Below are 72089 nucleotides of genomic sequence, written 5' to 3'. Positions count from 1 at the left end.
GGGAGGAGGAGGGTGGAAAAATGGGGGGCAGTATTTCCCTATGGATTTCAGTTCAGGATCGGACAATAGGGGAGTGGCGGTGGCAGGGTCAATCCCAAGTATCACGGCCTGAGCAGGTCCCAGGTCGCGAATTTTCTGGAAGGTGGTGGAGGAAATGTGGTCGTAAGGTCGCGACTTTGAGTAGGGGCGCCAACCTGAAAAAGAGAGCCGTCAAGTCAGTTGAGAAAACAAAAGATATACATCAAGGGGTGAAGATAAAGAGAGAGACTCACCACTAGGAAGAAAAGTCAAGTGGTTAAGATTCAGTTCGGATGGAAGATCTGCGGAGAGGAAGTTGCCTGAGATATAAATAGGGTAGTGGTGCCACAGTTTGTCGGAGGAAGTGATACGAAGAATAAAGTGGCGCTTTCTAGGATGGACACAGAAGGAGTGATAGCCAACACCGACCTCCTTGGTGCTCTTTTTAATGAAGAAGTGAGCGGTCATGTCGCGAACCGTTATCTTAAGTACTTCAGAACGGTTGTAGTGGTTCGCGGCATACATGACCCTCCAGAAGTTGCCGATGCCTTGGCAAGGGGGGATGTTAAAGTGATTGCACACCTCGACATCGAGACGGGTGAGGGGCAAACGCAGGCCGGCGACAATTTATCCTACCGTGGCCACAAGGCACCCCGGCCTATAGGGAACTAGATGGGGGAAGTGAGTTAGGTCAGGCACATATTCTAGGATGACATCAGCGGGTATCCCATAAGCCGCTTTAACATCCTCAAGATTAGGTCTACGGCTGCGCGGTGGAGGCGGCGGGAGGGTAAAAGCTTGTCCAGAGGTTGAAGGGGCCTCGGTCTGGTCGAGGAGAGGGGGGGAAGCACGGCTACGGGACTGGGAAGAGGAAGAGGTGGCGGATCTCGCTGCCGACATCGTGGTCGGAGTGGAAGACAATTAGTCACAACAAGGCGGAGAAGGAAGGGAAAATGAACAGACTCTAACGCCAAGAACAAAGGAGAAATGCGCAATATAGCAATTAAAGGGAGTTAGAGAGAAGAGAAAACCAACCTGAGGTAAGAGGAAAGCAGCCGGAGTAAGAATTTCCACAGAGGAAACCGGAGAAGACGACCGTGAGAGCAACCGGTGCTGGAAAACAAGAAGAAAGGTAGAAGGAGAGGTTGAGAGGAACTGAAAGGCAAGAGAAAAGCTAAGTGAGAGAGGAAAAATCGAGCGGGCTTTTTATAAGAGGAGGGGGTAAAAAGGTAATTTGAGGGGAGCTAAAATCGAGGGGACACCAAAAGGAACCAGCCCATGAAGGGCCGTGGATGCACAAGAAATGAGGGTCCACCGCGATCACATGGAAACTTCGTGAATCCAAATGATTGAAAGGAAGACGGAAGGCTACGGTTGAAAAGGCGAACGTGGAGAACTCTCGACTCCCCGACTGACATACTATCGCGGACTCGAGAGGGGGCATCTGTAGTGGCAGGATGTATCAACGGAATAGGAATAGTGAGTTGGGCCGAATCAGCGTAACTTCGAAGTCCGCGATCCACCAGATCGAGCTGACAGCATGGGGTCGCGGTATGGAAACCCTACACATGGAGCTAAGAAGACCGCGAGATGGAGAGACAAGTGGAGGGCCATGATGGATGGAAAGAAAGGTATAAAGGGTAATAGTGGGTGAGAGAGAGGAGAGGGCGGATTCATTAACCTAAGGGGAGAGAGACCGAAGAGAGAGGGGGGAGTGAGAAAGCTGAAGGAGGGAATAGTGTGTGTAAGGGTCAAGAAATAGGCTCATAAGAGAAAAGGTTGTAACAAGAATGATCTTTATGGTAGGGAGATCATCTTCACAAAAAACTAGGCCTTAATTCATTTGTATGTTGAAAATGTGGCTATAATGTGAGCATATTGAATGTGCCTCTATCCCTCCCCATATATATATATATATATAGGCCGGATCTTAGAAGTACATACTTATTTTAAGTTAAAATAAGTACGTAAGTAAAACTTTACCTAGAAAATTAATTCAAACCTAATTTTTTTTGGATATCATCTACTCACCATAAACATCATCTCTACAAAATTTTAACTCTTTTGGAAATCTCTAACTTAGGCAAAAGATGATTGTAAAAATACTATTTTCTGGACCGTTAGATTTCTTTTTTAAGATGACAACAATTTTTAGTTAGGTTAGAGATTTCCAAATGAGCTCAAATTTTGTGGAGTTGATCTTTATGGTATGTAGGTAATACCCACAAAAAGTTAGAGTTGAATTTATTTTCTAGGTGATGTTTTACTTACGTACTTATTTTAACTTTAAAATAAGTATGTACTTCTAAGATCGGGCCTATATATATAGTGACACTCTTAGGGTAACACTCTAATCTCACACCTATCTTGAACTGTCCGATCTAATCTAAGTCTCAAAAGATCTAACACTCCAAATTTCAAACAACAAAGTGGGGGTAAAAACATCTTTTACGTCTCATCTTCTCAAATAGAAAAGAAAAAAACCATATCTGAATCAATTCTGTGAAAGATGACCCCATTAGTGAGAGGATCAACAACTCGAGAATAAGATCAGTAATCAAGTTGCATCTAGTCCAAGTTACGGTTTCGAATCTTAGTAATCGAGTTGTATCTGGTGTAACTGGGTTTTTATTGATGAGCCTGAGATTGTTGGGTTTTGGAATTTTAAGGTTGTTGTTTTTCCATCTAAGAGTTTCAATAACATGTTATGAATCACCATTAGAGAGAAGAGAAGAAGAATAGGATGGGATCAAGTTCTGTTTCTCTGATTTCATGTGGTGTGAAGTTCTGTCTCTGGAATACACGAGTTCTGATGAAGTGAAAAATGTTTCTCTGTGTCTGGATTTGGATACCTCTCTATGGACACACAGTCCTCAATATATAGAGGAAGGTAGTCGGTTTCCAGATAGGAGAAGGACTCATCCTCAAACTCTAAGTCGGTTTCGCAAACAGATAAGTAATAAGAAACCAACTAGAGATAGGACACTGAAACTTGCTGCAAAAGCAAAAACAAGTTTAGGCTTTTGGTTAGCCACTACCCACTAGACAGTAAGCCCAAGCCCGAACCCGACCCGACACAACGCGACTCGACTCGGTTCGGTGCGGTGCGGGCGGGCATGCGCGTGTGTGGCTTTGGGTGAGTCCTCTCTCCTAACACAAAAGCATTTGTACCCTAAGGGCACGCCCTTATGGTAGAGGAATGTCTCTTATACTTTACTTGCTAGCGGTTTCGGTGGGGTTTAGTCGTTGGAGAAGCTCACCAGGCTCAGAGTCCAATCTCAAGATCTAAGCAATAAAAACCTCAAATCTATTTTATAATATTTATTCATCCTTTTTTATTTTTTTTATAATGTTTTCTGGTTTAGGATAACATCTGTAAGTTTGCTAAGAAGAGTTTACCACCATCTCAGATCGGTGTGCTTCTTCATGATTATCACGGTATCGCTCAGGTCAAAAGTGTTACTCTTGCTAAAGATCTTGCATATTCTCAAGGCCCACTTTGTTTTCTATTTATTTATTTACTTGTTTTTTGTATTTTAGTTTTAAAAAATGGTTGCTTTATATTGTGGGGTTATAGGGCTTGCACCTGAAATTCCTGAAGATCTGTACCATTTGATTAAGAAGGCAATTGCTATCTGTAAGCATTTGGAGAGGAACAGGAAGGATAAGGACAGCAAGTTTAGGCTGATTTTGGTTGAGAGCAGGATTCATAGGCTCGCTCGTTACTACAAGAGGACCAAGAAGCTTCCCTCAATCTGGAAATAGTGAGTGGACTCGCACCCATTGTTTAGTTATATACAGTTGTTGTATGCACATATTAGTATTGATGTCAGTATTCATATTTTATATGAACTGAATGTTTTGAGAAATAATTGGTGAAGTTTCTGTTTATGGTTGCAAAATTAGAGATCCGGCGGCTTGGATGCATGTCTCTATTTCATAGTTAAAGAGTAGACAATAAAAATCAATATAAACATATACATTCCGAGTTCAATGCATTTTAGGTTTAAGCTTCCTACTGAAAATCACTTGGTTATATGTCAATGCCTTTGGTTATTAGAATATGGTATGTAGTGTCTTAAGTTCTAACTTCTAAGAAATGATTGTATTTTAATGTGAAACTTGGTGTTCCTCCCCTTTTGCGGCTAACTTATTTGCTTATCGCTCTGTTGCTTATTGTTTTAATTAAGTCTGTGTTATGCTCAAAGGCAATGATATATTTATGTTTAATAATTGTAGATTTAGGTCTTAATCCATAAGTTACCAAAATGGTGCTTGCATGTGTTTTTGTATTTTTCATAATTGTTCAATGTATAATGAATTATAATAAGTTGGTTCTTGAATGTTAGAAGTCTTGCTTCATTTGTTGTTGTTGGTTCTTTATAGACCATGACTTGTAGGTAGGGACATTTTCCTGATTTTATGGGAAGGTGGTTCTCATATTATAAGATCCCGTTCCCGTGTATTTTCTCAGATTATAACACCCCATCAAACCTCTTTTTGGCTTTTCTGATTTTATTGAAATGGTATCTAATGCTATGATACTGGAGCTCTTCTTTTATGATGCTATCTTTCACGTGTTGCGTTTCTTACTTATATGAAATCTGTTTTAGATGCTTGTCTAGCTCGTTCCTGATGCTGTTCTTTTTCTTTCTTTGTGCAGTGAATCCACCACTGCCAGCACTTTGGTGGCTTAGGTTGAATTCCCTTCCTGGGCTGGTGAAGTTCATGTTAAAGGTGTCCGAGAGCTAGTTAGTGTCTTTAGTACCTTAGTTCAATGGGGAATGTTTTTACTTGTTAAACGAAGATTGTTCTATTTAATTTTGTGAGGAAAATGGAAACTAGTTTATGTGAAAGAGTATTGTGCTTCTGGTTGATTTTGATTCTCTCAATGGGCATTCAATTTGGTTGATATTTAATCTTGTGATGTGCATCTTTATTCAGTTTTTCATTTGTTTTCTTTACAGGGGTTATTTGTACTTTTTGTGAGGTGTAGTTGCTTGTAAACTTTTGGTTGTGCGGACCGTATATATGTATGTTTTTTTTTTAAGCAACTAGGGGTTAAGGTAGACCCCAACCTTTATTAATCATCAATGAATTCTCTCATACATTATTCCAGATGCATCCCGCTCTAGAATATTACAAAGTTTTGCATCATATGGACCTATGAAAAAACTCAGATGATCATCGCCTTCCTTACTGCACTTAGAGAGAAAATCAGCTGCTTGATTGGACTCTCTAAACACATGTATCACATTCACTCTCTCAAAAGTTCGGATCTTAGCCATGATTGAAGCATGTAGATCAAAGACAATACCATGGGACTTCTTCTCTTCCTTGTATTGCATTGATCGGTCCTTAGGGAATCGGATCCTATCCTCGGCTTTCTTACACCCAAGAATGTAGCACCAACTAAACCTTTATCTACTGCCATTAACTCTTGATACAGTACCGATTTCTTTGTAGAGGATCCCGTGTATGCTAGGAGAGTGTTCCCTTGTCTGTTTCTTATCACTCCTCCATATCCGTTGTTGTTATCCTCTACTGACCCATCACCATTTAACATGAGTTCATCTTCTTCTGGTCTGCACCATGTACACCATATAGAGTTCTTGGCTTTGAATCTCACATCAATGCCGAGTCTGAGAAACAATTCTCTACATTTCGGTGTGTCGGGTACCTCCTTTATACTCCCTTGCAAGTAGATCTTTAGTTCCCTGATCATCTTGTCATATACTTGTTGCATACTTCTCGATTTAGCCCTGAATTTTCTCCTGTTTCGCTCCATCCATATGGCATAAATCATTGCATTGATAAAGACTTTCAACACTTCAAATTCTATAGAGTTCTTCCTACACCTTCTGAATATTGAATACCATTCTTCATTCGATCCATCGACTTGGCTCTTGAGCCCAAGGAAACTTTTAGTTTTTGACCAAAGCCACCTTGTTTGGGGCATTCAAAGAAAAGGTGTTTCAATTTTCCCTACTAGCATTACGGAAGCTACAACTTGAGTGGGCAATCACTTTCTTGTTCACTAATCTGTCTTGAGTAGGGATGTGTCCACCAAAGAGCATCCATCCCGTGAACAAGTGTCTAGGCAAGACTAATTTCCCCACACAACTTCGATACCATTTAACGCTTTGGTCTTACCTTCTTCAATGCCAATAGGCTGATTTTTATCAGAAATCTTCCCATGCTAGTTGGCGTCCATATCACCATATCATCTTCAAGATTAGAGTGAATCTTTGTTTTGAGAATCGATCCTTTAGGCCACAGTTAGGGGAGCTGATGTATCACTTCATTCCACTCACCATTAGAAATTAAACTCTGCATCTTGTAGCATTAACCGGTATTGTTATAAGGCTAGCATTTTCATGGAACAATAGAGGTTGCTCGATGCACCAAGGGTCGTGCGGATCAAAGTTTGAGTTCCTCTTGCTATCGGTGCTCGGAAAAGATGAATAACTTCTTTTCTATGCTTGAGGATGTTTCTCCATACCCAAGAGGCATCTCCGGGGTATTTCCATAGTCCGTAAGAATTTTTTTACCAATGTGATGCTTCCTGACCCATTTCACCCAAATCGTGATCGGCAAAACATGCTATCTTATAGATAAGGCCACTTTGTAAGGCAGCCTTGTTCCACACACACCGATCAACTATAGCTAGTCCACCTTGTTCTTTTTACTCATCCCGACAAATCCCACTACTGGCATGGTGCATTTTCTTTGACATTTCGGTCCAAACCATAGAAATCTATTACAGATTTTTGCAACCTTTTCCAACACTTTTTTGGGGAGAATAAAATTTCTTGTCCAATATGTATGTAGAGATGACAATACCGAGTGCACTAGTTCCAGTCTACCTGCCTTTGATAGTGATTTGTTCTTCCAGTTGCTTATTCTTTCCGTGATCTTCTCAACTAATGGCATGCATACTTTGATTCCCAATCTTGTGGCCGTAAGGGGTAATCCCAGATATATTATGGGAGGTTCGACTAGTGTGACTCCAAGCAGATCAGCCACTTGGTTGCTTTCAGTGCTAGACATGCTACCAGTAAGGATTGAAGTCTTTGAATAGTTGATGTGAAGCCCTATACACTCTGTAAACTTCATAATAACCCCTTTGATGGCTTCTAGAGATCTCATATCTCCCTTGCTAAACAACAAGATATCATCTGCGAAACAGATGTGAGTGATGCCCAGCTCCTTACATTTTGAATGATACTTGAAGTCCCCTTCTAAGACACTTTGCTCTAGTAATCCATTCAAAATCTCCATGACTAAAACAAAGAGATATGGGGATAAAGGGTCTCCTTGTCTCAAACCTTTCTTTCCTTCAAAATACCCTTGGGGAGAGCCATTGACGAGGATTGAATAGGTTGGTGAGGTGTAACACATTTTGATCCAACCAATGAATTTTTGTGGAAACCTTAGGCGATATGCAAAGACTTTTCAATGGTAGCCCAACTAATTGAGTCATATGCCTTCTTTATATCAATTTTCATTGAGCAGCGTTTGGACCATGGCTTCTAGCATATCCTCCTCGATCAATTCATGTGCTAGCAAAGATTGTCTTGAATTGTTCTACCCGGATAAAAGCCGATGATTCAGGGGATACCAACTCGTGAGGTAATGAGTGAATCCTATTTGTGAGCACTTTGATACACATTTGTAGACCACATTACAACATGCAATTGGTCTAAATTCCTCCACCTTTGTAGGTTTTGAAATTTTTGGTATCATGCACAAGTGAGTTGAGTTCACTCCTTTATGGATGAAATTCTGAGTGAATACCGAGTGGATAGCTGCAAGAAAGATATCTTTCACACATTCCCAATTCCTTTTGAAAAATTCTGCATTGAACCCATCAGGCCCCGGGGACTTATTGTCTGCCATACTAAAAAGAGCTTCCTTGATTTCCACATCCGTAACATCTTTAGAGAGCATCTGAGCATCATCTTGTTGTACAACATTCCTAAAATGTAACAATTCAAGGAAATCCGGAGTGCACAAGGCTTGAGAAGGAGAACCGATTAGGGTTTTGTAATAAGATACAAAAGCATTGCTCACAAGTTCATGTCCTTCTATTCTATTCCCAGTATTATCACTTAGGCACCATATCAGTTTCCGTCCTTTCTTCTCCTTCATTGCATTGTGAAAATACGCATTACACCTCTCCCTATAAGTCAACCAACCAGATCAGATCGTTCGCTGCTGAAAGTCTGCACACTCCATGTCAATAAAATCACATAACACTTGTCTAGTCTGTTCTCTCCTTTGCCATGAGTTGCATATCTAGCGGTTGGCTTTGAATCTCCTTCTCAATGTTTCTCCCACACGAGCTGCTTTGTTTTTCTATATAGATCGTAACAATGATGCCTAGCCCAACCTTTCAGTTTATTCTTAAGCAATCTGAGTTTCGCGTGACAAGATATATAAAGGACTGCCACCTACATCCAATTCCCAAGTCACAGTTAACAGCTCCTTGAAGTCTGAGTGCAACATCCAAAAATTACACATTCTAAAAGGAGTGTTCGGTTTATCGATTCCGTAACTCAAGCATGATTGGCGAATGATCGAGAGATATCAAAGGTGAGGAATTCAGCAAAAGAATAGGTAAATTGATTACTCCATAAACAGTTTACCACACATCTATCTATCTTGGAATACTTCCTTGTACCCATCACCAAAATTGGTCCAAGTGTAGTAGTTTCCTGTTGCATTCAACTCGTATAGACTAGCAAAAGGTTGAGTGTCCCTTGGATGAACCTGCAGCTCCCACTCTTTCGAATGAGTATAGCACACGCTTAAAATCGCCCAACAAACACCGGGCTCCATTTAAACTCCCGTGAATACTATCAATTGAGTTCCAAAGAGAAACTCTTTTCATTCCTCATTATTACTACCATATATGATTGATAAGAATAAGCTCTTATTCATGGGAAGTATCCTAACATGGCGATGGATCATCCGACGGGGGTTTCAAAAGCTTTGTCACTGACACAAAATTTGGGTCCCAAGCTACCCATATCCTTCCACTCGGGTTCGAACCATAATTGTTTTCGAAAGGCCATAAAGGGCAGCAAACACTGCTAATGCTATGGAAACGATCTGCCCTTACTTTTGTTTCTAATAACCCAAACAAAACCATTTTACTCTCTAGTCTAAACTTATTTATCTCCTTTGCTTTATTGATGTCGTTCAGTCCCCTCACATTCCATACACACATCTTCATCTATGATTTGTATTGTTTTTGTTTCCCGACCCTTTCGGCCTGCCTTTGTTCTTTTTATGTGTTCCTTTCTTGGGTTGGGTCTGGCTCAGTTGTTGCTTTTGCTTTTGTTTCCCATTCTTCTGAGCCCTTGTTTCCACCATACTCTGAGAACTAAGTACCCCACTTGGTTGCTCTCTTTCCCTTGTGCTCTGTAAAGATTTCTTCATTATTCTTTGATATGTCATCCTCCATATCACTTTCACTCTCATCTGCAAGTTCAAAAATCCCATGTTCTTGACAGTACTGTTTCTCAATGATCCCCTCGATCCGCTTTTGCGATGGACTTTTTCGATTCCTTTGTCCTCCCAGATCTTTGCGTGGCCTCCCCGTTACCTTTTCTATAGATTTCCCTTTCCTCCACTGAATTATTGGTATGTTGTCTCCCTCTTCTGCATTTTCATCTTGTATGCATTGGAATTCATTGTAAACTTCTATTTCTAAACATTGAGGTGTAGTCGCCACCGGTACAATAGTCTCTACGATATTTTCTGGTACATGCTCTGTGCATTCCATATCATTTGGTGGAAGTTCTGTCCTGGTTTCTTCATATAATTGTGATCCATCATCAGACAGTGTATCCTCTTGAGCAGTTTTGCCATTTGTGTTTACCTCTGGCATCACTGTGTTCTGATTTGCATTTTCTTTCTCTACCATAGTCCCTCTGACTGTGGTGTCTGCCCTGACCATAACCATCTGTGTTCCATTCTCTGCTCTCTGTTGGTTTACATTTCCACTAGTGCTTCCATGCTCCACTGTTGTACGAGCAACCCAAGTCTGTGTAGTCATCTTATTGCATTTAGCAGTGTTATGCCCAAAAATCTTGCATTTCTCACAAGACGATGGTTTCCATGTGTATTCTACTCCAACCACCACTTCTCTTTCCTCAACCTTTAGCTTGACCGTCGGTTCATACTTATGATTTACCGGAATCTCAACACATATTCTTGCAAAGGAAAGTCTTTTCCTTTTCAAACAGTAGCTTCATCTATGAACATAGGTCCCCAAACTAAGCTTGCCACGTAAGAGATCCCATCTAGTGTCCACATCTCTTTTGGTACATCATTAAACTTAACCCAGTTGAACTCAGAGCAATCTTACTCCTATATTTTTCTATCTCAACCGTCCCAAGGTTTAAGAACAAAAACACGACCTGCAATGAACACGGCCCAACCTCAAGAATCGTTTTTCTATCCTCACCACTTGAAAAACTAATATAGAAACGACTCCTTATCGGTTGTGATTTCAAAGAAGCTTTCAATTTCCAGTTTTTGTAAGAAATTCCTTTACCATTGGAAAGGAGAGGCGTTTTCTAGAAAAAAAAATCCAATTAAGTAGTCTTTCCATTGAGTTTTACCTTGATCGATTATATTCTCGAGGCACTTGAGCAACTCCGCCTTGCATAACAGAGTAAAGCTCTTCAAGGCAGATTTGTGAGTCTTGATGGACCTTTAAATAAAGAACTCCATGGAGAGGCAGTCGTTACCGTAGCATTGACAACAAGAGGAGCTTGAGAGTTATCCATTATATGTCGATTGGAAGCTGGTTTCAAGTTGCCTGAAGCTGATCTATCACTTTCTTCCTTGGTTTGTGGATGCTTTTACCCGAAAAAGAAAGTTTTGGAGGGAAGGAAAGGATAAGAAAATCTGCTACCGAAAGTTTTGAACTAAAGAAAGAAAGTTTGGTACACAGGATCAAGAATATGTCATAACACTAAGTTACTCCCATTCTTTCACTAAAGGTCCCCATTTCCTGTGTATGTTAGAACGCCTTTAACCTTCTGAATATGTCAGTTAAGATTTCAGAGCAGTTAGGTCCCTAAATGAAGTAAATTTGAATCTATCCAGTTCCTTTGATTATCTTTTTCATCTCAACGAGTCAGTAAAGTGCTTGTAGGCCACGAAAGAGTATTTTCCAGGTTAAGTGATATTTTCTTAGACCTGGTCTCGGACCTCCCATTTATATAACCATGGGTCCTTTCGTACAAAAAAGTGTCGTCAACTTGTAATCTTACATTCTTACACCAAAATCTGCTTTCTGATATTATGTCTCCCAAAGGCATTGAGACTATTAGGCAGCGCAGACTATTTTTTACATCTCCCATCTTGATCCGACTATCCATAGCGTTGCACCTGATTTGGAGGTCTTGAGTGCAGCTAACGAATACGATTCCACCCAAAGCCATGTCCATCCTCATTGTATTGCCCCTTTAACACCTAGAATGGTACGACTGTCATCAAAATAGCTTGTTTGTGTCAACTCCTACACCTATGTTGTACACCCCATATAACATTCCCGTAGTAAGTGTTGAACATCTTCACCTGCAGTTTTGCACACAAAGTACCTGGTTGTTAGGTGTATGACCTTTTTCGTATGTTAGTTTGAGTAGCTGCACATCTAGGATATAATTTCCATGCTAGAGTCTGTAGAGTGGATGCAGTATCTCCATATCCATTTATTCCAGCCAATGACTTCTCTCTTGGTCTTGACTTAGGTTGAAGAAACAGAAAGACAACATTTTATATCAGACGTCTGTGTGTTTGCCAAAAACTTCTATCCTTGAATGTTCTTAGATTGCACAATATTGATAGATGAATGATAGAGTGAATGGAATTGAATTAAAGATTTTTATTGATTTAGAGATAGAAAGTTTACAATCGCTCTGATCCACTCTTTCCCTTTCATGTTCTAATGAATTTTTTCCAGAATGATTCAATGAATCCTATTTCTTCTTCATCCAGTCTTTATATAGTTTCATTGATTAGCCTTGCCCCAATCCGCCTTTAACACCTGTCCTTTTCCTTCTTCTTTCACTTCCCGCTTTATTCCTGCAAACATTTAAACATAATCTAGAAATATCTCGAGATATTGACTTTTATGTCAATATCTTAAGTTTCGAAATATCAGCTAACATATTTAAGGGCGCGATATTTGCCCACTACATCACCCCTCTCGAAAATCTGAAATCTCGTCTGGAATTTCAATTTTTCGAGAAGCGGTTTTATTTGGGCCCATATAACCACCTGATCCATTTCTTTGAATATTAAAATTAAAAAAAACAACCGTTTCGTTTCCCTAGCTTCTTAGAGACGCTTCTTCCTCACACCAAGTCTTTTCGCCTTGCATTCTTCCCGCATTCCAGCTTGTTCTTCAAAGAAGAAACTCTTTCTTGCACTCAATCCAGGTACACTTCTTTTTCCCTGCACTTGGTTAACTTATCTAGAACCAGCATTGATATATACTTATTTTGCAAGAATACGAAACGACAGTTTGAAGGTTTTAAAGTTGGTTTTTGGAATTCAAATTTTCCAAATCTGTCTTTGTTTTTATGTTTGTGCTTTATATGATGGTATACTACACTATCTTAAACTCTTAACTATGAAAAAAATCGCATCTTCGTTTACATAGGATGATTTAATCATGTATTTTTCTTTGTACTGTTATGACTATCGGATATATCCATATGGACATTGTTATCTCAGATATTTCCGATATGCCAACCCTATGTCTCACATTTTCCAATAATCTAATACTATATTAATGCTATGTTATATATTAAATTTTTTATACTAAAAAATACCTTTGCCATCCCCTCTTTGCTTATAGCCCCTTTAATGGCAAGTGAGGACACCATTTCTGATGTTAGCGTCGATAGTGGTGATACCCTTTCTGGCGATAGACTTGATAGCCATGCTTTTGCCTCCACTTCTGCTAATACCGAACAACCTCATCTTTCTTGGGAGTTATCATATGTTGTAAAAGGAGTCCCTTGTCATCCTTTCGCCATTATTGATTCTGAATCTGAGCGCGATACTATTGATGATAAGAGTCAATAGAGACATGGACTTAGCGCTTTTTTCATCAAAAGACCCAACTTAGTTTTAGTTCAAGCTGCCTATCAAATTCCCTCCACCTTTTACCTCCAACATTATGTTGGTGCCCGAACCTTCACCCAGTGTCAAAGCGGTACCAAGCGAGGGATTATTGTTACTGTCGGGCAAATCGTCGCTAGTTTGAGACTTTCTCTGACGAACCTCGATCGTTAAGTGTTAAACTATCTGAACATTTCCCCTGGTCAGGGTATGGGTAACTTTTGGAGATTACTATTTGTCTGTAATTATTACAATAGCCATCTCTCCCCTAAAAACTATGAAGCTGATAGAATTAGATTGTCTGATATCCTTACGCACTATAGATTTTGTGAAAAGCATATCGGATATTTTTATCCCAAAAAACATACCCGGACAAACATTAGGGGTATCCTTTGTCAGAACCGTAAAAGCGACAAAGAATGGACACTGAGCATGGGCTTGTATTGAGTTGGGCTTTTATTGGGCCACATTTGTGGGGGCCGGAACAGACACAATATCCTATCGTTGTTCTGGGTCCATGGGAAAGTGCCGACACTCCAGCGAATCCTCATTTAAAATATCAAGTCTTCAATACTTCAGGTATACCCTTCTTTTGATTTACTTTCGATATTTATATATTGGAATTCCCCTCTGGCCCCAACCTCTCTACCTCTTTTCAGTTTTCCTTCCTCATTTTGACAAAGTGCGTAGGAACTCAGATAGAGTACTCAGACTTTTGCAAGGGACCGAAGAAGAAATCAATTCGGGTACTAGGGCTAATGCAGAAGGGAACCCCAAAGTCATTGTTCCCCTTCCTGATATCAAAAACTATCGCGAGCCTTTTTTTGTTCTTAAGAGTCAGGCTCTTCAGAAAATGGGTCAGTTTCCAACTTCAACTCAATCCCCCTCGAAAAATCCCATAGATGACCCTTCTTTCCTTATGTCTTCCTTTGCTTTGCATGAACTGCCTCCTCATCTTCCCCCATGCTTCTGGACTTATTTAGATAACAATCTTGCCAAGACTCCAACTCTTTTTCCCCAAATTAAAAAGGAAGTTCCTGACTTTTATGAATATCCCATTTTACAAAATATATTTGATCAACATATTTTGTTGTATACAGATATGGCTCGAAAGTCCGTGAATCCCAATGTTGGTTGCCTTTTACCTGATAAGAACAAACATAAAGCTTCTGAACCTGTATCGGTTCAAGCTCCTAAAGATAAGCAATTTGTCCCTCCCTCTGAGATTCCGACTGCTCCTGCTAAGGTCAACCCAGCTACTGCTCCCCAAGATAAATCTGCCGCTTCCTCCCAAAATAATCATAGTCAGACTAGTTCCAAGAAGCACAAAACTAATTGGGGAGAGAGTGGTCTTGCTCCTGACCAAAATCTTGACTCTGTTCCTTCTGCTGATCCTAGTACCATCTTTAGTCCTGTCTTCTGTTTAATTAATGGACAGGATGTCCCTTTAACTGCATCACTACTTGGTGAAAATCCTCCTAAGGATTTGGGTGTTACACTCTGTACTAACTGCGTTCTTCCTATGGATAAACTCGCGGTGTGTAAAGTGTCTTCTGTCGATCGCTTGACAAATTTATGTGACTTCATTGAAAAGGTACTCATACTTAGTTTTCCTTATGTTGCTTAACCAAACTTTTCATGTCTGCTTATATGTTCCCATGTTTTTCGTAGGCTAAGGTAAATGCCCTGGCTCAATTTGATCTCCACTATTCACAAGATTTGGATATCGGTCGTTTCCAAAAAACCATCAATGCTCAGAAAAAAAAAAAAACTTGATAAGCTAACTCGAGAAGTAACTAGCTTGAGAAGAGAAAATACTCAATTAAAAACCGAGAATAATCAACTGAAGATCAATCGAAAGGTTAATCTGAAACTGCCAAGAAGGCTTTACAGCAAAAAATTGCTGAACATGCAGAAACTCTTAAGCATGTTACTGACAACTTCGTTATAGAAGAGGCAAAGTACAAGGACGCTTCTGATGCTGAATTTAATGAAGTCGTTGATACTTTGAATATTCTAGGTGAACAATTGACAGCCTTCAGACCCTATATCCCTCATGATGTTCTTATAGCCAATGGAGTCACTCCCTTTGATGTTGTTGCCCAGGACCCCGTATCTGTGCCTCCTGTCAATCCTGATGTACCAACCACTGTAGCTTCTCGCGTTTGTGCTAATATCACCCAAAATGATGAATTTGCTGAGATAGATGGTCTCCTTAGTACCCCTCCCTCTTAAAGCTGATATTTTGTCGGCATTACTATGTGGTACTGGAAAATTGTAACTGCACTAATTTTGCTACAATCTTTTTCTGGTTTTGTAATATTGCTACAATCTTTTTCTTTCTTTATCAGTAACTTTTGTCTCTTATGTTTCTGATTTTTTTTGAATGCTTCAATTATGCTTCTTTCCATTTCTCAATTCCTAAGAATATATCAACGACAAAACTTGCGTGAACTTCTCAATGTCCTTCACCGAACTTGCATATCGCTGATACTTAGACTTGTATCAAAAGAAAACCATATTTTCGATACCCTCAACAAAAAGAGAGTATCACTGATACTTATACTAGTATCAGAAGAAAATCATATTTTCAATACCCTCAATTATAAAGAGAGTATTAGTGATACTTAGCTAGACTTGTATCATCAGAAAATATACCTTTCTATATGCTTTGAACCAAGTAGTTATTGCTAGAATAGAAAAACAAAGCATAACGACGTACCTTTAATGTTTGAATGATCTATCATGCATCGTCACTTGCAGATCATATTATAACCTTTTGTTCTTTTGCTTTATCTTGGATTTTGACCACATGCCTCATACCAATGATAAATGTAAAATGAATAGTTTTACTCACAAATAAGCGATGAAACTTAAACGCAAGTAAAACTAAAACTAGACTTGAGTGTATTATTTATCAAAGTTATTCTACTCTTGATTCTATCGAAATAGAGTTGGAGTAAATGATTCGTTCCACTCCTAGTTCTTTAGTATTCAATATTTTCTACGACTATCGGTCTATCTAAAGTCAATGAGAGTTTTACGAAGTTATACTACGATGCAAATTATACTAACAAGATATGAATTTATACGACTACGGAATACTAAATTGATACTAGATAAAGAATTAGGGGGGATTGATTCCACCTCAACTCGACTTAATTTACTAACGAAGAATCGTCGTAATCCGAATTGAAATGTTTTCACATAACAATTGGTTCTTCCTAATCCCTAGTTGTTCATGGTAATCTCTACCAACTAACATCTAGCATGTGAAACAATCAAACCCATTCTCATGGTGAACTAATTGTTTTCTAGAATGGAATGGAAATTACGACTATTCTACGCTTAACAAAAATCAAGCTTTATCAAGGCTTCATCAAACCCTCTAATGGAGGTTTAGCCTAGAATCATTATGCTATCATTTCCCAATAAAATTAAACAAGACATGGTATAAAGATTTTAACTTTGCTTATTTGAATTCAAATGGAAACTACTCATGCAAGATTTGATTGAAACTAATAATGCCAAATGACTAAATCTAGGAATTGAAACTACAATGATTAATGAAATGAAACTATATTATGAAGAACAAACTACTTTATTGATCTAATAAATAAATAACAATTGATTCAAATACTAAATTAAAACAAGATAATAAAAACTAATTAATAAACTAATTAATGGATTCTCAAAACTAGATCTAGATTATTCTCTAATGGCTACTTTCTACCTAAACTAATTCCTTCAGAGTTAAGTCTTGTATGTTGAAAAGGAGGAGACCAGATCCATATTTTTGTGCATGGGCTGAGGAGCCATGTTTTGGGCCAGAAAATCGAGCCCAAAGCCCAATTTCTTCAGTCCACATAGGCCTTTTCAGTTGGATTTGACTTCAACAGACTTTTCATCCACTTATGCTCTTCTGATTGGATCAAGGCTTGGACCATTGGAAATCTCTTTCCGAGTCGGTCGTTTTGACATAAGGTAGGCCCAATTTCGAGGTTTGAGTCCAAAGATACAGTCTTCGGAAGTTATGCTGACTTTTGTGCGCTATCTTTGTCCGCGTTGACTTTGACTTTTCAACTTTGACCGGGCTTTACAAAGGCTTTTTCTCCTTGAATCTTGGCCTTTGATCATAGAACTTCTTAGCAACCAACCCTTGCTCCTTTATCTTGCCAAAGTGACACATTTCTGCACATAATTAACTTTTATGCCTGAAATACATAAAAACACATAATCAACATTAACTCTTATTTATTACTCGCATAATTGGTCTAAAAGTATTATTGTTAAGGGGTTAAAACTACAGTTTTGGGCTCTTATCAACCAACATTTCTATTGGTTTCAAGACTTTTTATGCCTGATATCTGCCACTGTTTTTAATATCAGGACTTTTGACAATATGCCTGATACTAACATTTCTGTTGATAACAGGACTTCTTATGCCTAATATCTGCCTCGGTTTCTGATATCATGACTTTTGATGATATGCCCGATACCAACACGTCTTTTGATAGCAGGACTTCTTATGCCTGATATCAACATTTCTGTCAACACCAAGACTTTTTATGCCTGATATCTGCCTCAGTTTCTGATATCAGGACTTTTGACGATATGCCTGATATCAACATTTCTGTCAATAGCAGAACTTTTTATGCCTGAAATCAACATTTATGTCAATCACCAAGACTTTTTATGTCTGATATCTGCCTCGGTTTCTGATATCAGGACTTTTGACGATATGTTTGATATCAACATTTTTGTTAATCACCAAGACTTTTTATGCTTGATATCTGCCTCGGTTTCTGATATCAGAACTTTTAACGATATGCCTGATATCAACATTTCTGTCGATAGCAGGACTTTTTATCATAAGATAACAACATTTATAAGATAACCACATTTATTTTGAATTTGAACTTTTTATTGAATTGAACCATCTTTGTACATACCTTATTTCCTTGTAAAATTTGAAAAAAAATCATTATTGATAGAATACCTTCAGATTATTGATATTCTGAGGCTTTGCTAGCAATTCACCATCAGATAATATGCTCCATTTATTCCCACCTTATGGACAATGTAAGGACCTTCCCAATTCTCTGACAGCTTTCCAGCTCCCTTTTCTTTTGTTACTTGCGTGACTTCTTTCAATACCAAATCACTTTCTTGGAAACTTCTTTCTTTAACTCTCTTGCTGAATGCTTTCCTGAGTTGTCTATGATAAGAATCAAGCCTCATTCTTGCTTGTTCTCTTTTTTCTTCCAAGTTTAAGACTTCTGCCTGCATTCCTTGGTTATTTAAACCCTTTTCTACCATCATTGTCCTTGATGTCGATACTACCATCTCTGCTGGAGTAACCGCTTCCATACCATAAGCTAGAGTAAATGGTGATTCCCCTGTGGCTACTCTCGGAGTTGTCTTGTATGCCCATAACACATTGTTTAGCTCATCTACCCACAAACTCTTCTTATCCTCCAGCTTCTTTTTAATATTATCCATGATGGTCTTATTTGTCGCTTCAGCTTGCCCATTGCCCTGAGCGTAATAAGGTGCTGATGTAAAATGCTTGATCCTATATGACTCTAGGAACTCTTTTACTTTTCCTCTGATAAATTAAGGGCCATTATATGATATAATAGCATATGGTAATCTATATCTACAAACCACTCGTTCAAACAGGAAACCGATGATATCTTGTTCTTTGACGTGTTGCAAGGCTATAGCTTCTACCCATTTAGTGAAGTAGTATGTTACCGCTAACATGAACCTTTTCTTCCCCTTTCCAGGTATTAGTGGACCCACAATGTCCATTCCCCATAAAGCAAACGGTCATGGGTTCGATACACAATGTAACTCTTCTGCTTGAACATGATTGGCATGCCCATGCTTCTGACACTAAATACATTTTTTCGCATAACGAAGGCAATCTCTTCGCATTTGTGGCCAGAAATATCCCTGTCTCACTATCTTATTTGCTAACGATCTTCCTGCTGAGTGATTCCCACATTCCCCTTCATGCATTTATGCTATAATTTGTATAGCCTCGTCTGGCGATATACATTTTAAATGTGGACCTCCTAGATTTTTCTGATACAACTGATCGTCAATTAGTAGATATCTTTCTGCTCCTACTTTTACCCTTCTAGCCTCATTTTTATCTTCTGGCAATTTACCCTCAGATATAAAAGACATATAACTGCTCAACCATGATGCCCCCAGCGTATCTATTTCCATCACCTCCAACTGCTTTATATCAATACTTGGGGTTTGCTGAACACCTATATGCACCAGACATCCTTCCTCATTCTCAAGCATTGATAAGTGCTCAAAAAGTGCTATTTAACCCTCGATTATGCCTCTTGTTTAGCCATCTTAATGGACTAATGATAAGTTCTCAAAAAGTGCTATTTAACCCTCGATTATGCCTCTTGTTTAGCCATCTTAGTGGACTAATAGTGTTTGTAAGTTATGTTTTATGATTCTACAGGTCAAAGAGAGAGTTATGTGGAATATTAGAGAAAAAGGGGTAAAACGGAGCAATTCGGAGCATTAAGGATCACATGGGAAGCCCGTGGACAATCATGGAGAAGGCCAAGGAATTGGAGCTATTAAAGATGCGACTTGCACCTATTTTAAAGCCTATTTGGAAGCCCAAGGCCAAATGATTCGTTGCTTGGACCAAAACCCGCAAAAGAGGATAAAAGGATAGAGCAGAAGAGACAAAATCGGCTAACGTGTCTGGGACACATTGCTTGCGTCTGAGATGCATGAATAGTGCATCCAAACGCATGAATCGACACTGTAGCCAATTCCTTCTCAGTTTTGGAGACGAAGTTGGACTCTGAAAGAAGTCTATTTGTATTAGGAAACAAATGACGGTTTGGAATGCTTCTAGAGCTCATTGTAACCTCTATAAATAGAGGACCTAAGTGCCTCATGTAATTTGCCAATTCACTTATACTCTTGTCTCCTGAACTTGAGGCAGAGAGAGATTAATAATAAAAGATCGGTTTTAACTAGCTGAGTCTTAATAAATTAGTCTTTCTAGTCTTATGTTCTTCGACTTTTCCTCTTCTCGTTCTTTGTGTTCTTCCTTCTTTATGGAAGGCTAATCTTTTTCTTCAAGGGAGAAGATGAAGCCGGTGCTTAAGGTTTAATGATTCTTCTGGTTCATGGTGTTCTTCAATCAGGTTAGTTCTTTATGTTTTTAGTTATTAGTTCCATTTCCCAGACCAGGGGATGGAAGTATAGATTAAGGTTTTTATTTATTGCAATCGAATATCATGCTAGTTTAGGGTTTTATTTATTGCAATTGAATATTTGCTAGTGACATACTTTTATTTATTGCAATTGAATACAATGCTAGAATAGGGTTTTATTTATTGCAATTGAATACAATGCTAGAATAGGGTTTTCTTCTAGTTGTGTATTGTTTTAGAGTAAGGGAAGTATTCCTTGTGTTTGCTTTAGATGGTGATTCATTGAATAGCTACCCAATCTCACATAAAAGGAAAGAAGATACTAGTAACATGAACATGGGAACAACCTTAAGTAGAGTTATTCGTTAATGATGTTTCGTCCAAGAGGGCATCGGCACTCGCTCGATTGCCTAATTGTAGTTTACTTGTGAGAAGAACCATGAAGCAAAAGGTCATTGAATCAAAAGTATTGGTGGATTCTAATCTCTTGAATTCTCTTTCTTATAAATTCTCAATAGTTTAGTTTAGTTTAGTTTAGTTTAGCATTAGAATCTAAAATATATAATAATAGTTTTTAATCCCTCAAACCCCCTTTCCAATCCTGTCATTCATATAAACATACACTTAAAATTGGAATGATACCCTACTCATCCTTTACTTATTGAGGGATAATTAGGGTTTGATACGCTTCTATTTTGTTCAACGACCATCAACATCATCCATATACCATCTCACACAAAAAGAGGCAAGGTCAAATGGCACCGCTGCCGGGAATATAATTAATTGTAGCGCTGGAAGGCTTGTCAAATGGCGCCGCTGCCGGTTTAAGTTGTTTATGTTTAACGTTTTCTTTCAAGATTAGAATTTTGGATCTTGAGGTAATTTTAGCCGCACCATCCATCCTTTTGAGAAAGAAAGAAGCTTGAAGGACATCTCAAAGACAAGATCTACCATCCAGGTTAGTCGAATCTTCATTCTTTTTATTGCTTTCTTAGTATAGTTGCATCATAGTTTAGTTTTATTGCTTTCTAGTATAATTGCATTTAGGGCCTTTTCAACAATTGAAGTTGTAAGCCAACACAATGAAACATCAAACTTTAGTGTTTCTTGTCTGAATCTTGACAAACGGACTATCGTCTGTGGGCCGTGGTACTTAAGTAATCCAAGTGATTCACCATAACCCTAGAAGAGACAGCTTTAGACAACGGGCGAGATACTAGCTGCAAAGCCCAACCCAGTTGAAGGAAAGTAGTTTTGCATATTAGTATAATTTATAATAGTTGCATATTAGTTTAATTGCATTCAAGCATAGTAGGATAGTTTTTCATTATCTTCGCATAGCAAGAATACTAGACAAGATTGATACAATGGCTGCATGCAATGATGGAGGTGTTATGGACACCAATAATCCTGAAGCTATCCAACCCATGCAAGCACAACAGAGGAAGAAGCTGAGCGATTTCTATTCGCCAATCATTAGAGACCCACCCAGCAGTATTGTTTTTCCAGAGATTGAATCTAACCAGTTTGAACTTGGAGCATCAGTAATCTCTATGCTTCCAAAGTTTAATGGTTCAGACAATATTCAGCCATATGTCCACATGAACAAATTTTTATCAGTCCTCAGAACTTTCAAGAACCAGAATATCAAAGATGAGAGTATCAAGTTGATTCTTTTTCCGCTCTCACTCGAAGGTAAATCCTCTGAATGGTTAATTGCACATCCGATCAATTTAATAGATAACTGGGAAAAGTTGAGAACAAAGTTTATGAACAAGTTCTACCCACCCCAGAAGACAGATGTCATGCAGCAAGCCATCAACAATTTCAAAAGGAAGGTGACTGAAGAATATCATCAGAGTTGGGAGAAATTCAATAATCTGCTAGTCTCATGTCCACATCATGGATACGACAAGAGCACACTAGCTCATTTTTTCTATCGAGGCCTTTCGATGATGAACAAGCAAATGATATAGTCAATGCACAAAGACAAGTTTACATCAATGGATAGAGAGGAAGCTTACAACTTTCTCGAGAATTTAGCTGAAGAAACATAGCAGTGGACTACTAGCAACGAGGATGTCGCTAGAATAGAGGGGGAGCCAAAGCAATTTGGTTACGAAGCACATGAACAATCAGATCAAGAACTGAAGTCTACATTGGACAGCCTGGCCACTAGAATTGAAACTCTGAGTAAGAAATTTAACCAGTTCTCTATGAATCCCTCCAAGATCAACAAGTTTCAAGCTAAATCTCTCCCAATCATGCAAGCTAGCCAATACTGCGAAGTCTGTTCGGACACTTCCCATGCAACTCTAGAACGTCATGGTTACTGTCAACATGCATTAGTTGGAGAGTACAATGTGAACTCATTTCAGAGGCCCAACCAAGGTGGTAATAACTTTCAAGGAAATTATTGGAGACAGAACACTGGACCCCCAGGTTTTCAAGATCAAAGTTATATTCCACAGATAAGTCAAGCTTCACAGTTGATCCCTCAATAACAATTATACTTTCAATAGAATTCCAATACAAGTGGAGAGTTAGTGCCTGATCCTAGGAGAAATTATGCCGCACCTGCCAACCTGGAGAATGCTATTACTTTGCTATCACAAAAAAATCAGAAGTTTGAAAGTGTTCTAGAGCTTCTTGCATAGTCTCAGCTCATTCTCCAGCAATCTCAGGCAAGTCAATGTTCTAGAATGGAGTCTCTAGAGGCTATGGTCGACCAACTCACCACTGCTTTGTCTGTAAAGACACAAGCCACTTAACCTAGCTTATTGGAACCAATATTGAAGAGTGAAGATGTATGCCACATTGGGACAAATTTTAGTACTGATCACCACCATGATCATGTCAGCTCAGTTACTACTCTCAGATCAGGAATGAAGATAAACAACAAGGTTGACTTACCTTCTCATGATGACATTGCTACAGAGCAATCGATCAAGATTTCAAATGAAGTTCAAAAGGAAGTGGGGAAATCCTTTCAACTCTCATTTGTCAAGATAACCAAGACAAGATATGCATGAATGCCAAAAAGAAAGAAGAGCAGACACATGCTGATGTGTTTGTACCAAAGGCACATTTTCCTATGTTGTTTGCTCAAAGCAAAAAGGACAAGCAATTTTTAGAGATGAATGAGGCATTTGAGAAAGATAACATCAATATCCCCTTTCTCAAAGTGATCAAGCAGTTGCCATCATATGCCAAATTCTTGAAGGATGCATGCAACATAAAGAGAAGTACTCATGTTCCAAAGCGAGCGTTTCTAGCCGGACAAACAACATCTATTATCCATCCAAGAAGCTCCAGTTAAGCTCAAAGATCCAGGAAGTCCTACAATATCATGCAAGATAGGAGAAAAATTCACGGGTAATGCTCTTTTAGACCTTGGTGCTAGTGTTAATCTCTTGCCATATCATGTGTACCAAGCATTGGGCCTGGAGAACCTAAAGCCTACACAAGTCAAATTGAAGTTAGCTGACCGCTCTACCAAGATTCCTAGAGGCATAGTTGAGGATGTTCTTGTTCAAGTAGCCGATTTCTACTATCCAGTGGATTTCATTGTGATAGACACCCAGGAGGCCTTTGAAAAAATTCCAATTATTCTAGGCCGACCTTTCCTTGCTACCGCAAAAGCTTTGATAAATTGTCACTATGGTGAAATGAAGATCAACTTTGGTAAGATGTCCATGGACATAAATATCTTTCACTTGTTGCATAAGGATTGTGATGACACCGAAGGTGGAAAGGTGTACTTCCTTGATAGCATGATATACGAATCCTTCCCATGTTCTTGGAATCTCTACAGAAAATTCAAGATTTAAGTGAGCATAATGGAAAATTGGCAGAGAGAGTATCATACCTTGAGAAGATGAACTCTACATTTCAGGATGAACAACAGACTTCTGCCTAGAAAAATCAGTTACTAGAGAATCAGCTTAAAGAAGTTTTGGAAAAACAACAAAATCTAGATACTGAAATGAGTCTTCTGAAGCAGAAAGTGGACCATATTGATAAGAAGAATTGCACTACTGAAGCTTCTTCTACACCATCATTATCTGAACGAGAGAATTATGTGAACCAGTCTACTGCCCACCTTGAGCACAGTCAGCAAGACATCCATTATCATTATTGTGGTGGTAAGGGCACATTAGATACTATTGTCCTGTTAAAAAGAAAGATTTTTGTCAATCTTCTACACAGAGAAACCACAAGCCTATCACACAATCATCAGACCTGAAATAGTTCAAGGTAGAGAAGCAACTTCACCAGCAATCTTTCCAGCATATCAAGGAGTATTTTTGACAACCCACAAGGTGAGACCTCCTCGTCCTCCAAACATTCATCAGATTTGGGTAAGAAAATCTGATCTCCTCACTCCAAATTGATAATGCATGATATATAGTCTTAGGGATTTGACTTAAAAAGACCTAACAAAAAAAAATGAAAAAAAAAAATCTTGGTAAAAGGAAATGTTCTTATTTTTGGGATTAATTTTGATATTCGGCATCAATGGCAACATCTTCCCTTTTTCTCATTCATTTCATTTACTTAGTTTCTATACATTGAGGACAATGCATATGTCAAGTTGGGGGAGGGTGTACTTGAGAAGTACTTGAGAAATGAATTTCAAAAATTAGTTTTCAAAAACAAAAATATTTTTGTTTCTATATCGCATTCCATGAGAAAAAAAATGATTTTAATGATGAGTCTGGGATATAGATTCTATACTGCTTAGTGTTGAGTTTGATAAATAGTTGATATTATTGATTTCATTACCGCTTATACTATTTATTATGCTCGGACATATTATTTGTTGATAGAATTCTTTATCAAGGCACCACCACCATAATACTTGGTCAGTTTTGTGTACTTTTGCTAGAAGAGAGATTTAAACCCCTAGTAAACTGGAAGTAGAATTTTTAGACATAGCTCGTGAGACCTGAGATTTATACCCATTCTTTGGAGAGTTCTTACGAAAATCCGAGTCTTAGTGACTCAACATCTTTCAGTTCTTTATGTCATTGTAATATAGTCTCATTATTCGTTGATTTTCTTAATCACGAAGTGACATCAACTGGGGAGATAGCCATTAGGTTTTGTAGTCTATTCGAAACAGAGTATCATACTAATAAGTCAAGTAGTGAACCCATTTAGCCTTTATCCTACCTAGTAGGACCATCATGTTAAACCCTTTTGAGCCTTACAATAAGCCATTTTCTTTCATAAAACCATTTACCCTTTACCCAACTCCAGACAAGGAGTATAGCCAAAAACCTTTATTAGCCATACCCATATATTTCTGAGAATACGAAGGGAACAAGGAGGAAGAATGAGCACAAAAGGAAGATTACAAGAAAATATCAGAGAGATACAATGAAGACCATCATTCTATTCTAAGTGAAAGAAACTAGTGGAAAACAAGCATATCCAGTACTAATCAAGGATAAACCACTAAGTTTAAAAAAAAAAAAAAAAAAAAAAAAAGAAGTTGAAATAAATGGATGGAAAAGCTAAGACAAAGGAAGAATTTTTTTCTCTGTCTGACGAATTTGAAGAAATCTTCCAAATAATGAAGCAAAACCCTTAGTGTTTTTCAGAAACAACCTTTGAATCCTTTTTACCTTTCCTTCATAAACCAATACCCAAGCCAAGTTACAACCCATGACTTATCATTACAGTATGGTACGAAATCTAGAATAGGTGAGAGGATGCTAAAGTGAAGGACCCGACACTTTATATGTGATTGACATTCTTTCCATGAGACTAATTTCATCCAGAAGTCTATTTTTCAAGGTAGTATGTGGGATGTTCGTATGCATTATTCTTTTCCCCACATACATGAGGTAAAATAGTAGACCATCTTCTGAGAGATTCTTTTTTGAGAGTATGACCGGTGAGGATTGAAAGTAGAGACTATCTACCTATGGTAAACTAGGGATTCCGTTTCTTGGATAGGAGAGTATAGGAGATTGACTAAGTACACACATAAGCCTTGATTAAGAATTTTGTCAATTTTTACTATCTCCCATCATAATCTATGAGTCTTTGCAGCAATGTAGTTAGCAATGGAGACTGTCTGTTAAAGTAAGCACTAAGTGGTTAAGGAATTTCTCTCTCTGAAAAATACTATCATTCTTGAACATGCTATTGATTGATTTTATGGGTATATCACCTGAAAACCCTCACGAGACTATAACTCGTCCTTTTTGGGGAACTTAAAGGTTTAAAGCCTTGTTGCATATGGTAAATGCAATCGCGATGCCTGCAAAAATGAGTTAGGATTTTATTTTTGTTATTAGGATGTGATTTTGATCACTTATTTTTTTTTTATCTTATTTGCTAAGAGACTAGCAAAATGCTAGTTGGGAGTTGTGATAAGTGCTCAAAAAGTGTTATTTAACCCTCGATTATGCCTCTTGTTTAGCCATCTTAGTGGATTAATAATGTTTGTAAGTTATGTTTTATGATTCTACAGGTGAAAGAGAGAGTTTTGTGGAATATTAGAGAAAAAGGGGTAAAACGGAGCAATTCGGAGCATTAAGGATCACATGGGAAGCCCATGGACAATCATGGAGAAGGCCAAGGAATTGGAGCTATTAAAGATGCGACTTGGACCTATTTTAAAGCCTATTTGGAAGCCCAAGGCCAAAGGATTTGTTGCTTGGACCAAAGCCCGCAAAAGAGGATAGAAGGATAGAGCAGAAGAGACAAAATCGGCTAACGCGTCTGGGACGCATGGATCGAGTGTCCAGATGCATTTCTTGCATCTGAGATGCATGAATAGTGCATCCAGACGCATGAATCGACACTATAGCCAATTCCTTCTCAGTTTTGGAGACGAAGTTGGACTCTGAAAGAAGTCTATTTGTATTAGGAAACAAATGACGGTTTGGAATGCTTCTAGAGCTCATTGTAACCTCTATAAATAGAGGACCTAAGTGCCTCATGTAATTTGCCAATTCACTTATACTCTTGTCTCCAGAACTTGAGGCAGAGAGAGATTAATAATAAAAGATCATTTTTAACTAGCTGAGTCTTAATAAATTAGTCTTTCTAGTTTTATGTTCTTCGACTCTTCTTCTTCTCGTTCTTCGTGTTCTTCCTTCTTTATGGAAGGCTAATATTCTCCTTCAAGGGAGAAGATGAAGCCGGTGCTTAAGGTTTAATGATTCTTCTGGTTCATGGTGTTCTTCAATCAGGTTAGTTCTTTATGTTTTTAGTTATTAGTTCCATTGCCCAGACCAGGGGATGGAAGTATAGATTAAGGTTTTTATTTATTGCAATCGAATATCATGCTAGTTTAAGGTTTTATTTATTTCAATTGAATATTTGCTAGTGACATGCTTTTATTTATTATAATTGAATATAATGCTAGAATAGGGTTTTTATTTATTGTAATTGAATATTATACTATTATTCTCTACTTTTCTTCTAGTTGTGTATTGTTTTAGAGTAAGGGAAGTATTCCTTGTGTTTGCCTTAGATGGTGATTCATTGAATAGCTACCCAAGCTCACATAAAAGGAAAAAAGATACTAGTAACATGAACATAGGAACAATCTTAAGTAGAGTTATTCGTTAACGATGTTTCGTCCAAGAGGGCATCGACACTCGCTCGATTGCCTAATTGTAGTCTACTTGTGAGAACAGCCATGAAGCAAAAGGTCATTAAATCAAAAGTATTGGTGGATTCTAATCTCTTGAATTCACTCTCTTATAAATTCTCAATAGTTTAGTTTAGTTTAGTTTAGCATTAGAATCTACAATATCTATAATAATAGTTTTCAATCCCTTAAACCCCCTTTCTAGTCCCGTCCTTCACATAACATACACTTAAAAGTGGAACGATACCCTACTCATTCTTTACTTATTGAGGGATAATTAGGTTTTGATACGCTTCTGTTTTGTTCAATGACCATACACCATCTACATACACAAAAAAGAAGGCTTGTCAAGCATAGCCGCTAAATATGCCAAAGCATCAGCATGTCGGTTTTCACCCCTATCAAGGTGCTGAAACTTAATCTTCTTGAAATCCTTGAGTTTCAATCTAACAAAGTTCAAATAATCGATCATGTTATCGCATTTTGCTGCATAACCTCCATTGATCTGACTTATCACTAACTGAGAATCACTAAAAACCGATAAGTCTTTGATATTTAGCGATTTAGCCATCTCCAAACCTGTTATTAGAGTCTCATATTCAGCTTCATTGTTGGAAGTGTGAAAACCCAAAGTAACTGCTAACTCCAATCTTTGGTTTTCTGGGGTTATCAGCACAGTGCCGATACTACACCCTTTTTGCCCTGATGATCCATCTACAAACAGCCTCCACCCATTTGAACCCATCCATGGATCATCCTCATCCATTACATTATCAGGCTCCTGTAAGAATGTAATATTATCTTCTTTAGCCTTCCAATCTTCATCTTCAACAGGAAAATATGCTAAAAAGTCTGCCAAAACTTGGCTTTTTTCTGACACTCTGTTTCTATATTCAATTCCATACTCATCAATAAGAACTAACCATTTTGCCATTCTGCCTGATTTAGCTATCTTAGCTAAAGTCTGCTTCAGAGGAAGATTTGTCATCACCACTACTGAGTGTGATTGGAAATAAGGCTTCAATCTTTGAGTAGAATAAAGAAGAGCTAATGCATATTTTTCCAACATTGAATATCGAGTTTCAGCCTCGAGCATTGTTTTAGATTGAAAATAAACTGGTCGCTCAACTCCTTCTTCTATCTTGACGAGTTCTGAACTAATGGCGAAATCCGATACAACAAGATATAAGAATAAAGTGTCTCCTTATTCTGGCTTAATTAAAGTTGGTACTTCTTGAAGATACTTTTTTAATTCGGAGAAAGCCATTTCACACTCTTCACCCCATATGAACTTTGTATCCTTCTTCAACAATTTGAACAAAGGTTTACATCTATCGGAAGTCCGAGATATAAACCTATTCAAGGCTGCAATTCTGCCTGTAAGCTTTTGGATTTGCTTCCTAGTACTTGGCGAAGGCATCTACTGTATCGCCCGAATCTAGTCTGGATTAACATCGATACCTCACTTTGTGACGATATATCCGAGGAATTTCCCTGAACTTACCCTAAAAGTACATTTTTCAGGATTAAGCTTCATGTTGAATTGTTAAAATATTCGAAACACCGTATCTAAGTCTTTAACATGATCACTCGCCTTTTTTTACTTAATAACCATATCATCAATATATACTTCCACAATATGCTTAATCAAATGTTTGAACATTTTCTCCACCAAACGTTGATACATTGCTCCTGCATTTTTTAAACCGAATGGCATTCTGATGAAACAATAAAGACCTCCTTCAACAACAAAAGTTGTCTTTAGTTGATATAATACTGACATAATAACCTGAAAATACCCTGAATGACCATCACAGAAACTCAACAATTCAAAACCAGATGTTCTATCCACCAACTCATCAATTCTTGGCATCGGATAGTAATCCTTCGGACACTCTTTATTAACATCTGTGAAATCCGCACAAATTCTGACTTTGCCATTCTTCTTTGGGACCACAACAATATTTGCGACCTATTCTAAATTATCATTCTCTTTGATGAATCTACATTCCAGCGTCTTCTGTATCTCATTTTGTACCGCATTTGCATATATCGGCTTGACTCTCCTATGCCTTTGATGCACTGGAACTGCTCCTTCTCGCATATTCAATTTATGAGAACATATATGAGGATCAATACCTGGTAGATCGGCCATCGACCAAGCGATTACATCTTTATTCCTTTGCAATAAATCCACCAAATCTTTTCGGACAGATGCACTCATTTCTGTACCGATAAAAGTGAAACAACCTTCACTATTCTGGCTGATATCAACCCTCTGCACTTCCTCCATTATTTTGCTTGGAACTACCTCCATCTCTGTTTTCATTTCTGATGTAAATCTAAAATCTGGCTGATATTCTTTAGTATCGGATTTCAGAGATATATCTTCTATTAATTGCTATTTGGGGTCTTCCAAGACGCCCCCAGTATCTACTTTCTTCTCCTTCATCATACCTTTCACAATAACAAAATTACACTTCTCAGATTCTGACTGATCGCCTCTTATCTCATGTGGACCATAAGCTGTTGGAAATCTAATAACTTGATAAAAAGTACTTGGAACTGCTCTTATAGCATGTATCCATTTCCTTCCTAAAATAGCATTATGATCTGAGTGATGCTTTATGACTATAAACTTAGTCATAATTGTCTGTGGACCTGCCCTTACTGGTAACTTTATTTCCCCCGCGGGTCTTGTCGAGGTTCCATTGAACCCAAACAAATTAAACTGCGGTTCTTTCAATGAGATTCATCAAATCCGATACCCGTAAACACCTTCCAAAACAAAATATTGACAGAGCTTCCACAATCCACCAATATCTTTTGCACATCATACCCCGATAGCCTTAAAGTAATCAACAAGGCATTATTATGAGGTAACATTACCTTTGATAGATCGTCGGGTACAAACATAATAGCTCCAGGTATGCTTGCCAATACAAGAGCAGGATCTACTGGTATCGGCTCAACATTCACTTCAAGCACCTCCTTGACGGTCGATATCTTTCGTATTTTATCCCTCATAATCTTCTTCTGCGGAATCGCTCCTTTATATATCATGTTAATCACTCCTAAAAGCTTATCATTTATCATTGCCGCTACTTCCGGTCTAGCATCAGCCCTGAATTCCCTGAGCTTTCCATCTCACATTAATCAATCAACCTCTCTGAGCAACTGCAGACACTTATTTGTTTCGTGATTTTTTATCTTATGAAAATTACAGAAAGGCTTATCGGATATTTCCCGAAGCTTGTGAGTCAGATGTTGGAAATAAGGCCCTTTTCCAACTCTCCTCAAGATATCTTCCAAGGTGGTATTAATAGCAATGTAATTAGATGGGTCCAACTCCTCTCTTAATGACCTCTCAAATTTCTTCTTCTGTGAAGGTTGGTTTTCTGACTTTGGATAAGAATCATTAGCTTTTCTCTTATCAGATTTATGATGATTCTCTTCCTTGGATGAATTACTCTCCTCCGACACTTGTAACATGGGTTGCACCAAGGTTGATAAAATCCCTTCTTCCACTTGCACATCTTTCTCGGTTTTATCATATAATTCCTCAAAGTTTTGATATCCTTTCGAAACAGATACTTGTGCATATCGGACGTAGGAATAAGTCCAGTTTGAAAAGCCATTACCGCTGTCATTTCTGATTCATCTAAATGTTCCACTAGCTGCGCTTCTGCCTTGAACCACGACAAGAAACCTTTAAGAGATTCTTTCTTTCCTTGCTTGAGTTGGAACAAAGCCGACACTTGCTTTGGTTTCACTCCCTGATGTCCATAATTGGTTAAAAACTTCTCTTCAATCTCCCTATAACATGATATTGACCCCTCTTGTAAAGAACAGAACCACTTCAATGCTTTCCCTTTCAAACTTGAAGAGAAAGACTTACATTCACTACAACAGAAAGGGTTTTCTGCAGCGCCATATACCGTTGCTAAAAGTCCTAAAAAGCGTTGCAATAGACCAATTGCAACGCCAAACAGGGCGTCGCAAAGGCGCTGCTAAAAAGTGGGTCACAAAAGATAAATTGCGACGCAATGTATGGCGTTGCAAAAGCTCCCAGTCTTTTGCGACACCATTGGTCATTGCTACTATTGTATCCTCGTTGCTACTTCTATTTTTCAAATTTAATTGATATTAAAAATATTTTAACTTTTTAGCAACGCCTGGCATTGCAAAAGATAACTTGTAACAATACCATCAAGCGTGGCAAAATGTGTACCTTTACCTACGCTTTGAGGCGTCGCAAATAGCAACCTTTTAGCTACACTTTGTTCGTTGCAAAAGGTTTAAGTCACCAGCTACATCTAGAGCGTTGCAAAAAGGGTGTTTATAGCTTTTAGCCACACCAAAACTATTACTAATGATATTAAATCCTAATTAAAGCACCTCTTCATTGGCGACACATTTAGCATGGCAAATTGTGTCATTCATGTACCTATACAATCTTAACCAATACAATTTATAGAGAAAACAATAATCCCGTAACAAATTCGATCACTAGAAATCGTAACAAAATGTATTTCATTAACTAAAATCATTCATTACAAAAGATCTTAAAAAATCCACTTAATTATGTTTTGCAAAAACATCATCTCATATAATCTTAACAAGGATCAATTAAATTTAGACAAATTGCTCTATAATATGACGATTTGAGCAGAATCCCCTCGAAGTTTCTTCATCAATCTACTACTTTCGAGTTTCGACCAATCTGGTACAATGAATGAAAAAAAGTCACATAAATATATTTAATTGAAACATCATTAATTAATAAACCTAATACACACTCAAGTTAGCAATGCATGTGAATCCCTTTTTACCAACTCAAGCCTATGCACCTATAATATACAAGTTATATCTAAACTGGACCACCCAATTCTTGCTTATAGATTACAAGTCTTATTTACTATGTCAATTCATCTCGTCATTACGCCTCATCAAATTCAACTATTACAAGCAGGGGAAGTTGATAAAATCACATGGAGAGGTACAAACAATCCACTTGATATTGATTACCAATACAAAAATATTAAATTCATTCAGAAAAACAATCATACTAATCAAATTCATGCAATTAATTAAATACTTGACCCCCCCTTAAAGATAGAGCATTTGTTGTCTACTCCCATATCTCGACGACATAAACAATGATTACATAAAATCGGTGCATAAAAAGAAAACCTTATAGTAACTTGACGAGTTGAAAATTGAGAAAATGGAGAGTGGGGTTTAAGTTTTTACCTTGACGAGGAGCTTTAGGTGAGCATGACTCATCAAATTAAGAAGCAATTCTTTTGGCCTTCTTGTTTTTCCCTTCATAAAATCGATACCTTACACAATACACCGAACGACAACAAAATGATCTATCAAGATAAAAAAGAACTTGCCGAACGTGAAAAGATTAATTAATCGAGCTATATTCTAGAAGACTTCAAAATACTTTAGAAACAAAAACACCACTTTTACAAACCTAGGACTGTCCAAAATTTTCTTGATAACTTCATACAGTCATTCATCTCTCATGGACTTGGTGTTGCAGCAAATAGATGAACTATATCAGATTATAGGATTACAGAAAAGGCACCCATGCGTTTATATGTATAAGAATTCCACTTACCTCTAGTTGAAGTTCTCTTTTCCTCTATGTAAACTTGACGATCCCCAAAAGTGATAGGTAAGGCCTTCATAATCACATGATCAATTAATCAGATGAGTGAGCAAGTAAGAATAGCACGTATGAGCAAGAACAAAACCATACATATCAAGTTTATGAGATTTTTAATAAACAACAAGCATAGTCATTTAGTTGGCTTTTTTAATAGAAGTTGTAAATTCTTATGAACAAAACCAAAACAAATAATTCAGCTTCTTTAAATACGAGTATAAAAAAACTATGGGACCTGAATCAAAAGAAACCAAAAAGGTTGAGGGCCACTAATCCTCATTCCACTAGTTTTATTGCAAAAGGGTTCACATCATCCGACTGAATCTCCATATAGATATAGTAATAAACACATGCTAATCCCTATGAAATGTTTCACAAGTACAATTAACACCAACAGCCTTTTGCATTTTAATAAAGCAATTTATCTGGTAATATATCTAATTGTTCTAGTATAATAATGGTGACTCAAGAGAAAGGTGGTTGTCATATTTAACCTATATAGGACGAGATGCTAGCTGTTTTTCCCTTCTTTGTGTCTCTAGTTTCTCTTCCACCTGCAATAAATAATAATAAGGCAGTTCATAAGCACTAGATCATCTCCAAAGTGAACCTTAAGTATTATGTATCTTCAATTAATGTAGCTAATAGAATTATTGAGTAATATAGGTAGATAAAAGGTATTATAACCTAAGCGTATCAAGATAATATGTTACTTGATTAGAGTAGCAGACTATCCATTATAATTTGACATCCAAGGGCTAAGAGGTGAATTTTGTCCTTCAAAACCTTAACAGTTACCAGTTGCAACCTTAGGGGATAAGACTATCAAGAATCTTAACTTCCTCAGCTAAATATTAAGAAGTTCCTACCATCTTACTATTAAAGTAATGAGGAAAAAACACAGACAAGAAGAGAGAGATACTTGTTTAAGCTTGTCAGAAGCAGAAGTACAAGTACATCCGAATACATGAAAGTGCAAAAGAAAGAAAAATAAAAGAAAACTTACTTCTTCCATTTCCTTTTTCTGTGATGCCTTTGAATCGTGATCTCCATGCAATATAAAGCAGCCTCAACCCAAAGAATGCATAAAGAACTGTAGTGTAAACCAAGGTAAGATAAATAAGTAAATAACAAATAATATATTCAGTGAAGATGGGTACACATGCCAACAGCCATAGGCTACCCATCCTGTCTCAAGAAATACTTACACCAAAGGACTAAGGCAATTATTTGAGCATTATAGTTACATTGATGTACTTGCACTGTTAGAAACATGTAAATCTAAAGTACTCAACTTGGGAAGGTTTCTCGTAAAATAAGAGTAGGGTGTGGATGATCAGGCATACCATTTCCTTAAAAACGATGGGTATTACACACACGCACCGGAAAATTTTTAACTAAACTTGTCCAAAGTCATTACATACTAGAGTGGAGTTTCACTCGTGTTTTATAGAAACACATTGCATACATTTACATCCCATACACAATTATGTAGTAAGAGCACGCATGTATTAGTACAGAGTAAACACATATATCTTGGTTGATTTACACCCGGATTAATCGACTAACATAAGTTTACAAGATGCTAATCTCAATTAGTTTACAGAATATACAGCAGAAGCATTACCCAATACAAGTACTAAAACACGTCTACTGAATGAGAAATTTGTGAACCAATGAGTAAAAGAAACTCCAACAATAAGAAGCTTAAAATGACATGGAATTTTAATAAGAGTAAGCCTATAGAGAAAAATTATTTTTAGTATAAAGATAAATTGTTAGTTGTAGCAGCACTATTTGTGTGTTTCCTTGATATCAAATTTGGCACAATTCTACCAAGTCTAGTGGATAGTACCTTTTTCACAAGAACAAAAAGTCTAAACGTGAAATTCTCTCAAATCAGTGGAAGGAATCCTAGACCACAAAAATCTTACCATCATCACAACTAATGCGGAAAGGGCACCAGATAGTACGATTGACTTGGGATGGCGCATTGCCATCAGTGCTGCAATTATAAATGTCTCATCTCCTATCTAGCATTAAATAAAATATATATCAGGGCAAGCTATAAAACAGCCTAAATGTGTTGGAGGCTTGTCATCTCCCCTAAATCTTTTCCACAGCTGTGAATTAAAACATAGTGAAAAAGAAAGTAATGAGGGCAGAATTGTGAGTAAAAAGAAATGGGAACCTGAATGAGATTGAGCGAAGTTGACTCTCCGCCGTAATATTCATTTCTATCCATGTACAGGACCTGATTTATTATGAAATACAAGAGAGTAGGCATTACAGAGATGGAAATATATTTTACAACATAAGAAGAAGCAGTATAGGGATCTATAGCTTTCAGTTCCTGCATGATCAGCCTGATGCAGCCCTCCATTTGATCTCTATATGGATCTCGAGCATCCACAACATACGTAACTGGTACTCCATTTACGTGCAATGAAGAATATCATCACCTATAATTTTACTATAAGGATTAGGAGCTCGTCCACTAAAGCAAAACACACTAGAACTAATAAGACAAACCTACCTCATCAGGTTTGGAGAAACTCTGCAGTTCTTCCTCAGTCAAGTCAACAAAAAAAAATAGGTAAAATCAGAAAATGTAACTGGGACTAGGGCTTATACTCAGCTAGCTATAAGTTAACACTAGTTTCTACCATCAGAAAATGAAGATTGGACTACTCACCTATAAGTTTAGTTTTTACCAGAACTATTTACTGACATAAACATGGGGAAAGAAATCAGAAAACCAAAAGTCCACAGCAACACAACATGGGAACCACCAAAACACGAATAGTCTAAATTAAAGTTCTTTAGTGCATGCTGACTCAGATAATCTCCACCATCCATCTCAAATGTTTATTAATCTCAATGTTTGATATCTTTCTTCCTTTTTTTTATAACAAAGGGGAACTAGCTCACTTTCATTGGAACATGATTACATAGGCTCAACAACAACAACATCTTCATGTTCAACTCTTACAAGTGGTGAAGAAGATGAAAAGAAGAAGATCAAGCACTAATGAACTACGACTTGGTTTACACGTTTCGAATCACCACCGCATTTAAAAAACTACTACTACTAATCTTTCACTTTCAGTGAAAGGGGTTGAAGATATGAGTGGTTTATCACTTGGGGTGGCCAAGAATTTTGGAACAAAGAGAGGTTTTTCTGATGCTATTGATGGTAATGGAAAATGGAGTGGTTTAGATGGAGATTTGAGTAAAGGTGGTGTTTTGTTCTCACCTAGAGCTGGAAATAATGCTGGCGGGAAATCTCTTGGGGTGTTGGAAAATAATAATAATATTACCCAAGTGACTAGTTCAGATGTTGTTGTTGTTTCAGCTACTGTTCAAGAAAAGAAATCTCAGCTTGTTTCTGCTCGTGATCGTTCCCCTCCTTCAAAGGCTCAGGTTGTAGGATGGCCACCGATTCGGTCCTTCCGAAAGAACACTATGGCTGCTAATCCAGCTAAGAATAGCGGTGATGCTGAGGGTAAATCGGGTCAGGGTGTTTGTATGTGAAAGTTAGCATGGACGGTGCTCCATACCTGGAAGGTTGATCTGAAAACATATTCCAACTATGTGGAACTTTCAGCTGCACTTGAGAAGATGTTCAGTTGTTTTACCATTGGGCGCACGGTTCTCATGGCGCCACAAAGCGAGAGATGGGCTAACCGAGAGTAGATCGATGGATCTTCTCCATGGTTCCGAAAAGCGTGCTCACTTATGAAGACAAGGACGGTGATTGGATGCTTGTTGGTGACGTTCCATGGGACATGTTCACCGACTCCTGTAGGAGGCTAAGAATCATGAAAGGTTCCGAGGCAATTGGCTTAGCCCCTAGGGCCATGGAGAAATGCAAGAGCCGGAACTAGCAGCACCACCAATGCCACCAACAGATGGATCGGATCAACATTATGTGAAGTGAAAGGCGGTCTAAGGTGACCGTTAACCTAATAGTAATATCGTTTATAGGAGTCTGAAAGTAGAAAGACTATTTCTTATCCCATATATTGTTTAAGATATCAAAAGAAGGTTTGCTGCTGCATGAACTGGATAAGTAGACTTAAGCTATCCTTGGAGACAGTTTCAAGTTAAAAAAAAAAATGAGGCAAGTGCTAAGACTAGCCAAAATTAGATCTAGAGTAGTGTTGGCTTTGGCTGTGTTAGCATTTACAATGAAGCAAACATCATTTGTGTGTTTAAAACATTCCAGGTTACAACTACTGTACGTAGATAGAACTTTAGTATAAAAGCAACCTACCCCATGTCAAGTATAAACTAACCTACGTACAATTTAGAACTTTAACACCAATCCAACCACTACATCCACGTAACAAAATGAACTACCGATAAGGCAATGTAACTATCAACCCAAACATTTACCCAGTAGAATATCTCATAATGTAACTATCAACCCATAACTTATAGTACAGCCACACAAAAATTTAAGGAACAACGAGACTGAATTTTATCTATTCTAAAGATTAAAAAGTACACTCAAAGGTCTAGACACAATCTAGTGATATTTTTCCTATTCTAAAGATTAACAAGTACACACTCAAAGGTTTGGACACAGTCTAGTGATATTTTTCATAGTTCATAGAAGTGAGGGAACACTTGACTACAACTACAACAAGGTGTAACAAATTCCACCAAACAAATGGCAAAAACATTCCATTAATGTATTTATTAACTTAAAGGTTTGTATACAATACATGGTAAAGAAAAAAAATTCAAATCCTACTTCTGTGCAAAAATGGTAAAGAAAAGAGGTTGAAATTTGATAAGTCGGGGCAGATTTAGTAGCAACTATGGAACATAGAACTTTGGAAGTAAGATCTAATTACTTTAATTGACAACACTTAATCAAGGAAAATTTTCCACTAAAATGGCCCATAACAACAAATTTTCCACTAACAAAAGCTATGTTTTACTAAAGGGGGGAAACAAAGGAACATCAAAACAACACCATTTGGGAAAGAATCAAAACCATATACAGTCAAACAATTACAAATGAGAAGAATACGAACCTGAAAAATTAAAGCATCAAACTTTTTTCCTCTAGTAGAAATTTCAGCATCTAACCTGATAAATTAATTAAGAGCCAAAAATGAGAAAAGCTTGTTTTGAGAGGAGAGAAAAAAAAAGACAATGAAGGTGGTCGCCACATATTTGCTTCCATTGTTGGGTGGAAACAACAAACCTTCTGCTGATCACATCAAGACTATTCTTGCCTCCGTTGGGGCTGATGCTGATGATGATAAGATTGAGCTTCTCCTATCGCAAGTCAAGGGCAAGGACATAACAGAGGTGATTGCATCTGGAAGGGAAAAGTTGGCTTCAGTTCCTTCTGGTGGTGGTGGCTTTTGCTTTGTAAATTGCCTCGGTGGTGGTGCCAAAGCACCTCGCCTTCTTTGAATCAAAGAAAGAAGAGAAGGTTGTAGAGGCAGAGGTGTCTGACGATGACATGGGATTTGGTCTCTTTGATTGAGGGGTTTGTGACCACACATCCTTTGTAGAAGTCGGAGATGCTGGTGAAATGTTGGTGTTCACTGTCTGCTGGGTAGATCTGCTTTTCATGTTTTGAGGAAGTTATTGAGTTTTAAACTTTTTTGTAGAAAGGAGTTTGATGGGATGAATTTGAAATATCCTTGGTGTACTCAAAGTATGTTGACTTATTCAAATTAAGAGCCAAAGATAATTAAGGCAACCTGAAATTTTTTGAAGCTCAACCCAAAAGTCGAAGCTTTGAAGGAAACCTAAAACCAAAATTAGGCTTTGCAATACACCCACAATTTGAAGCTTCTCAAGCGAAAAAAGAGATAGAAAAAAAAACTTACTCACTGCAAAAAGAGAGAGAGAAATAAAAAGCGTGGTCAATTTTGTTGCTTTGGTGGTTGGAGCAAAAGTTTGAGAAAAGAAAGTGTTTACGGTTTTTCAATTTTTAGTTTTTTGTTCGAGCGCCAAAAAATGAAAATACCCTGCTCTTAAGAATGCCCAAGAGCAACACCATTCTCGTCATAATAAAGGATATACCAAATACCCCTTTTAGATTGGTACAACCTTGTAACAACGAAGAAGGCGCGGTAAATTATAAGCTGTAACATTAGCAGCGAAAGAGGCGTCCTAATTGATAAAGTCCCAATAAAAAAAATTGCATTTATTTTTTTCTAAAAATTTAATTACACTAGTTGCCATGCACGAGGTGTTGCAATTGATAAATTCAAACTCATAACACGGTGAAATTTTAGTAGCCCCTAGAGGCGTTGCAATTGGTGACTTGTAGCAACAATTTTTTGGCGTTGCAAAAAACCCCTTTTGTTGTAGTGTATTATAATGAATCCAAATACGTTGTTCCCTTGTATATCGAAAACTGATGCCTGTATGCAAAGAGATGGTCCATCAGATCCGATGTCCCATCATACTGAGTGTATTTCGAAAGTTTAAACTTTGGTGGAATAGGCATCATCTCGACACTCTAATGTATCGGATTTCTGTTGACATCATCTGCTAGTTTCCTTATCGAAGCTGAGGTTTTTTCCAGACTCTGATTTCCCAACTGCTTCTGGAGCATCTCTTGTATCATCTCTTTGGTGATGGGTTGTGGTATCGGAATTTCCGATACTGGCGATACTTCTGCAACTTTCTCATTTCTTGCTGCTACTTTTCCAGTATAATGACTACCTGATTTTGAACTACACTCCGCCCCTTCTTCTTCATCAAGATCTTTAACCGCATTACTTGAACCTCCTTTCTTCATCTCTTGATTTTCCTTCCGTAAAATGGCATTTTGCCTTTCTACTTCTTCACTACTTTCTGAAGTGACATCTCAACATCGATATTTGTTTCCTGATGCCTCCTACTTCCTGAAGCTCTTGTGTTCCTTGTGTACGATTGATTATCGTTATCCATTCTTTTGCTATTTACTCTCTTCTTGGGAGCCATTATAACCCAATTCTCACTTCTCTATCACCCTTCTTTCACTCAAACTTGTCGAAAAACTCTGGATTCTGGATTGTAGAAGAAGAAAACCTAAAATTCTCTTGTTCTTGATACACAAACAGCGCCAATGTGTTTGCCAAGAACTTCTATCCTTGAATGTTCTTAGATTGCACAATATTGATAGATGAATGATAGACTGAATGGAATTGAATTAAAGGTTTTTATTGATTTAGAGATAGAAAGTTTACAATCGCTCTGATCCACTCTTTCTCTCTCCTGTTCTAATGAATTTTTTCAAGAATGATTCAATGAATCCTATTTCTTCTTCATCCGGTCTTTGTATAGTTTCTTTGATTAGCCTTGCCCCAATCCGCCTTTGACACTTGTCCTTTTCCTTCTTTCATTTTCCGCTTTATTCCTGCAAACATTTAAACATAACCTCGAAATATCTCGAGATATTGACTTTTATGTCAATATCTTAAATTTCAAAATATCAGCTAACATAGCGCTATATTTGCCCACTACAATCTGGACTTTGAGATCTTCCAATCTGGGCAATAGGCTTTTGGAATGTCTCAATTACAACTTTATTTTCTGTTAGAAGTTGTTTTAACAAAGTTGGCATTCTCCAATCACAATCATGTAGCACTTGAGATAATTTAGCACTAAATTCCTTTAACTGTTCGTTGGAAAGCTACAGTAGTATGGATTGTCTATTGACGGTCAATCCTCGGACCTATTCCTGCTAACCATTCAGATCTTGGTTCTACTTCTTGCAACCCCCCAACTTGATTCCAGACCATATATGAGCTCATCGACTTTCATAACTGAAGTAAACTCGCCATTGTGTTCGCCAAGCAAAGCTGATGAAGGATACATGTTAGTCCCAATTCCATGCCACCTCCCTGTTTCCTTAGCAGTTGCCAGTTTGTCACCAGCATTTCTGTCATTCAGATCAATCAGATGAAGTAAATAGAGGCTTTGAAGTGCAACAGGTCAACGAATTCAATCTCTAGAAAGTTGCATGGCGTGAGTCAGCAGTCAGTCTACTACAACCGGTTTCAGAAAAGTACAACATAAAATGCTTTATGTTGTTGGAAAATGCCATCTTTAGCACGAGTAACACTTTTGACCTGAGCGATACAGTTGATAATCATGAAGAAGCACACCGATCTGAGATGGTGGTAAACTCTTCTTAGCAAACTTACAAATGTTATTCTAAACCAGAAAACATTATAAAAAAATAAAAAAGGATGAATAAATATTATAAAATAGATTTGAGGTTTTTATTGCTTACATCTTGAGATTGGACTTTGAGCCCGTGAGCTTCTCAGATGCCAAACCGTATGCTTCATCGAAGAGATCTAGTTATAAGAAGCTTAGATTGAAAATTTCTTGTGTGTTCATAACTGAGATCTAGTTATAAGAAGCTTAGATCGAAAATTGAGAAACTCTCTGAAACTGAATAATGTTCTCTGAGACTGAATAATGTTCTTGTTGATCAAAAAATTGATTAATTGTTTGGTAAACAGTTTTTTTAGATTCGAAAATTTCTGGAGTGGAGAAGAAGAAGACCATGAGAGATGATCAAATATTTCGCATTTTTTCGTTTTTTGGTTTCTGAAATAGTTTGAAATTTCACATTATCAGAATTAAATCTGATAATCTCATCCTGAGATCCAAAGGATCAGGAGGGGAGTGAGATAAGGGTGGCAACTATAACTGTGTCACTATAGCCTAAATATAAGGGTGGCACTCCCCTCCTGGTCCCTTGGATCTCTTCTCTAGATCATCATATCTAATTCACTCAAAAATCGCGAAATTTCAAGATTTCAAAGTATTTCAAAAACAAAAAAATGTAAAAAAGGGAAAACGTGAAATTGGGTTCTTCTTCTCCCAAAATTCATAACCCAAAATCAACAACAATAGCTATAATTCATAACCCAAAATTTCGAAACCCACGAATTGATTCACGAATTGATTTTGAGTTTGATTCACATTTTGATTTCGAGTTTGATTTAAAAACTAATAAAGTGGCTGCCGCACACCAAGGAGTTCATCAGGAAACAGCTGGAAAAGGAACTGTAAGTACATGATTTCGCGATGGTTTTAAACTGGTTTAGCAAAAATTGGTTTTTCAGTTCTCCACATATTCGTTTGAAGCCATAATTCATAGCTATAATTCATATACAAAAGCAAAAGCCATAAATATTGGCAAAATCAATTTGTTTAAAAACATAAGCTTGTTTTGAGTAATTACCTTGAATATGATATGCTCAAATATTGTTTAAACATTACTTAATATTGTTTGAATATATGACATACACAAATATTGTCTATAATATTATTTTAACTAGCATATTCGGTGAACTCTGTCAGAGTTTTAACTAGCATTTTCGGTGAACTCTGTCAGAGTTTTGAATGATGTAGCTTTGGATGTAGTTTCTTCTTTGAATGATATTGTTATGGAGGTAACCATCAATTAGACTTGGGGCTTTGGAACTGTATCTTCAGGAAATTCAGGTGTATTTGGTTAGTAGTTTGAATTTAGTATGTGTAAATCTTGGAAGAAGTATTATTTTGAGTAAAAGTTAGTATAATCTCTGTTTCTTGAAGTTTTGTATTTCCTCAACCAGTTCCCGTTTCATTTTGCAAAGCAACTTCTCTATATTCTCATAAAAGTTTGTGTCTTGTTGTCATTCTTCGGATGACTATTTCTTTCAAAGTATCTATTGATTCTTTGGTGTTGAACTTGACCTAGTTGAGACTGTAAAGGCCATTGACTCAGCTCCACCAAGGAGTTTTTTTATGCAACACATGGATGTGAAGATTTGAAGACAAAAGCAGAAGGCAGGATATTTCATTTGATAATATCAAGGGCATATTTACTTGAAGAAATGACTTCTTTTTTTCTTTTTTTCTTTTTTTTTTTTCCGAAACTTGGACATATGACTCTAGCTAAAACAAATTCAAATACTATTTTGCTGCTGTATGCATAGGTGGATGCTGTATGGAGATGACTATTATTATATACTGATGGCGGGAGTGCTGGTGGAGGTAGTGGGAATGAATACGGATACAAATCTTTGGTTGGAATAAATGTGTCTTTTGTCTGGCTGAAGAACACCCAGTGCATATTTAAATGACTGCACATTGTTTTTAGAGTGGGCCCTTGTTTAGAACTCCATCAATGATTAATCTGACTCACTAACAAGTTCTCTTTTTTATGTGAAATTGCTTGATACAGGTTCATTCATGGTTCGTATAAAAGCTTGATAGTCTACCAGGGGAAAGCTTTTTATGGAGAAGTTTATGACGTGGAACCAGGGTGTTATCTTCTAGTCATGTTATTTGTATTTTAAAATGCTGCTGCCAACTCTTAATTAGTATGAAGATTTATAAATTTGGCCATTTAAAGAAGCACAAATGGTCATGTTTTTGTCTCACTGCGCCTCAAATCTTTGTATTTTCTTATGCCTTTCTTTCTTATTTTCGTAATCATTAATTGTGTATAAGCTACTACGAAAGTGAAAAGATAGAGGAACACACACATACGCATTCAGATGTATAAAGCAAAATATAATGCAACACTGAAGAAAGAGTATTTTCAGACGAGCTACGAGAAGTTTAAAGTTCGGCACTAAAGTCTTGATAATAATATATAGGTGAATCATTTGGAGATCAGATGAACAGAGTGTGTTGAAGACTTTAAACCAAGATTGTTGCTTAGCAATGACCAACTCGGAACAATTGGAAAATAAAACTGACAGGTAAAACTCTGACAGGCAAAATAAAACTCTGTATTACTGTTTCACAGTTTCAAAACTCTGACAGGCAAAATAAAATACAGTAGCCCTAGCAACTTCCTCACGGCAGAGACATCAACAAAATAAAAAATATATTTGAGTGCACTCAGTTAAACTGAATCAACAATACCGAGTCATTGAATACTAATGAGGAACTTCTATGACTGCATGAAACGGTTCCTGTGCAGATAATGCAACAACATGAGAATTGAAATCAACTAAAGTCAGTGGAGAAAAATTCCCAATATTAGTGCGTATCAAATCCCCTAATGGGTAATCCTTTCTTGGCATAATATGGTCGTCTTCTTCAGCTTCAAACATGAACAGTAGTCTCCCTTTCCATCACGAATGTAGGTAATTCGATTATTTCCTTTTGTGAAGGCAGCAGCTCTTATCCTCTCTATTACCAGACCCTAAAGCAAACCAAAATAACTCAGAAGAGTGATCCGATAGAAATTTATGATACATGAATTCTCTAGAAGAAAATTACACATCGATCATATAACTAAGGGCCTCAGCTGGTGTCCCATGCTCATTTTGTAAGTATACTCTCCAACCCCTACAAATCCAATAAAAGTCTGGAATCAATATACCATGTCTGACATAAGTTAATCAAGACAACACTAAACGAAAGTAATCAAGACAACATAAGTTAAAACTCTGACAGAGTTTACCGAACTCTTACAGAGTAAACCGAAAATGCTAGTTAAAACTCTGACATAGTTCACCGAAAATGCTAGTTAAAACTCTGCCAGAGTTCACCGAAAATGCTAGTTAAACTCTATCATAGTTCAAAACTCTGACAGAGTTCAACGAAAATGCTAGTTAAAACTCTGACAGAGTTCAAAACCAAGTTTTCATGAACGACTAAAACGAATTAAACAATTGTATTTGCATAAATTAAACAATTGTATTTGCATAAATTAAACAATATAGTTTTGAATATAATGAATAAAAAAAAACATTATCAAACGAATTAAACAAATTAAATAATGAAAGTACTTGATAATCGAAAATTGCATACCTTAAATCGAAAATGGGGGTTTGAAATTGGTCCAAAATTTGAATGGGGGTTTGATTTGTATGAATTTTTCGGTTGAATAATTAGGGGTTTGATTTTGATTTTGATTTTGAAGTCGATTTGTTTGAAAAATTAGGGGTTTGATTTTGATTTTGAAACCGATTTGTTTGAATAATTTATGAATTTGTTTGGAGAAGAAGAAGAAGACCGAGATGAGTTTTCTTCTCAAATTTCGCGTTTTTCCTTTTTTTGTTTTTGAAATATTTCCAAAATTTTGAAATTTCACGATTTTTGAGTGAATTAGATATGATGATCTAGAGAAGAGATCCAAGGGACCAGGAGGGGAGTGAGATAAGTGTGGCACTATAACTGTGTCACTATAACCTAACCGATATATATATATACAGCCTCGCTCACAGACGGACATCCGTAAAACGGACTTAACAAAAAAGTTAAATTTCACGAAATATACTCACAAAGGTTTCAACATATTTCTCTCTTTATATCAATTAAAAAAAAAAAAAAACTTTATATCATATCTCCAAACATAACGTTCTCCGCTGGTCTTCTCTTTCTCTCTCATGCGGTTCGTCTTTTCTCCCCTTCCCGAAAGCAAAAGCAATGGACTCTCTCCCCTTCCCGAAAGCAAAAGCAATGGACTCTCTCCCCTTCCTGAAAGCAAAAGCAGCAATAAACATAACGTTAAGTAGATAGTTTTACTGTTTGAGTAGCAGAGAGATAACAGTGATTGTTTAGTGACAGTGGTAGAGACAATCGAGCTTCACACACTAATTCTTGTAGCCTTCAAACAACAAGAGAATGAAAAGAGAGGGTCGTCAACATGGGATGGTTAGAACATGTATGATCTTACTATCACCATTAAATCCTAGACCAAATTCTAGAGTAGTTAATGAGTTTGAAACACTGCCAACCGCTGGACAGTACACAAAGGTATCGTCAAAGCCAACCAATCACTCAAAATTCACCGGCAAATGTGGCAAATCAAAGTGTGAGGGATGTCATACTCACCCTGTGTGCAAGTCCAAATCTAAGGCTAAAGGTGCACAAAAACTTAAATCAAGTGATGTGGAAAAGAATCATCAGCTAATTGCTTGGCGAGTTGTTGACAAGGGAAATAATCTAAACTTTATTGGAAAGTCAGGAAAGGAGTTTCTGCATAATATGTCCAATGACTGTATGGGCAGTGGCGGAGCCAGGAATTTGAGTGAGGGTGAGCCACCCAGATAACCAAACATACAAAAAAATAATAATAACTAATTTCTTTTAATTAATAATTCAAACTTAAACCAACCAGAAAACAAGTATATTTCGAACATCAAATATCTTATAAAATGATACAATAAGAACATTGGATCAAGAGTCTCTAAAATGTAATGTCTAGAGAAGAGGGCAAGAGCCGGTAGAAAACAATAGACAACTAGACAACGAGGAATATTGAAGTGAACGGGTAAATGCCAATACTAAGGTATGCAATTCTCTGTAGAAACTTGAGGTGGGGACTGGCAAGCAGAGTATTGTTGCAAAAGTAAAAGATCTCAATAGAAGCATTTTAACATTTTAAAACCCACCACTAAACAAATATATATATAATGAAAACATTAGTAGAACAAGATCACAGTGCAAATTCCTTTTTGAATACCTACAGAAGCAGCTACCAAACGTCTCATTAACCAAGATCACATACGGAGTTTACCAGCTTCACTAACGAGTAACGAGTCCATTTCCACAACTTTTGACCAAAAGTCATCATATCCACATAAAGACCTATTTACAGTCATTATTTTCCAACACCCTAGCATGGGTTGGAACATCTTCAATCTTCATAAGGAACACCAATATGATGGGATTTTGCATCTGCCATAAAAACTCATATCTAAGTCCCTAACACAACATCTATTGACTAAAAAAAAGTAAACTCCAACATTTAATTAAACACACCTCAAGTCTCAGTCGGCAGTCGCAATAATGATAGTCATAATTAACACTAGAACACATTGACTCCCCTAAAAAACTCCTAAATACAACCAGAAATAGACCTAGAATAGACAACCGACAAATTGCCCTTACAGTTGCAAACCTAAGTATTTAGTGAATTCATGACAATAAATTAAGTTAGAGTTGTTATCAAATAATAGAGTCTAGGAATCAGTACAAAAAGATAAAAAAGAAGATAAGAAATTAAATAATGTGAGTCTTACCTAGTTACTCCACAAGAAATCAAGAAAAGTATAAACATTTTAGTAGAATAATTGAGAAGGGAGTTACAGAGGAGAAATGGAGTGTTCTTTTGTTTGGGTTTCTAGCTAGACTGATACTATATTTTTTTTTTCGAAAAGTTGATGGTGAGCCAGGGCGTACCCTGGCCCCCTAGCTCCGCATTCATTAACTAGAAATGGAGTTGAAGAAGGTATCCGTGTTGGGTTTGTGATGGAACAAGTAGAAGATGAAGGTTGGTGTATAGTGGGAGAGTTCTAAAACCATAATTTAGTCTAATACTTCTTTTGGGTCAAGAAGCGGATTGAAAAATAGACTGATCACGTGATATTCTTTTTTTAATGCCAGTCTGCTCCTTGTATGTCATGCCTATTTATTTACTTATCAAAAGAAAGAAAAAGTGATACGTAACGGGAGGGTTATTTGTACACAAGACACAACGTATCACGTATATAACTTTTTATTTTATTTAAATAATCATTTTCTTCTCTATTCTATCTACTTATTCTTCCTCTTGATTATTCATTCCATTACTAGAGTTAGTGTCTAAGAACTGTCATTTGGATACATAAAAAGGTGTCTATGAACTGTCATTTTTGGATACATAAAAAGGTGATAGCGTGAATGGCATACATCATACTGTTTGGGGAAAACGACATCAATTAATTCCCACTGAGATAATTTGAGTATGAACACTCTAAACTCTAATTGAAAAATCTAAATTTTCACTACAACCAACAATCACAAACCTTAGCTATAAAATAAACTATCACAAACAAACAATAACAATGTAAAACAACGAGACATAAGATATAACGTGGTTCGGCCAATGATGTCTACTTCCACAAAAACCAATCATTTTATAAGTGTGGGAAGAAAAATTACAATCACTCTTCTCAAGTCTCTCCAAACTTACTAGATCTCTCTTCATTAATCTCTCCTTACAAATTTATCTCTTTGCAAAGATTTTCTCTCAATCTCCCAGGGTCAAGCATTCCCGTACACAATACCCTTTCTTTTGTAATATTGTCCTACCTCAAAATATTCCAATACACAGTACATTTGCTTTGTACGTGGTCCAGTTTTGATGTTGAATACTAAGAGATCAGTTTCAGGGTACAACAGTGGCTATGGTGGAATCCTGAGAGACAAATGGAGATGTCAAAATGATGTTTATAGGTAGTTCTAAGAAGAATTTTGTAATGTACCAGGAACCGAACGAAGTTGAACAGGACTTCAAGATGCACTGAAGATGGGTGGCGATAGGGTCATAGTTGCATCTGACTCCCTTCCCGCAGTTAGGGCTATGAGGGTATCACTGGTAGATCGAGATGACACTCCTTGGTAGTGCTCACAACTGTTGGGAGCAATCTTAGCATTGTGCCACAGTTTGTAGTGGTAAAATTGACGCACGCCTATATAGGGAATGTAACCAAGCTGCTGACTACCTTGTCTAACTTTATATTTCCCTTGATGCCCACTAGACTACTTCCTAATTAATATCGTAAAGGATGCTGAAAGTGAAATGTACTTGAAGATCCAAATTTAATACAGGTTGAGCTCTGCCTAACCCCTAGTTCTTCGCACAATACAAAAAGATGAACCCCTCTATGGAGAGAACAAGAGCAAGAACAGAGTAAGCTGGTTACAGACTTACAGTCAAGCACAGCTAACCCAACCTTGCACTCCCAAACCCACTGCCATTCTGCTATTTCTCACTATAAGAAGATAAAAAGCTGCAAAGCCACAAATAAAGATTACTCATTATAGTAGTAGGGCTAGGATATTGGATGGACCATCTGTGTTTAAAGTATAACACTTCTTGAGAGTGCACATATACACAATAAGTTAACTCCGACTTGTGTCTCAATACAAAATAAACAGTGTACAGCAGCATTTACACTTACCTTATCAAGGAGCAATATGAGTGTCAAACTGCAAGCGGCCACAACACCACTAGGGTGCTGAGACGACAAACAGATCATATTCTCATCCAGAAGTACAAGGTACACAAAGTGCATGACCAAAAGTCACATGTTGATCATCTAAGTGGCAGTCGGTACAGGCCACAACTGGCGTAGACAAGAACTGCAAATATTTGAATATGAACATCAACCAGAAAGAGCAGCCTTTTCAAGTCCGAGTTCTCCAGGTATCCAATAATCAACTACAGTACTAACGTTGTGCTTCATTATAAACTTAAGATTCCAAGACAACCACAGCATGATAGGCAATTCTAGAAATATGTTGAGAAGGTTTGCAAGGAACAAATAGAAAGTTCAACATGCAATAATGTTCACCAGAATGTATGGAATGGCCATATGTGCAGTACTGTTCTAGTGCATTTTTCTGCACGAAGTACTTCAGGTAGATATTGTTCGGGACAACAGAAGCTACAGAATTTTCATTTCTAATCAGCAGTGACCCTGAAATAATATATTATGCAAAATGTCATATGAAAAGAGGTACAAACATTAACACATAAGAACAATCTTGCAAAAGCAGTTCCTCATATCATTTACCAAAAAAATAATAATAACTAACACAATTCATATGTCGTTCAATGCTCAAAATATGTCCAAGTACTAACCTCTTAAATTAATACACGTACAAGAAGAAACGGATTTCTAGGAGTTACTGTGACAACTGACAAGTATGAAAAGAAGCTCCTCGCAATATAAAACTTAGAGCATCCAAGACGTTCAAGATTTCTGTCAAGCAATACTAGCAAATGTACCCGGAGTTCATAACAGTGTTGAGAGGTAACAAGATTGAGATGTTATGCATAGTCTCGTTTTTTTGGAATAAACTCAAAGATCTGCCACTATAACTGAATGTGTAATAATTTAGTGGGTTTTTGATTTTTCCACCAGGACAACCCGACCATTCCATTCAGTCTGGTCAAGTGCTCGAATAGCTGCATCAGCATCTTCATCTCTTTCCAGTGTTAAAAAGCCAAAACCGCGAGAATCGCCAGACCTGGCACACACAAAAAAAACACGGTCTTCATATATCAGGTCAGGCAAACATACTGGGCATGTTACATTCAATATCTACATCACTTTCAAAACCACTAAATTTCTAACTAAAAATTATGATTTACGATATTGATAAAGTATATTCTCTTCTGGGTACAAGGATTGAAAGCTTAACTAGCACCCACTTTGCACATTTTCTTCCTGTTAAGATGGCATGAATTGAAAGTTTTAGTTGATTATTGTGCAAAAGACATTTTGCTTAAGTTCTCTATCATTCTCTTGTTTCCTCTAATTGTTTATGTAGGTACCTCAGCCGAACTCTGTTTTAAATTCTAAATTTATAAAATTAACTTTCTTGCCACTAAAAAATATAGTAAAATAAGAAAACATGTTCCTTATGTTAAATGTCTTATGTACCACAAACTTCACCAACTTCCAACCTTAGAACACTTCAAATGTTTGATTTGCGAACAAAAAGATTATGCGACTTGTCTGTTGAAATAAAGGTAAAAGATAAAAGAATATTCTAATTCTAAGGAATCCTGTTGTCAGCTATGATACTTAAAGTTTGGCATTATGATTTCAACAACATACAAATGAAGATGACCACCAAGTTCTAATCCATTTAGAGATATGACCATAAGAATAGATGAACAATTGTGACAGCAGGTGACGACTAACAAAGTCGGTAAAACCTTTGGGTGATGATACCATAGGTCTGGGGCTTGAACCCCGCGAGGTACTGATCTCATTTAAAAAAGGCTTAAATTATTTTTTTTTTTTTTTTTTTAAAAAAATGTAGAAAGTATGAACACATATTGAGGAGTCATTTCAGTAGGAATCAAATTCAGAAATACATACTGAAGGGGTATAACCACGAAAAGCTGTCAGGGAACAGTGAACTCAGGCAACTTCCAGTGTAAGGATATGTGAAGTCACCCAGACAAGTTAAGATAACCTTTTTTTGAAAACACTGTAGTTGATGAGTCTTATGTTATTATGTCAATATTAAGTTGAACATGCACGCTCATTCACTAGACAAGTGAGGCGGGTGGTCTTAGGGCCACTTGTCCCAGTGATAACTGGGCCGCAATAGCCAAGTGGCGATCAAAATGTGCTCCATAGCAAGTAATGCAGACTTTCAGATCTTCTTTTACACACCCAGCATCTAGTGGCCAAATAAACTCCTATTCTCTGCACTTTCTCTTCACTGGTTGCACAATTACTCGTTAACTTCCATGCTATTGCAGAAGCTTTAGGGTGTATGCACTCCTCACAAATGAATTTATGCCAGGTGACTATTCTTCTTGCCTCTAATCTCTTCAAATGTAGATGCTGTTGAGAATTCTCCTCTAGTATCTCTGGGCACCACATCCTGAGATCCTCATCTTCTGTTACTAGTCTATTCATCATTTCAGTGCTGATCCCATTTGTCTTCAAGCAGCTGTCTGAAATTTTCGGGAGGTCTTAGCTGGCCATTCTCAATGAGATAGCTTACTTTCGCATTGCAACTCTATTGAAGCATCAGACAAGTTTAGAGCTTGCTTCAGTGAGAAGGTTCCCAACCAATTGTGGTGTGTTGCTGATGTTGACGGCGTGCGCCCCTTAGTCGAGTCCAAACCCATGGGTTGTGAGCCCACTAGTTTAGTTGTTGCTTTATTATTATTATTATAAATATGAGGCTTGTAATTAGGATTCGGGGTGTTGAAGTTTATGAGTTGTGAGATTTAATAAAAGAGAGATTTTTAGATCTTCTTTAATTTGTGTTTCAATTAAAGTGTAGATTTTAATAAACTGAAGCTTCCGCCAGTCAAAATCTGCTTCATTTGGTATCCGAGCAGATTGATTCACGGGATTACTATTCACGAGCATTGTTCACCGAAACACTGTTCATTAGGTACTGTTCACACTCCCCGTATTACTGTTCACTGCGAATTGTTTCTTGAAAAAAAAATCAATTTTTATTGTTATTATGGTGAATAACAAAGCAACTCGAGGTCATCCTCCCTCTATGGATACTCGCATGTTTCGTTTAAAAGAAAACATGAAAAACGCGACACAAATATTCCAGAACTTCACTGCAACAATGGCCACAGTACAGAGGGAGGTGCAACCACCCCCCCCACCACTTCAAAATACTGGTTCAATGGTTTCAGATACTGATAATGCGTCCTTGCAAAGTAATGGTACAGTCCCTTTCCTAAACCCTTTTGCGCCTATTGCTCTAGAGAATGATGGCGGGGAATGAGTTGTTGGAGAGAATAACGACATTCAGGTTCATCCCCTGGGTGTAGTAAGTGATCGTATAGCACCTATTGTTGGAGATGGTCAAGGTGATGAAGGTGTTGGTGAACCCCCTATGCGTGTTCCACCTATAGTGCCACCACCAGTCCACACGCTACTTGTCGTGCGCCCCCAAGGGCCACAAGATATGATATTTTTGCCAAGGTTAAACCCTAATGGCCAAAATCGAGGCTACCTAGGCAAGAGGCGCCTCGAGGTGTGCGTCTTCCTCAACAAGGGTGTGAAAATCTGCGTGTTAATTAGGTTCGAGGTAGAGGTCGTGGTTACCAACGTCCTGTACAGCGTTGGGTTGATGGTGATAGGAATTTTTGAGAACAAACCATTCCTCGCAATGCAAGACGAGAATAGGGGCCGGTCTCCATCTCTTCCTTCTTCTCCTTCTACTGATCGAAGTGGTCGTAGGGCAGACCGTGAACCTAATCACTAGGCAGGTGATTTTGAAAGGTATGACAATTTTAATTATTTTGATGAAGATCATGGTATTCAGAATATTGATAATGGGGTTGTTGATGTTAATCGTTTCCTCCGCATATTGGAGAGGAGTCAGGCTGGTGATATTAAAATCGATGTGGCTGTTTTTTATGGTAAACTCGATCTTGATGAGTTTATTCATTGGCTTAATCAAATTGAAAAGGCCTTTGATTATATAAACTTGGATGATGGTAAGAAGGTTAAATTAGCTGCTACTAAATTGAAGGGTTATGCTTTGGTGTGGTGGGATGAGTTAAATCTGAGGAGGGTTAATCAAGGTTACAGGCATGTCTGCATTTGGTCTACTATGCGTCGAGAGTTACATGCTCATTTGGTTCCTGAACAGTACCAGCAAGATTTGTTCATTCGTTTACAAAATTTGAAACAACTATTGTCTTCAGTTCAAGAATATACTGAGCACTTTCAGTTGTTGTGTACTCGTGCTGGGTTGGTTGAAACTGATGAACAGAGAGTGGGTTGTTATCTGAATGGCTTGCGCAAGGCAATTCGTGGAGCACTTATCATGTTTGAGATTGATGACATGGCTACTGCATTTAAGTATGCCTTGCGTGCTGAAAAAGTGCTTTCACCTAGTGCGACATCAGCACCTCCTTATACTGGTTTGACAAGTGCAGTTCCTGCTGCTACTCCTGTGCCAGTTGCTGGTACATATAGTGCTGCTAGCCTGCTAGAAAGTGCTCTGAATGTGGCGTTATGGGTCACATTGTTGCCGAGTGTCCTAAAAAGAAGAAGCGCCCTGTTTTATTAGATGAAGATGAGGTCAAAGATGTTGCTGCCAAGCCACCTTATCTTTTCCTAGATTTCCAGCATGAAGCTTTGTCAGTGTTTCCAGCCTTCAGGCGCTCCACTGCTTTAGTTTGTGGACAAGCTTCTTCAACATGGGGAGAGTGATGTAGAACATTAGTATGTTGCTGATGTTGAAGGCGTGCGCCCCTTAGTCGAGTCCAAGCCCATGGGTCGTGAGCTCACTAGTTTAGTTGCTGCTTTATTATTATTATTATAAATAAAAGGCTTGTAATTAGGGTTCGGGGTGTTGAAATTTATGAGTTGTGAGATTTAATAAATGAGAGATTTTTAGGTCTTCTTTAATTTGTGTTTCAATTAAAGTGTAGATTTTAATAAATTGAAGCTTCCGCCAGTCAAAATCTACATCAAATTGTCTCTCCACAAGTCTATACAATCACCTTCACCTACTATCCATGGAGACCTAAGCATAATCTCATTTAGTGCCAAAATTTATGTCTCTCCATATAGAAGTTAGCTTATAATACTCACTCTTTTATTAAAAGACTTACTGTACCCAAACTTGACACTGAAGAGAAGGATTGTGTAGTGTGGACACCAGACAAAAGAGGTAACTTCTCAGTTGTGTCTGCCTTTGAAACTATCAAGAAAAAAAAAATAACAAGGTCTGGTGGTACTCTATGATATGGAATGATTATACCCCTCCAAGAACGGCTGCACTAGCTTGGAAACTTTGTCATCATGTTGCAGAAACTGAAGTTTCAGCTCAAAGAAAAGGTGTGACGATAGCAATCAAGATGTCCTTGCTGCTGTAACCATGCAGAAGACATCAACCATCTTCTATGAGAATGGCCTTTTGCAAGAGATCTATCAAACTGGGTAGCAACAAAATTTAATGTCACTGCCTCAATTCAGAATCTTCAACAAGCAAAATCAAAGCTAAGAGCCAGAAGTCCTATTATCAAGCACCTCTGGCCCTCGGCATTGTGGTTGGAGGTATGGTTGGACTGTGGATGCAAAGGAATATACAGACAACAGGTGATCAAAACCATTCAACAAACACGATAACTCTCAAAGGGTACAGTGAGAGGTACATCTGACTTGAACATTCTCAAGCAACGGTTCATAAAAGCTAAGCATCCTAAGGCACCACAAATAAAAGCTTGCTATTGGGAAACTCCAAGAACCAATGTGATTACGATTGATTGTGATAGAGCATCAAGGGTGAACCTAGGAATAGCAACAATAGGAGCAACTTTTAGAAATTCAACCTTGTGATGTGGAGGAAAATAGGAGTCAACACCAACTACATGGCGGAGTGTGTAATTCTTGAGAGTTTAGAAGTCGCATTGACTAAGGGATGGACAAGAGCATGGATTGAATCTGATTCAAGTTCAGCAGTTCAAGAATTCAAGAAAGGCAACTTAACATGGCAGATGAAACAAAGATGGAGACAATGCAAGAAGAAATTGCAAGAGATGTTTATCACCAGTATATGGAGAGAGTTGAACACATGAGGGTAGACCAAATTGGACTTCCAGTTGGGAGGCCCCAGCAGTGCCTCATTACAGATTTGTGAACTAAAGGAGAGACGTGCAGGGAGATTGGTAGTAATATATAGTGCCTACCAAGTAGGGATGATATATTAACTACAATGATGCAGCCCTCAGCTTTATTGATAAGTTATGAAACTGTACTCACTTGTAAATTTTAAACATATCAATACAATTTTGCTTCGCAAAATAACAAAAACTTGCTCCTCATGAACACTGAAAACTTATCAGACCCAGTAAGAACTTTCCATGCTAGCTTCATTAGCACACTCTGGTTGGCTTCTTCCATTCTTCTCAGACCTAGACCCCTTCCTTGAAAGGCTTGCAGCAACTATCCCAGCTTACAATGACTGTCTTCCTAGTATTAGGATCTCCAGCTAAGCAATTCTGTAGTAAAGTTTCTGCTTCCCTCATAATCCCTACTAGCCACATTTTAACCATGTTATACATTGGGATACTGCACAACATAGATCTAGTAAGGGTTGCTTCCTTGAAATGACAGTAATCAACCAAACCAACTGGTAATCCTTTGTTTTATCTTGTCAAGAACACAGCTCCCAATAGGAACTCTTAGGTACTTTTCAGGAGCTTCCCAATTCAACTCCCACTATATGTTGTATGTTATTACTTCTAATCACTTAGAGACCACCTGTAAATCGTTTGCTCTTGTTTTTGCTCACACACTGACCAGATGAGAACTCATACCTTCTAAACAAATCCACCCTATGCTGCAGTCCTTTCTTTTCCCCTTTAAGAAACACAAAAATATCATCTGCAAAAAGCAGAAGGTTGAACCCAAGAGTCTTCTTAACTTGTACCCTAGACATAGTGTATCCACTGTCACCGGTCTTAGCCCTCTGCCAGCTCCAAAGTACACGCATGGTCCACCATTTATAGGAACTGACATCATAGCAGTACTAACAATTGGCATCACTCTACTAATCCAAGTTTGAGAGAAACCAATTTTTCCATTAGCACCTACAAGAACTCCCACCTTAAGGTAGCATATGCTAGATTGCAAGTTATATATCTATTTATATAGCTACATTTCTTTTCTGCTTTGGTTCATTTTCCATCGCTGAAACAAGCCCAATATTTAAGTGGATGCACCTTCAATGTATAAAGCCAGCTTGCTCTCTACATACCCATTTATCAGTGATTCCATTGAGCCTAAGTTGAATAACCTTGGAAAAAAAATTCATGAGACAATTTCCCATACAATTAGGCCTGAATCTAGAGATTTTTGTAGTCCCCTTATCCGTAGCAATAAGTGTAATGAAATGAGAATTAAACCAGTAGGAAGTTGTCCCTCCAAGAAAAAGACCTCACTGGAGCAGTGGTGGTAGAATATTCCTTGGAATCCATCTGCCCCTGGAGATCTATCTTTACTCAAATCAACAGTTGCATGTTCAATCTCAGAGTAGCTCGGAATGGCAGAAAGAATAGCATTGTCTTCTTCTGTCACCAGGTTAGGAAGTAGGTTTAGAAGCTCTTCATCAATCTGTATTGCTATGTGTTGGAACCTTTCTTCAAAAAAAATCACTATATAGTTCTTTATTTCTTCTTGTTCCACTAAAAGTTGATCATCCTCAGTTTATACTTCAGAAAATAATGCTACACCTTAGCCCCCCAAGCATTGTTGAAGAAGCACCTATCGAGTTTTCCACGTTTCCATATATCCTCTTCTTGCCCAGTTGATTATTGCAACAGGTCTTGTCCAGTCCCACATAGTGGCTTTCAATCATTTATTAGCTCATAGAACTCTCCTGCATTGCACTTCTCAGAGGAGGTCTACCTCCATGGTTTTCTTCATATCTCAGAACTATTTTACAGTTACCTACCAGTATCCATGGTGCCTGTGTATTGACCACTCTTAGTTCTTTCCACAATTCTCTTCTTGCTACAGTTAGCATGCACAAAAGTTATAATTACACCCTCACATTCCACTATAATCTGTTGGTTGGAACTGAACAGGTGTCACACATGAATAAGAAAATTGAATCGCTTCCACATACATGATTACTATCAGGTAATACTAAGCTTAGGGATCACAATAGGTTCTTCTAGGCACAAAATGTCAAGTTTATGTATGCTAATAAGCTTTTTTATTCTGTCTAAAGCTATCAATTTCTTAACCTCTCTTACATTCCAGAAGAATGTCCTCCTTACCCGAACCTTGGATCTTCTAGTCGGCAGGAGACCCAATGAGTCAATGACATTCTTGTTCTGCTTTTCTTGCTGTAGGATACTGGAGCTTTCTGCTTCAAAGATCCCCCAACACGAAAGACATGAGGTCTCTGAACATTCTGATCAAGCAGTGCATCCTCCCCTTGCTCAACACTCTGATTCTCATTGTCTGTCCATAACTGAATGACAAAGTTTCATTCATCTACAACTTGTACCATTTCCTGACTACACCTTCAAGCATCTCAACACCATCGATTGTGGGTAATGGTTGCTCCACAGGAGTTATAGAAGTGTTGTTAGCATCAATGAAGGTTACCACCACATCGTTGGATATTTCTGCATTCTCCACTGCAAATCCTCATTTTCCACCCACTCATTTTCTACTTCTTATTAAACTACTTGCTGTTCGCCTGTTACCTCTGCCATAGGTTCTTTGTCTGCAGTCTGCCAAAACCACAATTAAACCTTCATCACCTTGTACTTCTACTACTGGCTCCAAATTATTAGTATTCTGCTGTAAACTTCCTCCAGTACCACTACCACTAGTGGTTCGATTTGCTTCTGCTTCTCTTTCAATTGTCTTTTCTGAGTCCTTGATAGACCTTCAGGCAAATTCTTCTTGTTGCTTATTCCTGCTCTTTGGCCTTTTTCCTTATTCTATACCTCTTTCTCTTTCTCATTAAATTCTTTCCTCAAGAATTTGCATTCAGTAACAAGATGCCCCACTGTCTTACAGGAATTTCAAAACTTGGGCATCTTTTTTTTTTTTATCGGTAAAATGTGATGTGTATATATATATAATCATAAAGTCAAACTTCGTAGGATGAGATATCCCACACAAATGCAACAAAAGGAAAGATAGATACAATATAGATACTAGAAAAAACTACAACTGTGAGAGAAAGCTAAACCAGAGGGATGCAACCATGCATGGCCGCCCCATCTGAACATTAAGTCCTCGAATGATGTATCTGTCCACTCCTCCCAAAACTTCGACCAGAGAAAGGCGAATCCCTTGATTGCTACAATCACCTCTGTCATAGTCGCCGCACATCCATCAAAGTGTCTCCTGTTCCTTTCTAGCCACAAAGCTCACATTATAGCAAAAGGTAAAATGCTCCACAATTTGCATCCCTTTGGGGATTGGACCCTAAGCACCCAAGAGTTCAACAGAATTTTCACTGACCGAGGAACATCACAATACACCCCAAAGTGGCCCCCAAAGTAACTCCATATCTCCCAGGAAAAAGGACAATGAATAAGTGTGATTCACTAACTCCTCATCAGCCATACACAAGGGACAAAACTACAAAAGTTAATGATTATTTTCTCTCTCCTAATTAAGTTGTCTATGGTCAAAATCTTATTATGGATCACACACCAAATGAAAAAAGAGACAAAACAAGCGATCTTTGATGATCAGATAAAAGAACTAGGAAAGCACCCCTCGGGTGTTAGTCAGTAAGTGAGAACACAAAGAAAAGTAGAAAGACTTGGTTGAGAATTTCCCATTCTTTTCAATAGTCTAGTGCCGATGATCCCTATCCAGTCTCACCGCAGGATCCACTTCTAGCATAAGCATGAGGGTGACAATGCTCCCAAAATCTTACCCACATATTTGTCCGTCCAAAACTCAATGGTAGTGTCCTCTACCTCCACTAGTATTTTGTCATGTATTGTATTAGCCATATACACATCAACCCCCCACCCCCCAACACACATATCCCTTTCTAGGGTGTTCTCATCAACATGAATAGGAGAGACAACTGTTGTCGCCATAGACATAAGAACATTGACTTTCCAATACTCCATACTGAGTAGGGCAGGGAACGGGTCGGGTTTGGGTCAGATATGGCTATATCCGAATCCGAACCTGAATAGTTTGACAATATCCGAACCCGAATCTGAATCCAAATCCGAATCAAACTGAAATTTTTTACCCGAACCGAACCCGATCGGATAACACTATAATTTTTAAAAAAAGCCCAAAAATTATATCCGAACCCGAATTCGAACCAGACCCGAATAAATAAACGGATATGAAAATCGACCCGAACCCGAACTATTCGGATTCGGGTCGGGTCGGATGCGGGTCAAACCCAACCCAATTCGCTGCCCTAATACTGAGACCAGGTAACCTTATCCACACAGCCACCATGGCGTTCTTGTGCTTTCCAACAGAAAATTTGGTGTCCATTTCGAAAATCTAAGAAACTGTCTTCCCATATACCAAGGACCCCTAAACCAGATCTTATCTACTTCACTTTGATTTTCAAGCTTAAAAACCAAGAAACCCCTTCCCAAAGGAGAGATTTTGACTCTAAAATCCCAGAGTTCAGTAGCCATTCTTCTAACATCAACAATACTGATTGCATTAAAATTAGTGTGTGCCACTAAAAGCATACTTATTATAGTCAATACCTTTATCAACTGAACTAGGAGTTTTAATTGAAAAGGTTTCTCCTCTCATACCTGGTAAAGGCAAGTTGGAGAGGTCAACAGTTCTATTCATTCTATCTCTTACTTTGTCTGCATAAGTCACCGTCTTTGGATGAGGATCCTCTATTATAACTTCAGTAACTACATCTTCGCCCTTGTCCAAAGTTGGCGCACCAACAGCAACATTTAACTTCTCTTATCTCTCCATGGGTTTGTTTCTCCCCAGATTTCTCACTGAGGCATCCCCAATGTCGGGAACAGCTAATGTAAGGAACAGCTTCTCTTATCTTTAGCCTCTAAAGATAAATTGGGAACAGCTAATGTCGTATTTTACAAAAAAAAAAGTCATTCATGCAAATCCAAAACACTATAAGAAAATGAGACTCACATGGCTGACACCATATTTGGATAAGGGCCCGTCAGTCTCTAGTTGAGGAGTCGACTATGGAAGAAAAGTCAGACGAGCTTACAGCTCAACTTGGGAGAATGGGTTACTTGCATATTCAAAGAATTGATATAAAACACTCTATCATGTTTGCATAGACCATAAAACACACATAGCGGCATGAGCCAAGTAAAAACTGTCAATAATATATCATATCATACAGGGTACGACAACAGTAAAATAATATTTTAAGAGATAAATGTTGGTTCAAGTCTTGCAAACAGATAATAGAAGTACAAAGTTACCTCTTATCCCGAACTATGCGAACATCCCTCACACGGCCAAACCTCGAAAACTTCCTTTCAAGATCTTTTTCAGTAGTCACAAAGTTAAAGCCAGCAACAAATATATTATTTCCAGGTCTCCCAGCTCCATTGTCGCGGTTGTGAGGCGGAGACCAAGGTTTCCTTCTAGGAGAGCGACGGCGTGAATGGTGCCTTGGAGGAGACCTGCGCCTCGGGGAATACCGCCTACCAATGAACCAAGCATGAAAAACATGAAGATCTGAAGGATACCAAAAATAAAAAAACATCGAGAAATACAAAGTTTTACACACCTAAGTATCGTTCAAAACAAAATTGTTATAGAGATGATATAGCAGATACAACTATACAAGAATGAAAGAGAATCTAGTAGGCCCACAAGATCTTTTAGAGGTACCAAATAAAGAAAATAACAGCCCATAACCTTAATGTCCTCATTAGTCAAAGGGCGCAGCCATTAATTTTGCCCAACCACGCTAACCATGAAAAGCCAAAAGTAACAACAATACATCGACAGCCACAAGAAGATATGATATCACATTGGCCTGCCATTGAATCGGTACGATCCAAAAATCTTATCATAACCAAAACTCAAGCTTTTCTAGCCTATGGTTGGTACCAACTACCCATCATAAGCTATCTAATAAGGTATCAGATTGATTCTACACTGATCCTGTTCGAATCCATTAAGGACTTCCTACGAACAAATTTATAGTCCGCCCTTCATATTTCAGGTTAATGTATAATATTTGTCTATTTTTAGATATAACGCAATGTGTTTTCTCACTGTCGTGGTCCTAACCCAACTCACTTCTGATTAACAGTGAAATTATAGAGTTAACCCAACCAACTTTTGGATTCTGCTATTCAACTAGTAACAACAAAAAAGTTACTGCATCTGGCCTGCATCGACAAGGATCCAATCCGATGCAATGAGAGCATACAGCAAAAAGAACTGCAGTTAGAAAAGCAAGAATGGATAGGATTATATGAACCCACATGTCGCCAACCAATCTCCTATCAGTGACTGTTCTTGTAGAATCTTTCTGCGGAGAGTTCTATTATAGATTACCAACACCCATAGCTTATTTCTGTAGCTTGTACTGTTATACACATAATTTTCTATACAGTCTAAAGATTAAAACTAATAATTAATAAAAGCAAGTCAGTAACCTCGTGGCACTTACTTTCAATAAAAATTAATTTATTGAACAAGGTGATATAAAAAAATATTAAAACACTATTTTTTTTCAAGGTAAAACAAATATTACCACAAAAAATTTAAAACACAATATATAATTTTTTTAAAACACTATATTATACCACAAAAAAGGTTACCTAGGGGATCTTCTATAATGTTCTCTTGCATGTGGGGACCTTGATCGAGATCTATCACGGCGGTCTCTTCGAGATCCATAAGAAGAATCTCTCTGCCTAGTAGGCGAACGTGACACTGATCTATCCACTCTTCTGGGATCTGGTGATAACTGACGTTTTCTCGGAGATGAAGACAGCCGCTTTAAGAGAGACTCATCCCTGCGAGGAGAATCCCGTCGAGACCGCCTACTTGGAGAACGTCTTACCGATAAAGATACATGGTCATCAGAGAGATCCCTTCTACTGTGCCCAGCGGTCCTTTCAGAGGAAGGTGAAATTTTCTGCTTAGATGATCTAGGGGAGTCATGAAGACCCTGTGGTGAAGCAGATAGCTTTCGACATTGCAAATTGGGAGCTCTTTTGGGAGAAACAGATATTTCTCTCACTGGCAATTTCCGCCCCTCTAGCTCTCCATCATTAGTCAGCAGTGTTCCTGAGTAATAACTGTCTTCTACCTGAGTTTCATTATCACCATCCTCTTTCCCCAAAAGATGGTCGGCATCTTCTTGTTCAATTACCACATAGCCAGAATTTTCCATTAATAATTCAGGATGAGATGTATTTTCTGCTACATGATTAGTGGAACCTTCTGCCAAAGGAAATTTCAATGAGATATGAGCAGGATCGTCCATTTCCAGATCACTGTGGATATGTGCTGCCTCAGCTGGGGAGGGTGATTTATCAGAATATCTTCCACTTGCTACCCCCGTGTCACAACAAAACCCGTCTCCATTAGATTCAATGTGTTTTTCCCTCTCATTGTCATCATATAGCTCATAATGAACCTGAGAACTAGATCTGTTATCAGGGGATTCAAGTTTCACACTACTCACATCAGCAGGTACTGGGGATGTTTCATAGTGCTGATGACTTAAATCCTCTTGAGTTCTATCACCCCATGCTTTGTATTTCTGATCATAACCCCTTTCTTTAATGCATGCAAGATTAAGCTCTAATTTTCCACCATTAGAGCCATCCTTATCACAGATGTTACCGTTATCAACTGAAAACGTGTCCGGAGAACCCAAATCCATGCCTTTCAGAAGCCCAAGACAAAAAAGAACAGAAGAATCAGAATTATATTCTAGAAAACATAGACAAGTTTAGTGATAATGAAGCACTTGCACTGAAGAAATTAAAAGCACATAAACTAATTAATACGTTACACATTGCAATGCCACCAGACAATGAATTAAGGGTTAATTGTTGGTGATCATCCTCGCAAAGAAACAACTCATTTCTATAGTTTTAACCTTGTCAAAGTAGTGTGGAAAATGAATTGTCCACAAATTTAGAACCCTCGTTTTACAAAGTTAAAAACGGTGTTGATTTGGTGGATCACAAACTAAGCATCTTTAACGACAAGACTGCTTTGAGGAAGACACTCTTCTCCATATTAAACCTACCTTATGGCTCTGGAACTCTCAAGAAACTGAGAGCAAAACCTTAACTTTTTGAATGGTGTCGAATAGCTTGGCATGCATTTTTTGTTTGTTTGGTGTTTTTTCTGCTCCCCCCCCGTTTATTTTTAAGGAATAATATACACCTTTCCAGTATTTATTAATCATAGGCATCAACCATATTAAGTGTCTAGAAACTTGAATATGTTTTACTCACAGATTCACCAGTTAGCATATTACTTGGTACAAACTTATGTAACCTCAATTTAAGAGCTAAAACTCAAATATAAAGATTTCATATTGACATACATTTCATGAAATGGGAAACTATGAAACATAATAGAAAGAATCATAAGTATAACAGAAATGCATTAGAATTGACCGAGAGAAAGATTACCTTCTTGGGTTTTGAGCTGAATCCTTTTTTCTGTTTTGAGAGGGAGGGAGGAAATGGGGAAACGGAGGAGAAGGAAATAAAAGACTCTTCATTTTCGCTGATATAATATACTGCCGATATATATCGGTTGTGTGTTATCACGTGCACGACCAAATTTGGGAGCAACATCAAATTTTGGACATAAAAAAAACCGCGCCATTAACCCATGCGGTTGTAGACTATCTTAAAATCCCAAACCCACGCCGTTTTGGGAAAACCGCGCGATGTGTCGCACATTAACTTTCCTATTTATTTTCTTTCCAAATCTCTCATGCGGTTTTCGTAAAACCGCGCCATAGAAGCCCACTTAGAAACCCAAACCCATGCGGTGTTAGAAAAACCACGCAGTTTTACCAAAACCGCGTGAGAGATTTGATACAACACCAAAGCTGGAACCAAATTTTAGCCGATTTGGTGTTTGGTTTGGTGTTTTTTTAGTGTTTTCATCAACATGTGACTCTCCTGAAGATGAAAAAACACCAAATTGTTGGAAATTTAGTGTTTGATGCTAGGAAATATCTCTCCTAAAGATGTTTTTACATATTATTACAAAAATCTCTTTGAAAATTACAAAATCACTAAATTGATAAATCATTCTTTACATTTTGTCTTTCCTCACCTGTCGTTCGAAAAAAGACCTTACCAACACACATTTTCAAAAAGACTCGTAAGAGCATTCCTAACCAAGGTGATTTTAAGGGGAAATTGTTAGGATATATATCAAGTTTCCTATAAATAAATTACATGATAGGAAACTTCTCATAGAATTGTATCAATCCCTTATTCTTCTCCTATAATTATGGGATTTACTTGTAACAATTAGTCTATATAAACCCATGTAATTGTTACACTAAGATATACAAGAAATAATAATCTTACATGGTATCGGTATAGGTATCGATCCTCTCTACAAACCCTAGCCGCCATCTTCCTCGTTCTTTTTCCGCTGCCTACACACACCATGTCTACACTTGAAAATGAGACTAGCTTACCAGTGAGAACGAGTAATGGTTACCAGGAAGTATTATCCTTGTTGACCCCTGAACGCCTAGATGGCACGAACTACATTGAGTGGTCCTTAAATGCTCGGAATAAACTTCGAGGCTGGAAGCGTTGGGGATTCATCTCTAGAACTAAGGCTGCTCTAGTCGACACTTCCTCCACTGAATATGAGGTTTGGGAAGACGACAACTGTATGATTAAATCATGGTTGCTTGATGCCATGACTAAGGATATCAGATCCTTGTTTCTCATATTATCTACTGTAAAGGAAATCTGGGATACTGCTAAGCTCACCTACTCTGTCAGTCAAGATGCTTCCAAAGCATACCAATTGCATTGTGAGGTGTTATCTATCCGTTAAAATGGTGGCACTGTTATTCAATATTTTGGGAAGTTATGCAAATTATGGCAGGAATATGATGCAATTGATGACTGTATTATGGAGTGTCCCACTGATATTAGGTGATATACATCCAAGGTTAATTCCCAGAGAGTATGCCTTTCTCGCTGGCTTAGACTCTTACTTGGATGGGGTTCGCAGTCGCGTTCTTTCCACAGTCTCTTTCCCAAATCTTCAAACGGTTTATGCCATGATATGTGTTGAAGCCAACCGGCATGATGCTATGATGGGCAGTGCACCTGTGGATAGCATAGTTATGGCTGCTCGCAGAATTTTATCTCGGCATGACCTGAAGAAAGGAGGGCACAAATGTAGCCATTGTAATGAAGATAATCACATTATTGAAACATGTTTCAAACTCCATGGCTACCCGGACTAGCATCCTAAGGGTAAGAAGGTATCTGGTACAAGTTCTACTTTCAAACATGCTGTTCCTCCAACCCTTCAACCGAGTGAACCTTCTGCAGGTTTTTGTGGCATCAACTGGTATGTCCAAATCTGTTCTTAGTTTTTCTACTTTTACTACGTCTAGCGATTGGATAATTGACACAGGTGCTACCGATCATATGACATGCAACTCTTCTAATTTAGCCAATTATTTGCATCTCATTCTAAACATGCCATTACTAATGCCAATGGCGCATCAGCACCAATTGTTGGTATCGGTACAGTTATTTTACCTACTTCATTACCTATTTCTAATGTTCTATTTGTTCCTTCTCTTGCATGCAATTTGCTCTTGGTAAATAAATTTATCCAAGTTTATAATTATGTTGGCTTGTTCTTTCCTACTCTCTGTCTTTTTCAGAACTTCCATACCAAGGAGAGGATTGGCAGTGGTAAGCTGCGTGATGGATTGTACTATCTGGAAGGTGATGCTCTACCAGTTAATAAAATCTTGGCACATGCAGTAAGTTCACAGAAATTGGAAGACAATATAGAGCAAATATGGCTGTGGCATAAAATATTAGGTCATCCGTCACTTGGTTATCTTCAACGACTTTTTCCTTCATTATTTATTGGCTGTAATATTTCGGATATGGTTTGTGCAATTTGTGCCCTGTCTAAAAGCCATCGTACTCATTTTCCTACATCAACAACTAAAAGTATAACTCCTTTTTTATTGATACATTCAGATGTGTGGGGGCCATCTCCAGTATCTACCCCCACGGGAATAAAATGGTTTGTTTCATTTGTGGATGATTACACTAGAATGACTTGGGTATATTTGATGAAACATAAAAGTGATGTCTGTATGATATTTCGACGTTTCTATCAAATGATACTCACACAATTTGGTACATTTGTCAAAGTTGTTCGAACCGATAATGGAGGTGAATTCTTTAAGCAAGAATTAACTGATTTTATGCATTCTAATGGAATCATTCATCATACTTCATGCCCAGAATCTCCTCAACAAAACGGCACTGCAGAACGGAAGAATCGCCACCTTTTGGAAATTTCTCGCTCCTTGTTGATTGGAGGTAATACTCCAAAATATTTATGGGGGGGAGCCATTAGTACTGCTGTGTATTTGATGAATAGAACACCATCTAGTGTTCTTTCTTTTCGACGACCTTTAGATGTGCTGGCAGAACACTGTACTCTTCCACCTCATGTTCATTTGCCTCCACGGATTTTTGGATGCATAGTTTATGTGCACTTATCCTCCAAACATCGCACTAAACTTGATTCATGAGCTATATGATGTACCTTTTTTGGATATGGCACAACTCAGAAAGGATATAGATGTTACGATCCCATTACTCACAAATTTTATATCTCTATGAATGTTGTATTCCATGAATCCGAATTGTATTACTCCACCAAAGAAACCTGCACCGCATGGAATATTGAAACTATGATTCCAGACGGTGTTGAGGGTGACACTAGTAGGGAGAATACTCTAGAAGGTGTTCCAGAATGAAGTATTGCCGGTATTGAGAGTGGCACTAGTGGAAGAATACTCCAGAAGAAAGTATTGCCGGTGTTGACCATGCTACTGATCTACCACCAGATAGTCCAATCCATCACGCAACATCATCACCACCGCCCTCTTCTGCATTACCTGAGGTATCTCCTTCTCCTTCAACTGAAAATACTTTAAATTCTCACTACACCCTTCCACCACGTACTAATCGAGGAATATTACCTATTCAATATGAACCTGACCCCAATGCCAAGATCAAATACCCAATAGGTAATCATGTTTCCTCATGCAAACTCTCGAACTCATATGCATCTTATGTGTGTCAATTATCATCTGTCTCTACACCTAGTACATTGTAGGAAGCTTTGACAGATACTCAATGGACAAAGGCTATGGATGAGGAAATGGATGCTCTTAAAAGAAATGGCACTTGGGATCTTGTTGCTTTACCATCTGGAAAAAAGATTGTTGGTTGCCGATGGATATTTACCATCAAACACAAAGCAGATGGTACTATTGAAAGATTTAAAGCTCGCTTGGTGGCAAAAGGATATACTCAATCCTATGGTGTGGATTATCAAGATACATATGCACCTATTGCTAAACTCAATACAGTGCGAGTTCTCTTATCCTTGGCTGAAAATATTTTGGATATGGTTTGGGATTTCCTCCTTTACAAGCAATGAATCTCTATTGTGATAACACGTCTGCCATAGAAATTGCTCATAACCCAGTTCAACATGACAGAACCAAGCATGTAGAGACAGATAGACATTTTATAAAAGAGAATCTTGATGCTGGCATAATCAGATTTCCCTTTGTCCGATTAGCTCAACAACTTGCAGACATTCTTACTAAAGCTGTGGCAACCAATGTGCTAACCGATTCTCTTATCAAGATGGGCATGAATGACATCCACACACCACCTTGAGGAGGGGTGTTAGGATATATATCGAGTTTCCTATAAATAAATTACATGATAGGAAACTTCCCATAGAATTGTATCAATCCCTTATTCTTCTCCTAGAATTATGGGATTTACTTGTAACAATTAGTCTATATAAACCCATGTAATTGTTACACTAAGATATACAATAAATAATAATCTTACAGAAATAACAACTTGTCATCCAGTGCCGGCTCAATCCTTAGGCGAGTTAGGCGGCCGCCTAAGGCCTCAAATTTGGAAGGCCTCATATTTCCTAATTTATCCACATATTTGTTTATTATTACCTAATTTTATAAAGAAAAAAACACCAAAAAAGGATATGATAGTCAATTTGTTTACAAATGGATTTTCTATCCACCCACTAAATTTCGCAGTGAATTAATGTGGAGTGTATACAATCCAATAGTCTACCACACAAATGACATCTCGATGTATTAATATGAATCCAATGGCTACAAGCGCGTAGTAATTTCAGCTTTTGTAGGAGTGTACTCATTTAATCAAATTATTTCATTGGAAGAATAAAAATAAATGGGAAATCCCACATTTAGTGAAAGAATCTCCACATTCTATGCATTTTCTTCCTCTCTCTCTTAATTAAACTGCCTTAATTAAAGAAATTGTCATTACACTTATCTCATTAAATCTTTCTCTCTCACTTGTTCTATTTCACCAATTTCAAGTTTAACCATTTGTCAATTTCACTTTTCAGTTATAAACGGTTAATCATCAATTCATCATCTAATACTCACAATTTTTGTGAAATTTGATTTTTTTTATTTCAATATGAATATATTTTTTTATTTAGTTATAGTTATGATTGTTTATTTAGCTACGTTCTTGTCTTTTTTTGTTTGATTTGAGTCATGATACTAGATTTTCGCTTTTAATTTATAATAAAATTGTGAATATATAGTGATTTTTTTTTTGTGATTATAGATGGCCTAGGAAATAAAGGCCCAAATAAAGCCCTCGCCTATGACCACATTTGGGCTTGAGCCGGCCCTGTTGTCATCCTTAAGTCCCCAAAAAAATGGTTCAATGCAAGGGTGACTATCAAGGTAGTTCTTCACTAGGTGACTATCAAAGTAGCTCTTGCTAACTTGATAGTTACTAAGTCGTGAACTTCGGACAAAACTTTTTATTCAATCTCGTGCGTTTTTTTGATTTTTTTTTATTGATAATGATAACGAGTTTTACAAATGATTATGACAAACGTGCAACAAGCTACGCTGCAAGTCCTTTCTGAATGAAAAATCTTATCCTCCTAAATACAAACTCGTTAGAACCAGCTGTCATTACGTTATTGTCCATAACTTTATGCAACCTCTTAAGGAGCTCAACCGACTGTTGTGCCAAGAAACCAAAAGTGTCGAAACTGAATGGAATGAAACAATGCTGGTTAGCCTTACAAGCATCCTCGTGTTTCTCAATCTTTCCTGACGTTGCTCTATTAGCCGCTCCTCCCACTTCAAAGACTCCATTCTCAAGCCCTACTAACGGAGAGGCTCCAGTTACATCAACACATGCATGCTTCATTTTTTTTTTTGGACAAGATGTTTCGTTTCGTCCCACGTATTTTTTTGACGTTTTTTCTTTTCTGTGAACCGGATATTTCATTTCATCCCGCATGTTTTTTCAATATTTTTTCGTTTTTTACATTCTGACGGAATAAAACATTCCGTACGACAATGTTTTTTTGATATTTTTTCGTTTTTACAAAATAAAACATTTTGTCCAGATTTTAAAGTAACTTTTGTATTGGGCGACGCCTTGTAGCTTCTCACTAACAATGTCACTTTGAGGGGAAATAGTCCTATGTGGCGCCTGCGTGGAGGTAATAAGTTGTTGCTTGCATTGGGAATGCTCTATGGACATCTAAAATACATGCTCATAGCTCTGACATAATAACATCACCAACACTTAAATCTCCTCCTTATTTTGACCTTTCTGCCACCTCTCTCTCTTTTCCACCAAAACTAAAATTGCCTCACTAAAAATCAACAACAAAAAAAAAGAAAAAAAAAAAAAGAAAAATAAACACAGAGAAAGCAAAATCCCACTATTCAAATCTCTCATTTTTTTTTTTTTTTTCTATAAATTCTTAAAGTTTGTCATTGATACAACACACACGTACTTCCCACAAATAAGCATGATTTTTTATTCTCTTTCTATTTTTTGTTTATATTTCAATTGTTAATTTTGTTCCAAAATTGATTATAACACTCGTAAGAAAATGATTGGAGTAGAAATTTGGTATGGAGTTAACTGTAGTTTTGTTTTAAATGATGTAGCAAATTTATCTATTTGTTACAATTGTTGGAGTTGATATTAGCTAGGGAGTGATGTTGGATTTAAGTAATATTAAGTTAATAACAAAAAAATCACATAAAAGGTTATGTACAACCCCAACCCCAACAAGTTTAATGTTCATTTCTTCCCTGCATTCAAATATTTGATGATAGGTTATTGTTGGGGACAATGGAACTAGTTTACTACATAGAAAATGATTTAGGTAGTGGTGACTGAAATCCACTAATTACTTTGCTACATAAATTTTCGTAGTTGAGTGTGAGATTCTGTGATGATATATGGTTGAGTGTTTGTCCTCCTTGTTATTTTTTCATTTGGTTTTAAAAGTTATGGGCAAAAAAGTTGCCACTTGGCCGGGTTGGAATCAGTTGATTGTGGTTAGCAACTGAAAAAATTGTAAATTTAGACTAAGATTTGTTGGAATCTCATTTTTTTCAATAGCTACACCAAAAAACTTTTCTTTTATTTAAGCAACGTAGTGTTGTGAGTGTTCCAATACTAAACTACCAAATATTAGTATTATGATTATTGACCGCAGCAAAACACTCACACTTAATTTTTATTGTCGTCGTTATGCATGAGATACATACATTTATATTGCTATTAGACATTTTGTTTGATTTTTGTGTTAATTTACTTAATTCTCATCCGTTTCAATGTCTGGCATTATACACAAATTCAGAGGTAAGGGTACAAAGTCCAAAAAGCCAGGGGCACCAAATGTTTCTAATCCAGAATACGCACATGCAGATAGGGATTTCTTATTCTGGGTTTGATCCCGATTTTTATCAATGCGCGTCTTGTTCCAAAGGAAAAGAATATCCTTTACTCTTCATGAATGTGGGAGTACGAAAGAAAATTTTAGTAAGAAGGGGACTTTGGCCAATGTTATGTCATGGCTAAGCCTAGTTAACTTTGGAGAATTTAAATCGATGTGCTTGAGAATGTTGGTTTTGAAGTTTTTGCTTGAATTGACATTGAAAAGTTTGATAGACACAGTTAACTGAAGCAATTGTAGAGAAATGGTGGGACTCTACCCACACATTTCATTTTCCATGTGGTGAGATAGGCTTTACACCACTTGATTTCTCAATGCTTATGGGGTTGCGTGTTTGAGAAGGAAAGATTGTAGCAGTTGATTCGAAATTTGAGCTATTTGATGAGGATGTAAAATATCTACCTTTTTCAAAGAAGGGTGAGATT

General features: G+C 37.6%; 5 protein-coding genes and 1 pseudogene across 7 annotated transcripts; 3 read left to right on the top strand and 3 right to left on the bottom strand.

The window, feature by feature from the left end:
* Positions 1-18192: 18192 nt before the first annotated feature.
* LOC147497010 (uncharacterized) lies at positions 18193-18666 on the bottom strand. The gene has a single exon (XM_086562729.1). It carries the CDS (start codon positions 18664-18666, stop codon positions 18193-18195), a length of 474 nt encoding a protein of 157 aa, XP_086418855.1.
* A 9634-nt stretch (positions 18667-28300) lies between these two features.
* LOC147497009 (uncharacterized) lies at positions 28301-29074 on the bottom strand. The gene has a single exon (XM_086562728.1). The coding sequence runs from the start codon at positions 29072-29074 to the stop codon at positions 28301-28303; it is 774 nt and encodes a 257-aa protein (XP_086418854.1).
* A 7664-nt stretch (positions 29075-36738) lies between these two features.
* Positions 36739-37715, top strand: LOC147497008 (auxin-responsive protein IAA27 pseudogene; annotated as a pseudogene).
* Positions 37716-38800: 1085 nt separating this feature from the next.
* LOC147497007 (large ribosomal subunit protein P2-like) lies at positions 38801-39338 on the top strand. Its single transcript, XM_086562507.1, is given in 2 exon segments — positions 38801-39085; positions 39087-39338. Coding segments are annotated over 2 exon segments (339 nt in total). The 5' UTR covers positions 38801-38821; the 3' UTR covers positions 39162-39338.
* A 9171-nt stretch (positions 39339-48509) lies between these two features.
* LOC147497006 (uncharacterized) lies at positions 48510-64399 on the bottom strand. Of its 3 annotated transcripts, XR_015194991.1 has the most exons (6): positions 64254-64398; positions 62418-63492; positions 61062-61286; positions 50265-50653; positions 49582-50100; positions 48510-49410 (listed from the first exon to the last, which is right to left on the bottom strand). XR_015194991.1 is itself a non-coding variant. In XM_086559789.1 (4 exons), exons 2-4 carry the CDS (start codon positions 63488-63490, stop codon positions 50521-50523), a joined length of 1431 nt encoding a protein of 476 aa, XP_086415915.1. In that variant the 5' UTR covers positions 63491-63492; positions 64254-64399; the 3' UTR covers positions 50168-50520. The 3 variants fall into 3 exon arrangements, 1 of the variants encoding a protein (XP_086415915.1); XR_015194990.1 differs by lacking the exon at positions 48510-49410 and having other exon boundaries at positions 49412-50100; XM_086559789.1 differs by lacking the exons at positions 48510-49410; positions 49582-50100 and having other exon boundaries at positions 50168-50653; positions 64254-64399.
* An 854-nt stretch (positions 64400-65253) lies between these two features.
* On the top strand, positions 65254-65655 carry LOC147497005 (uncharacterized). Its single transcript, XM_086562727.1, has one exon. It carries the CDS (start codon positions 65254-65256, stop codon positions 65653-65655), a length of 402 nt encoding a protein of 133 aa, XP_086418853.1.
* The last annotated feature ends 6434 nt before the right edge of the window (positions 65656-72089 follow it).

This window comes from Coptis chinensis, chromosome 5, assembly GCF_015680905.1.
Source record: "Coptis chinensis isolate HL-2020 chromosome 5, ASM1568090v1, whole genome shotgun sequence".
Lineage (NCBI taxonomy): Eukaryota > Viridiplantae > Streptophyta > Magnoliopsida > Ranunculales > Ranunculaceae > Coptis > Coptis chinensis.
The sequence above is the reverse complement of the archived record's forward strand: the minus strand, read 5'-3'. Positions and strand labels throughout refer to the sequence as shown.

Coding starts and splice junctions, on each gene's coding strand:
- LOC147497006 (XM_086559789.1), bottom strand. CDS start 63,490: ATGGATTTGGGTTCTCCGGACACGTTTTCAGTTGATAACGGTAACATC. Junction 61,287..62,417: donor CATTATAGAAGATCCCCTAG/GTAACCTTTTTT, acceptor GTTCATTGGTAG/GCGGTATTCCCCGAGGCGCA. Junction 50,654..61,061: donor CGCATAGTTCGGGATAAGAG/GTAACTTTGTAC, acceptor TGTGTGTGCCAG/GTCTGGCGATTCTCGCGGTT.
- LOC147497009 (XM_086562728.1), bottom strand. CDS start 29,074: ATGCTCGAGGCTGAAACTCGATATTCAATGTTGGAAAAATATGCATTA.
- LOC147497005 (XM_086562727.1), top strand. CDS start 65,254: ATGTCTACACTTGAAAATGAGACTAGCTTACCAGTGAGAACGAGTAAT.
- LOC147497010 (XM_086562729.1), bottom strand. CDS start 18,666: ATGGATAATATTAAAAAGAAGCTGGAGGATAAGAAGAGTTTGTGGGTA.